Genomic DNA, 72,089 nt, shown 5'->3' with positions numbered 1-72,089 from the left:
TGGCAAACCTCTCTTTGTTGGTGGCTATGTAGTTTGTTAGAGCACCTCTCTTCTTTGTCTCCTCTGTCACTTTTGTCAGGCACATACTATCAATGCTTTTTAGGAGCCTTCTGGATTGCTTGTGCCCCGTAGTGTTGTTTCTTCAGCAGTTAATAGATTTCCCTAGTGGAATAAAGTCCTATAAACTTAAGACTACTTCAGGCTTTATGTAGAAGACCTCATCCATCTGCTCTTCCTGACCAGATGACTTATAGCAGACACCCAGTACAGTATCACCTATACTAGTCTCCTCTGTCAGGACTCCCAGCTGTTAGGCCTGCCTGGAAGTAAAGTAATCCTACTTAGTCCAGCTAAATAGAATAATTTGCAAATAATGCAACATTTATTTCTGCTATGCTCCAAACTAGTTAGCATAACACTGTTGAGTATTTATTTGATCAGTAATAGATTGTGTACTTGAAAATTCTCAAGAATTTGATCCTAAGCTTAAAATAACAGGTTTTATGGTTTTGCATAAAACATTGCAAAACATTGCAAAACTAGTTTTCAGGGGAAACAATAGTAGCCATGCAAATTATTGCAATTTACTGTACAGGCTGTGAAGCTAAAAATAATGAGTATTTCTGCAAGGTTTTCTTAATATGCAAAGGTTATGTGCTTTCTCCTGGACCTAAAAATAGTCTGTTAACACACCTAACCTGTCAAGTCTGGTTGACAGTGGAAAACAAATTAAATCAAAAATCTGATACCTCTTTGTTAACAGTTGCTCAGTTGACCTTGTTCTTCACTGATTTTGGTAGACTCCATGATGTTACATCTCCCCAGCTTCAACTTTTTTAGGAAGTAGCTGTTTGGCACATTTCATTTTTATTTTTTTTTATTAATAAAAGTTCTGTCACTGAGAAGGCTAATCTATGCATGGAAGACTAGCTAAAGAATGTAGGATACATTAAATATATATAGCCTGTTACCCAAAGCCAGGTGGAAAAAACTGAAGTAGCACCTTCCACCTTGCCAGTTAGAAAAATAAAATTGCAAAAGACATGAAAGTGGTAAAACACCATAAACTGTGTTTTCTAGCCTTGATTTGGGCTGGAAACATAGAAGCAGGAAGCATCACCTATCATAGTTAGTAGTGTAATATTTGCTCCTATTCACTTTCTGGAAGTGTGATCCCTGCCTTGAAGGTGGAAGATGTTGCTGCTCGTGGCAGCAGGGATAGGAGCTAGATAATCTTTAAAGTCTCTTTCAGTTCTAACCATTCTATGATTCTGTGAAACAACAATTTTCTTTTATTTTTTTTTTCTCTTAGGTCATGCTAAAGAAACTGTGCTGGACAGACATTGTTACTTGTTTCTTCTGAGCATGAAAAAAAAGGAATCTTCAACAGTGTCCAAGGCCTGGTGAAAATACAGTTTTATAGGCGGTAAACAGAAATGGATTTCCTTTCTGCTAATTAAAGTAGTGGTCTGAACATCCTAGACAAAGATACTTGGTTAGCACCAGGAACCTTACATCATCAAAACTGCAAGACCTACATCTCCTCTGACATATGATAAGGATATGTCTGTATAAGGATAATGTTGCATGGCAATGTTATTGCTTTGCAAGGTACATCAGAGGCTTGAGCTCTGGTCAGCAGTACTGGTTCTATGGTGACCATGAGCTGTGGATGCTAGTCTCCTAATGCACAGGTAGAGAAGAGCTTCAGCTCATGATGCACAGCCTTACAGGCAGCAGTAGCTAGGTTGCTCTGGAAAAGCAACAGTAACAGTGCATGACAGAGGACAAACAATGTCACATCCCTCCATAAGTGGTCAAAAGAATATGATTCCAAATTTCTACTTTTGAAAAAAAGCTTGAAAATTGGACAACTTTCTGTAACAAAAAGCAAGAAACTTGTCCTAATCTTTGAGTTTTATTTGTCTTATGATACCATACACTCTCGTAGATTGTGGTTTTGATCATGCTTTTTATTACTCAAGGTCAATGCTCAAACTGAAAATGTTTTGTATTCTGTTCCTGAAGGAGCTGAACTGCTGGGTTAAATTAGTCATGTTAATTATTTTAGAACTGGATCAGAATAAACCAGTAGCCTTTTTAACTTCTAAACTTGGAGATTAAGGCCATAATGCCATATTATTCCCAACTGAAAAGAATATTTTATTACTTGTGTCTGCACATGTTTCAAAGAAAGGTGGAAACATTTGCCATCAGTGAGAAATATAGCCTTGTTAAAAGACAAAAGCCTTCTATATTTTAACATTTTTTAAAGAGTAAATAATAATATATCAAATCAGGTTCTGTTGTAAAATTCTTCTTCATTGAAAATGAAGAAGAAACCAAAATCAAAATAGATGAATACAGTACTTTTTCCAAGTCAAAAAGGGGTGTAAATGTAGTTTTACAGTGTGTTATAACTTTGCTGATACAAATTATTCTTAAATTCATATGGCAGAAATTTTATACTAGTTTTGCTAAAGACTGGAACTGACTTCTTCATGTTAATACAAGTTCACTTCTAAACACATGCAGGGAATATTTTTATATTTGGACTAGTTTAAAGGAAACTTTATGTAGATTTTTACATTGATAAATGCCATTTGGATATCTGCAGAAAAGGACACAACAGTTTGTTTTCCAAAAATTATATATGAACCCACAGTACTGATATGAGCTCTTTTCATGAAAAACAACCTGTTGAATAACATCTATGCTTTTCTAAAATAAAGCGTAGCCAGTTTTTAGGTCTTTATATAAAAGAATGTTCTAGGATTTACTTTTCTTTTTAACATCTTACTTGACTCCCAATATAATCAGATATCATCACATCTTCTTGTGGGTTAACAATATGAATATTAGTAGTTCAACAAAAGCAAGAAATTTATGAAAATGTAGGCATTATACACCAAATTGTATGTGCTGTCAATAACCAAAATTTTATTAATTTAATGACTAAATATTGAGAACATGACCCTGAGCACTTAAGGTTTGATGCCACCAAAGGATTGTTGCCGCTTCACTCCCATGGGAATATAAGGGGTTTAGAGCGTTTCAGCATGACCACCAAGCTAATGAATGCTGATCAAAGCATTGCTTTGAATATTAACCAATGCATTGTGTTGAAAGCATACTTGCTGAAGCCTTCCTTACTGAATTCTCCTTGTTAAACATAACTGTAAGAAAGACATGAGAAAGTACCAACTGAAATGTCAGTGATACACTCGTGACATCACTCTTTTTAAATGTGTAATCAGGGCTTCTACAGCGTCTGAATAGACAATTCCATAGGTGGATTTTGACTAGCTTAAGTTCAATGCAAGCAGGATGAGGTTAACCAGTGTGAAGAGGAAGAGTTTCAAATATACATCATCTGAGAAAAGAGAGATCAGGAATATTTCCTCTTTCTGGCTGGCAAGAAAATTGAAGAAACCTTTATGCCCATCTGCTCAAGCTGGAGTCTCCTATGGTATTTTCATCTCTTCCATCGCATTATAAAATACTGAAAATATTCATTCTCATAGAGTATGAAAAGAAGTCAAAGAGCATGTTACAGAGACCATAGACTCATAGAATCATAGAATGGATTGGAAGGGATTTTAAAGGTCATTTAGTTCCAACCCCCTGCCATGGGCAGGGACATCTTCCAATAGACCAGGTTGCTCAAAAACCCATCCAGCCTGGCCTTGAACACTTCCAGGAATGGGGCAGCCACTCTTTCTCTGGGCAACCTGTTCTAGTGTCTCACCACCCTCAAAGTAAAAAGTTTCTTCCTAATGTCTAATCTAAATCTGCCCTCTTTCAATTTAGGGCCATTACCCCTTGTCCTATCTCTACATGCCCTTGTAAAAAGTCCCTCTCCAGGTTTCTCCTAGGCCCCCATTAGGGTCTAGAAGGCTCCTATAACATCTCCCTGGAGCCTTCTCTTCTCCAGGATGAACAAGCCCAGCTCTCTCAGCCACTTTTCATAGAAGTGCTCCAGTGACCCTTCTCTGGATTCTCTCCAATAGATCCCTGTCTTTCTTGTGATGCAGATCCCAGAACTGAACAATGCCACAGGCAGCACAACATATGCGTTTAAGCACAGGTCCCTGTACAGGGTTTGTCTGGCAAAGTTTTGGTAGTGGCAGGACTACAAGGGTAGCTTCTGTGAGAAGCTGCTATTGCTTCCCCTATGTGTGATAGAGCCAATGCCACTTGTCTTCAAGATGGTCGTGCATCTGGTCAGCTCTGAGCCCATCAGCAATTGTGATGGTGCCTTCCTGATAGCATATTTAAGAAATATGTGTGTGTGTGTATGTGTGCTTGGAATCTCCTGGGGAACAGTAGCCAGAAAAGAGAAGTGAGAATCTGTGGGAGAACAGCCCTGCAGACACCAAGATCAGTGAAGAAGGAGCAGAAGGCAGTGTTCCAGGCACCAGAAGAGAGATTCCTCTCCAGCTCATGGTACAGACCATGGTGGGGCAGGCTGTCCCCCTGCAGCATGTGGAGGACTGTACACCAAAGCAGGTGTACATTCCCTGAAGGAGGCTGGGACCCTGTGGGCAGCTCACACTGGAGCAGGGTCCTGACAAAACCTGTGGCCCCATGGATAGAGGAACCCATGCTGGAGCAGGATTGTAGGCAAGACTTGTGACCCCATGGGTGACACACATTGGAGTAGTCTGTTCCTGGAGGACTGCACCCTGTGGCAAGGACCCATGCTGGAACAGTTTGGCAAGAACTGCAGCCCATAGGAAGGACTTGCATTGGAGAAGTTCATGGAGGACTGCCTCCTGGGGGAGACACGCTGGAGCAGGAAAAGAGTGTGAGGACTCTTCCCCTAGAGAAAATGAAGGAGCAGCAGAAACAATGTGTGATGGACTGACCACAACCCCCATTCTCCACTCCCATTTGCCACTGCGCGGAGGACATAATGGAAAGTTAAGTCTGGAAAGTTAACTATAAAGTTAAGTCTGGAAAGAAAGGAAGGGTAGGGAGAAGGTGCTTGAAGATCTGGTTTTATTTCTTATGACCCTAATCTGGTTTGATTGTTAATAAATTAAACTAATTTCCCCAAGTCAAGAATTTTGCCTCTGCTGGTAATTGGTGAGTGATCTCGCCTTCTCCTTATCTTGACCCATAAACCTTTCATTATATTTTTTCTCCCCTGTCCAGCTGAGGAGGGGGAGTGATAGCGTGGCTTTGGACGTCACCTGGAATCCAGCCAGTGTCAACCCAGCACAGTACAGAACAGGTGAGTCACTTGAGGTTGGCTTATTGTTATGTTTTTCCTCTAGACTATAGCAAAAACTGAATGTGGGAATAAGAACTGCAAAATAATTAAGTTGCAATGTTTTCAATTTTATTGCAAATAGATAAAAATCTTCTGATTTTTATCAGTGTGGAATAATTCAGAAGGAGGAAGGGCCTAAGTTTTCATTAGCAGTAGACACTCAAAATATGTCTTACCCTACTGCAAGAAATTAGACTGATTTTCTGTCAAGAAAAGATTGAGAAGAAGCAGTTATAAATTTTAAAAGGGAGCTGAAAGTTCTACGTAAAAATATTTGCATGTTTTTATGCCTACAATCAATTTATCTGAATTCGCACAATTGAGTAGTGAGATATAGCTGAAAATATATGATGGAATGTCCTGTACATTCATTTTTGTGGAGAACTTGAACATGTGGACTGTTGAGTAAACTCTGTCAGCAAGTGCAGCTGCATTTAGTGAAATTTTTGTCTAGAACCAAATTCAACACTTAACTAGTCACACTGTGAAGAAATATGCAAAATTAGTAAAGAAAGAAATCATTAGATATTTCTCTAAAAGTTTATTCTGAATAAAAACTCCAGATGACAGCTGCATTTAAAGTTTACATGTCTGAGCTTAACTTCCAAACTTGTGAAATTTATCCTTCTACATTTTAAAAGATCACTATGTTTTTTCCTGCTTAATAAAGATAGTTGTGAACACATTACTTTTGTGGAATTAGGTGGTTCAGAGTGCAGTAAGTATTAAGTTACTTCACAGTACAAATTTTGAGCAAAATGGTATGACTTTGGCCTATGCTCTAGAAGTTATGTTTTCTGGGATCATCCCTTCCCAAAACGCAGAAAAGTAATATCACAAAGATTTTATTCGGAGTTATTCTGGGCAGTTGTGTAAAAACATGAAATCCCTCCTTATTCCCCCTGAAAGCATCTAGTTTGGGTTATATTCAGTAACATCTAACAAAATAAATCATGAGATCAACAGATTTTTCAAAACAGCTACAGCGTGTTGTGAAAGAGTGGACATTTATTTCTTTTTTTGTGTACTTGATACAAGAAAGCATATTGTTGAAAATGCAACTACATATTAATAACATTGAAATGTAGGTGCTGATTTCTGCTTAATAATACCAAGCTGTTAAATGCTAATAATAATTTGTCTGAGAGTTTTACTATTTAAAATAAAAACAAGAAACAGGTATGACGAAATATTTTGTGTAAAAAAACACTGTTCAGCTATACATGCTTGTTTTGGCTTGGATAGTTACTTTTCTTCATGGTAACTAGTATATTTGCTAGAATATTTCCATAATACAAATCTGGAGTTATAAAATTTCATCATCTTTCAATTGCTTTTAAAAATCATTTTGCATTTAATTTCTGTTTCTCAAGCAGCTACTCCGATATTTTCAAAAAAATCACATGAAAGCAACATGCTACAATGGTTTCTGTCACTCTTGAAAGTCAATATCTTCTGAAAATGGTGGAAGATGGAAAGTGATCGTTATAGCCTTGGCTGTGTGTAAAGGATTAGTTGGGTTTGTTCATTATTTGCTATTTTCCAGCCATCCACATCACACTCTACAGGAGTAAGAATATCTAAGAATCTGCATTAGCAACAAGTAGTGTTATAGCTGCCACAAATGATATTGTCGATCTAGTCTATGTAGCAAAGACAGAATATTTTTTTTACCTATGTGTTTAATTACTCGCTTTCTTAGCTTCACAAAACCCATTCTTTAATCAGACGCACACCTATGTTTATTCTGGAAGTATTTCTATGAGGCTTTATCCAAGCTCTTCCCTGTGCTTTGATTCACAGCACTGTGCTCTGGTCACTCTTTCATAGTTTCTCTGGTAGGTTGCCCTCTTCAGCTCTGCAATTCAGCTAAGTCTGAAGACCTGGGAGTGTGCTGTGATCATTTATGACATCTGTGGCTTTCTTTCACTTCCTGCATGCACATATTCTCTATCCATTCAATTGCATTCAGAATTACAATGTTGCAGAATTGGCCTTGATTATGCTTAAAATTGTTAATCTTTAGACTTTACAGAACCTCAATCTCAGTAATTAAGTTTGACATTAGAAAATCATAAAATACCAAATAATCAAATTGTGATGAACATATTATTATGTATTTTTTGTATATTAGAATCATTCAGATATATAGAAATCTAAATAAAACATGACAGTAAACTAATTCATGTTAAAATGTCATAATATTTTTTCTATAGGTGAAACTGAGTTAAAGAAACAAAATACTTCTTACAGCTTAAGGTAGCATAGCTTTTCCACTATAACCTGAGACTGATGGGCACTGTTTATCCCTTTTAAAAATATTTATTTCCAAATTGCTTTTCTATTTAGCTTTTATTTCACAATTTTGTTTTAACAGTACAGAATCAATGACTATACAACCCATTGTACAGTTTTAAGTCAGTCAATGCTGTGTTGAAACTCAATTTCCATGCTAACAGTAAGAGGGAGATCTGAAGGACTTCAACATGCAGAATACTACAGTTAAGTTGGAAAAGAAACTGAACAATGTGAAACATTTTCATGTATCTTGAAAACAAGTTTACCAATTTTATTACTATATATACCTGTAAATTCTTAAGCTGTGAGAGAGAAAAGTGAAATTAACTTCATATGATTCAATATGTGTATTTATACTGACAAAATACAAAATTTCTGCGGACCAGTTTAGAAGACAGCTAAGGTGGAATCTTTTTCGTTTCGTCACTTAATCATTATTATTTATATTTTTTCCTCTATTTCCACTACAGATCTCGAAAAGTAATCATATTGGTTTTTACTTTATATGTTTTTGTTGAGATTGATTCTAGGTTCTTTTTTCATCAAGTTGTTTGGAGTAAATAAAAAATTAATCTGAGAATAGCACAAAGATTGTTGAAATGTTAGGTGGTGAGGAAGATCAGACTGATTTATCTTCTGATTTATCGGAAGATGATCTTTAGTTCTAGAAACAGCAGCTGAGTATAGTGAAGGATCTTATTTTTTTCCTAATAGATCTGATCATATACACTGCAGATGACATGTCAATAAGCAAACAAACTACTGGTCTGTTTAACACTGACAGAAAGTAATTTGGCTTTTTAAATTGCAAATTGCATTGTCTTGAATGCTTATAAACTTTGTACATTTATTAAATAAGTTGAGTTGACGTCAGCTTTCATTAGGGAAAGGGAACTCAATAAGGGAATTAAAGATTGAATATGTCCTTATTCATGATGAGTAATTAGGTGATTCCATCCGTGTTAGAGCAAAGAAAAATTTACATTGAATCTAAAATCTAATGAGTTAAACATTACAAGAACCTGCTAAATTAATCTTGCAATTGGACTACCCATCAGTATATGGTAATATCTTAAAATTTATTAAGGATGGTTATATTCGTCAGAGAAATAACAGCAGGTAAGCTAAAATTATTTCACACTTCTATGTATAAGGTTAACATCCTATGAATGATATTGCAGTGAAGACCACCAGTGAAGATACACTGGAACGTAAATTATGCTAGACAAGGTAAAACACTACAGAATGCCATAAATTACACCAAACATGAAGATGCAATGCAAATAATTTGGAAATTGCTTAAATGTATCTGGGTACTGGAATTTTGTCCAAATTTATACATAATTTTATACATAAGTGTATAAACTAGTTTCACATTAGTAAATTTATACGTAAATTTTCAGACTAATAAGTTTCTAATTTTGGGAAAAATTTAGAATGGTTGTTCTATATAAGGTTATCAAATTAGTCTTCTGATTGCTCAGTGGAAATAATAATTAAGACACTTGACAGTGTTGTGAATAAAATCTATGTGAATAACGAAATATTTTGCAATTTGTAGGAAAATCTAGCTGGCTCAAAAGGCAATGAAAAGCTAGTGCATTTATGAATATAAATTAGATATATTTTGTGTCTTTGATTTATTAAATTGCAATAGTTTAATTACTTGCACAATAAATTGCATAGTTATTTAATGAGAACTGGGACTAATTATGTTAATTGTTTCTTGCCATTGTATATCAAAAGGATATAGTGTCTTCTTGACAAAATCACTTTGCAGAAGTATCTTTTTACATGGGTGGTGTAAGAGAAGATCCATATTTATTTTAAAAGGTTTTATTCAACTAACACTGCATTCAAGAATATTTCTATTGTTTTAGATGTTTCTTGGAGTGGATCCCAAATAAGATCAGAACTTACTAAAACTCTTACATATTAATGAGGCAGTTCTCCTCTCTCTTCTTCTTCATGTTCATCCTGTTAAAAAAATGCACATCCATCAAATTATCAATTACAGGTTTAGTAAATGGGTAGCCATCTTACATTCTGGCAGCAGAAACAAGGCCACAATAGGGAAGGATGGGAAGTTCTAGTTAAAAGTTTTTTATTATTGTAAAACACCTTAGCTTCCAAACAGAAAACATCTGTTTATTAACTCATTTGTTTGTATTTTTCCACATGATTTTATATTTCAGAGTTTTAGGGGCAAAACTGCAAATTCCAAGTGCTTTTTTTTAACTTCTGGGTTTGCTATCATTGTCTTTATTTTCAGGAAACTGAGATTCTGTTTTCCATTTTTTGTCATGCAAGGTCTTTTGTGGGCTTTCTACAGCCTCTCTGATTGGAGAGGCAACAGAAGTTAGTACAATCTTTTGTTTTTCTGTTTCGTTTTGTTTTGTTTGGTAGGAGGTCGGGGGTTCTTGGAGGAACAGAGTATATTTTAAACACTTCCTGGTCAAACTTTATGAACACATCTTAGATGGAGAAATGCCTAATCATGGAACTGAACAGAACCCGGGTGTGGGTTACAATAAATCTGTTTTGGATGTCGTAGTTAAGTGAAGCTTGTGCATCTAAACCTACCTGTCACATCAGGTAACAAGTTAAAGATGTGAGCCATGTGCAGAATTTTTGTGTCTGATGAAAAGGAGTGGAATGAGAAAAGTCCAGGGGACAGTAAGAGAAGATTTGACAGATTTTCTTCTCATACACAGTTTTATTGCTGTGCTTTGAATTACCTAGCTACTAGAGAAGTAATACTATAAGATTCATATTTGTTGATCTAAACCACCAGTGCAAAAGATAGTGCTAACTGCAAACTTCTCTTAGTCTCTGAGAGTTGTTGGTGCTTCAGTTGAAACACAGGAAAGACCAAGATTCAAATGTTTTTTGGAAGGTCTAGAAGAATACAGTTGCAAAGCCAGGACAATAGGAAAAAAATGTTCAGTGGAGGAAATTGCCATCTGATTGCCTGATGCGCACTGGAACACTGGAAGAAGAAAAAAAAATCTAGCATTCTGTAGTGATGTTTAGATTTAGTAGAACAGAATATAATTGGTCAAGATAAGACATATGGACAATAAAAGGGTGATTTGTTACAGCCAACATGGCTTCATTAAGGACAAATCATGCCGGGCAAATCATGCCTGACAAATTTAGACCTTGTATCATGGGTTTACAGCATTGGTGGATAAGAGAAGAGCGACCTATGTCATCTACCTGGAGTTGTGCAAAGCATTTGACACTGTCCCACGTGGCATCCTTGCCTTTAAATTAGAGGGGCATGGATTTGATGGATGGACCACTCAGTGGATATGGAATTGGAAGGATGGTTGCACTCAAAAGACTTGTGGTCAACAATCTGATGTCCAAGTGGAGATTAGTGACAAACAGTGTTCCTCAGGGGCTGGTACTGAGACTTGCACTGTTTAACATCTTTGTCAGATGGACAGTGGGATTGAGTGCACCCACAGCAACTTTGCTAATGACACTGAGTTATGTGGTGGAGTTGACACACTGGAGGAAAGGGATCTGCTATCCAGAGGGTTTAAGGATATGATGAGCAATTAATATTTATAGTTATGATTTTACTCTATATCCTCGAGTAAAACACACTTGAAATTCAGTCTTTTCCAGAATGAAGAGTTTTAGCCTGCTTAATTGTTCCTTGTATATTGTATATTCCATTCCAAGCCTCTGAACATAGTAGTTTCCTTCAAAACTTTCTACACACATCTTTAAGTATGTGTGGATATAATTTCTACTTATTTGCTGAGTACATGGGTTGCCTCCCTTCATCTTATTGGTTCTCTTTCTTATGCCATCTCATCCTGGAAACTTATTATTTCCATTTTCATCTGTTTTTTAGTTGATGACTTCTGCAGTTGCGTTATGTTCAAACAGATCCCCTGAGTTCCCATGCAGGAGGCTGCCAGCACGGGAATCTTTCAAATTTCTTCTGCAATGAACAAAGACTGACTTTAGTGTTTCCACAGTAACCTTATATTCTCTGAATGTTCCTTTTGCAGTTTGATCAGGAGTTGGCCCTATAGATGGCCTGGTGGGCTTTTTATTCCTGAAGGAATTGGAGGAAAAGTTCTTGCTGGATTTGACTCTTTTTACTAGCTACATCACAAACTCTTGGACACAGTTTGGTTCTCCTTATTGTAGTCATTTGGACTTGTGTCCAGATTTTTGAAACGTGTCTTCTATTTTCTAGTAATCTTCCTTACCCTCCTGTTTAGCCATATTGAATTTGTTCTTTCTCAAGGTTTTTTTTCTGTTAGGTGTCATCCACTGACCTAACACTCATACTCAAAAAAAGGCTCTACATTAGTGTAGAGTGGTTTGGTTCTAGGCTCAGTTTGTTTACTTAAGCAGTTGCCTACTTCTTATCCACTGAAAAATGTCAGAAAAAGAAGTAATCTTACACACAAGCAAATGTGTGAGCTTATAGAAACTGTTCCCCAGTGACCTCAGTAACATGTATTCCAAACATTATGCATTAGAAATCCTCATAAAGCACATATGTAAACAGAATTAAAAAATTCAAGGCCTGCAGAAAGAGAGATAAGGGAGTTACTGATAATTCATCTTCACAGGATGCCAAAGTGCTTTCTTTAGCATCTAAAGGAAGATCAGTAACTAAATTCAGTAAACAAAATTTTATTTCAGAATAAAGGTGTATCTAGGAGGACTTTATGTTTGCTTGTTTTCTAACAGAATTTTGCAGAAGCAACTGTAAAGTATCCTTGGGTAATACATATTCTTGACATATATGCACACTAGATCAAAGTGAATGCAATGTTCAGTAATCTGTTTGATCTTCCTTAATGAAAATACACCATTGCAGCTGCTAGATTCAACTTACTGAAACCTAGCTCATTTAAGCAAGATGATTTGGTGGTTTATTTTGGGGTTTTTTTGGTGTTTGTTTTTTGTTTGTTTGTTTTGTTTTGTTTTGTTTTGCCTTGCCTTTTTTAAGAGCAGTATAAATATTTGCCTAATTTTAATTGGGAAAGAGAATGCTAGAGCTGACAAGACAGAAACTTTGCAAGACTATTAAAAGCTGTGACTCTCCTAACTTGGTTAAGGAAGAAAAGACTTTGATGAATAGCCATTTTGCACTTCTGGGATCATATTTCACTTGGAAAGAAAGTGGTGACTTTATGATACAAAATACAGGTGATACTAACTATATGTGTGTTTTGTTATGTTTGACAAAGCAAAAGACATTTAATCCCAAAATAGGTTAACTCCAAGATATGTTGGAAAACTTTGTCTCAGAACCAGAATACTTTGATTTGAATTGAGTAAAAAAAGGCTACTAGCAAATGTACATATCTTGCTCTAGGGAATCAAAAGTTTGCAGGGAATTTGTGAAACGAGAAAGAAAAGTGTTAATCTTTTACTTTTATATTAGAAAATTACTAAAATCTGAGTAAGCAAATATTGTGAGTACATAGTGAAACTTGTGACAATCTAAGCTACACAGATAAATACTTGATACCAAGAAAATGTAGGTCATGGGTACACATCAACTCTGATTTGTAACCTTTGATGTCCATGAGAGAAGCTAGAGTTGCTAAGATCCTATAGTTGACTTAGATTTTTTTTTTGTTAGTTGTGTGTCTGACACTCATGTAGTGATGGGACTAGATGTGTATGGAAGATGCATTTGACCTTGTTTCAATTTAAATTTAGTCTTACACTATAGGCAATATGCTACTTATTAAACAATGGTTTAACTGCCAGTTTCTTTGATTTTATGAATTAGTTGGGCAGTTTTGTCAATGTGACCTTTCTTAAGGATTTGCATCTGAAATACGATATATTTAAAGTAGCAGGAAAATGACTAAAACCTTACAGTCAGAATGGCTACAAAATAAATCATCTTGATGATGGCAGACCATCTTCTTCCACTTTAAAGCATTTGTTTTTCTTTTTTCTGCTGGCAAACTGAAAACTAAGAGTCAGGTGTATTTAAGTACTGTGTGTAGTTCTGTGGAAATATTGTCCTGCATTTTCATAAAAGCCTGGAATTTATGTGCCACAAGATACCACACAAATAAGAAATTGTGTTTATCACTGCTTGTGGTTTTTGGTTGGTTTTGGTTTTTGTTTTGGGGGGTTTTGTTTGTTTGGTTGGTTGTTGTTGTTTTCTTTTGTTAGGGATTGTTAAGATCAGTTTACAGCTATATCACATAATTTGAATTTTGAATGGTGGCAATGTTCTGCTGGGTGAACTACTGCACACACTAGTTATTCAGTGTGAAAAAGATATTCTGGGGGACAGCACTTTTCTTTTGTTGTTGCTAAAACCATGTTTGAATGATGATCTAGGCTTTGTATATAAAACAACAACCACTTGTACCATCAAATAACTATATTATGACAGATAGATTTGAGGAATTATAAAACATATATTATCAATTTATTAATACATACTGGGTGATGAATTGATTGAGAACATCACTGCAAAGAAGGACCAGGGGGTACTGGTGGATGAAAAGTTGGACATGACCCAGCAGTGTGCACTTGAAGCCCAGAAGGTACATATCCTGGGCTGCATCAAAAGAAACATGGCCAGCAGGTTGAGAAAGGTGATTCTGCTCCTCTACTCTGCTCTCATGAGATCTCACTTGGAGTACTGCATCCAGATCTGAGTTCCCCAGCACAGGAAAGACATACCTGTTCAGGAAGGTTCAGATGAGGACCACAAAAATGATCAGAGGGATTGAATAGCGTTCCTGTGAGGAAAAGCTGAAAAAGACGGGTTGATCAGAATGGAGAAAACTAGGCTTAGAGGAGACACTATTGGAGCCTTTCAATATATAAAGGGGCTTATAACAAAGATGGAGAAAGACTTTTTACAAGGGCCTGTACCGAAAAGAAAAGAGATTTAGACTTAGACTGGGCAGAAGTGGTCCATGTTCAAGGCCAAGTTGAACAAGGCTTTGAGAAACCTGGTCTAGTGGGAGGAGTTTCCCTGCCCATGGCATTCGAACAAGATGGTCTTAAGGTCCTTTCCAACCCTAACCATTTTATGATTAGATGATGCTATGATTCTGTATGATGAGGGTGTTGAGATAATTGAACAGGTTGCCCAGAGAAGTTGTAGATGTCAAATTCCTGGATGTGTTCCAGGCCAGGTTGGATTTAGCTTTGAAAAACCTAATCTAGGGGAAGATGCCCTTGCCCATAAGCGGGAAACTGAGCTAGATGATCTTTGATGGTCCCTTCTAACCCAAACCATTCTATGATTCTGTGTCTTTGTTATTTGGGCTCTTTTTGTTTGCTTGGTTGATTGGTTTGTTTTATTTTTGTTTAAATACAGATATAATACTACCTCAAGAATTAAATGGCTTTTGGAAATTCAGCGTCACAAAAAAACCCTAATACCAACCCTGACTCTCACTGTACCTTTCAATTAATTTTTTAATGAATTTATTAAAACATCAATGAAAGAACCATACTAACAGGTATATAGGGAAGAACATCTCACATCAAACATATTACTGAAAATTGATGTCTTGAAAATAAAATAATACCAGAGCAAAGCTAATCTATTTCTGATACTGTTTTGGAATAACTGGTGACTTAATGTTATTCTTGAAAGCTATTTGGAAGGCAATTTCTGAAATCTTTTCCTCACCTGCTATGTATTTTGAAGAGATGCAGTTGTGAAGAATCTTTGCTTCTGAACATGCTGAATATCACTACTACACCGTTTGTCTTATTAGCAGCAAAACTTGAAATCTTCTGAGAAAGAAAAGAAAAAGACATGATCTTAATTGATGAAAATATAGTCATGAAATAATCAACACACCAAATTTCATGTGCAGATTTCTCTGCAGCATACAGCTTTTGCAAGATTCTTTTAATCTGAGTAGCACAGCAGGAACAGATAAGTTTACAAAACAATGCCAGACTTTTCCACAAAAGATTTACAATCCAAATTAAGACATCTGAGAAATGTATGCATAGACACTACAAAAACCAAATGTCTCCATACTGGCTTTATTAAATTATGGAATTAGCCTTTCAAGGTATGAATCAGCCATCTATAATTTTGTCCCCGTCCAGCGTGCAGAGGTCAGTACAAAATAGAAAGGATACAAGAAAGTGACACGGATTAGTGAGGCAGGGGAAGGTATTTGTACAGCTATACAAGGAGAGGAGGAGAGGGGAGGGGAGGGGACGGGAGAGGAGGGGGGGGAGGGGAGAGGAGAGGAGAGATAGAAAATATCACCACCCATAGTTCCAGAGATGTCTCGTTGGTCCTCTTTCCTGAAGGTATTGGTGGTGGTGGTAGCTCACCCTCTGATCTGAGCCCAGCACTTTTATGTTCATGTGCTTTTGGGGTGTTATCCATAATTTGCATACGAAGCATAGAGAAGTGTTACTACGGTAATGACGGGCATAGTTTCATGAGTACATGGACAGTTCCAAAGCCGGGCTTCCCTGAGGGCTCTCCTGGTTGTTATTGTTCCTCATGTCATGGTGTCTGCTTTTCATCTCCATCCTCTGAGTCAGCTCATCCTTGAGTCATACTTTCACATTCCTGTGGAGTATTACCAACTTTGAACAAAGTGGTTAGAACAATCCTATCTGTGCAGCATCAATGCCTAACATCCTTGTTATTTGCCTTGTTTAAACTAAAGGCATCCCATAGTCAAATGAAAATAGTGTCTGACAAGCTCTCTTTCCTACCTCTGACACTATGGAATGTAAACAGTGTTTGAGACGAGCCCAGTGTTTAGGTTCTCATCTGGGTGCGTATGGAGAGTAAGTTTTCATATGATATTTTTTGCATTGTAAACAAATCCTGGAGGCTGCTGAATGTAAAACTCAAGTTCTCTTCAAAACATTAGCTGTTCATTATTTCCCCCCAGAAATAATGTTATGTACATCAGAATCGTGGTCCTTCTGTGCATCCCTCCTTTTGGAAGGCAAATACTGAAGATTTTGTTGCAAACAGGGTATTACATGAGCAATGGTCTATAGTTTTTCTTTTGTCTTCAAGGAAATGCTGGTAACATGAGTAGGTTTGACCAAAGAGCAACAATTAGATTCACCCTTAAGTTCATAGACACATTGGAAAAAAACAGCTCATTTGAAAACTCTATAAATCTGTAAGAAGCTGTCATCTAAAACTCTTTTTCAGTTAATCCTGTAAACTGCAAGCATGGAGGGAGGGAAAGAAGCTGGTAGCCAGCACATTTGGCCTTTTATTTCTGATCAAATATGGCTTATGGTTTATTTTTCATCTGTAATATCCTCTCCCTTGCTAATTTTTAATTTAAGGATCTTAAGACTTTGCTGTTGCTCATCTGTGGTCCTGCAGAATCCTGCAGAGCTTGAATACATTTAATTATTTGGCAAAATAATTTTTTTTTTAATTTATAATGCATGGATCCACACAGGACACTGGTTTATTTTCATTTAGGTATAAACTCCTATTTTCCTTGAAATTTGGTGTATTCATGGTATATATTAAAATGAATGTTTTTAACATTTGCTGATTCATTGCAATAACAAGTTCTTTTAACTTTACTGTATTTTACCACTTTATAAGTACCTTATCATACATTGCTGAATTATGCTTTGCTTTGATGGAAATGAATTGAAAAAATCTAGAATTTTAGAGTTAAAGGGATGTTTCTCTTAGTGCTTTGTTTAATACTTCTTTTGCAGTACTATTAAGTGTTCCAGACTACCATTCTGGTGTCATGTTCTGTGATGGTACTACTATCAAAATTCTGTTTCATGAAGACCGTCCCACAGATTCCTCTAGCAAAGATCACATAAATCCAAAATACTCTGTGCCTCAGAGAAGAAACCAGGATGTGTATGTTTTGAATTTTGGCCAGTTAGAGGACTTTCAATTGAATTAGAAAAATTCTAAATATCAGTTTTATTTTAAGAAAAATGCTGTAACTACATTCTTCTTTTCTCTTTTGCACTAGCTGTATCCCCAAATCCTCTCAATAATTGTGTACCTAATTTGCATAAAATTCCTTGTTATTTGACTTATTCATTTTTCTGTCATGCTGAGGAGTTTTAGAAACTGAACTTTTCACAAAATACTGCTTTTTGCCATGGTGAGAAGAATAAAACAGAGATACTTGACACATTCCAGAAAACATCCTTTTTTTTTAGAAATTATTTGTCCATATTGATTAAGCAGGAGAAAATTACACTGTGTCTTTCCAACGTTTTTCCACCTTTCATCTTCCATATTTATGAGCAGTTTTAGAATTACCCATATACTGAAAATTTATATCAGTACATCAACTTTTTTATCAAAAGTATGATTACACACTTTTGATATTTCTGTATAGGTATTTCTGTATAGGTATCTCATATTTCTGTATAGGTACTTCTGTACCTACTGCATTTCAAAGCCTGAGAAACACAATGGCCAAAAGTCCTTATATTTATTCTTCTACTGTACTGTGGAGCTTTTTGCGGTTGTGAATAGACCATTTTGGCCTTCACTATCCAATTACAATCTAGGTCATATCTGTCAGAGATATAATAATAAGTTTTATTATCTTTCTAAAATATGTTAACGCTACTGCTGAGTTGATCCCTTCTGCAAATCCATCCTGTACACATGATTCATCTTTCAGGAATGTCTTTTTTATGGTCTTGGTAAGAATGTAGAGGGGATTGGGGTCTTTCATAAGAAGAAATGTTCATCTGAATATGATAGGTTATTACAGACTCACACTCTTATTAACAATATCATCTCTCCTGTTTGCCAGCATATAAAGTTAATTACATAGTAGTAAAAATAAGTGTGTAAGACTACTATGCTGTTACTTCTCTGAGAATTAAGTGAACTTTAAGGAAGCAATATTAACACTGGACAGGCTTAAAATTACATAACTAGTTATTAAGAAAAACTGATGCAATGTTTGATAGTTTTCGGTTAAAATTTTCTAGAAAAACACTGCCTTTATAGATACATGTTTTGGCTAATAATTTTATTCTACTTTTTTAAGAATCTCTAGAAAAGATTCTCTGTAAGGCTTTATTGAAGATAAAGATTTGTTGTCTAAATTATTTTCATATTAATTATTTTAAATGCATAAATTATTCATTAGTAATTAAAGTTTCAAGTATCAGTTGAGTTAGCTTTCAACTAATTGGAAAAAAATAGATTAGCGAAATTTAGCAACTGAAGAAGAAACATTTCTTAGAGGGGCAGGATCACCTCCTTCTCTCTGCTGGTCACGCTCCTTTTGATGCAGCCCAGGATATGGTTGGCTGCAAGTGCACACTGCTGGCTCATGTTCAGTTTCTCATTGACCAACAGCCCCCAAGTCCTTCTCTGAGGGGTTGCTCTGAATCTCTTCTCTTCCCAACCTGTAGCTGTGCCTAGGATTGCTCTGACCTAGGTGTAGATTGCTCCAACCCAGGTGCAGAAATGCTACATAGTCATGCTATTCCCAACTTTATTATGGTGGGGAGGGTGGGGGTTAAGAAAATTGAGAATCAGAAATAAAATACTAGAGATGTGTGTATATGTTTATTTTAGTACTGGAATTTGAGTCAGTAGTAGGCCACTTAGCTAAACAATGTAACTTCACTTTTGAATGGGGTTGCATAATTTTGTGATCATAAATCCCTCACAGAAAGTTCACAAATGAAAAACACTATAATCAAATATTTTGCATCATTCATTTAAAAAAAAAATTATTGTTAAGTAATAATTTTGAAAGTCTACTGTAATTATAGGAACAATTTGTATTAGATTTCATATTGGAGAATTGCGCAATTTTGTGCTTCAACAGGAACATACTTTGCCCATTTTTCTCCCTCCTTCCCCCTCTCTTTTCTGGTGTATCCACCTTTGTCTTTAGGGTTAGAATAAGGATTGTCTCAAAGTAACTGGTAGGTTTCTACTTTTTCTCTCCAGCATCAAAGTACTTGCTGTTGGCAGAAGTGTAAAAGTAGTCATTCTTCCTTGCATGTTAATGCAGTAAAGTAATAGGTTTCTTTGTGGCTTAGACTCTGTCTGGAGCAGCACCTGTCCCCAGAGTTGTTTCTGATATATGTGTATGCGTATATGTATATGTATGTGTATGTGTATATGCATATATTTTGTCCTTGTTATGTTATAGTTTTTCTGTAGTGTTTTTATGTCTTTCTCTCACATGCTTCAGTGAAAATGATCATTCTATATGCATATTTTCTCCAGCAAGCAACATTGTTTTCTCCGAGAGAATTTAGTGTTTGAAGTGAGAATATCAATATATTTTAAAAGCAACTAGCAGCCCTTGGTACATGTCAAGCCCTAGTTACAATATTTGGACTCAACAGGTAAAATTCTACAAAGGTGGGAGCACTTGCTAAACACCTAATACATACTAAATAATTAAACACTAGTCTTTAATTATCTATTACAGTCTTCAGCATTTTTGTATGAACATCAGTCTTAGTGCACTCAATACTTATTCTCACTAGTGCAGAACCATTCTTGTTGTCTTAATATCTTCCTACTTTACGAAAAAAAAAAAAAATTAAAATCATGTTGTGTCTGGGTTCATTCTTGGATTTTACCCTAGCATTATAGTATCTAAGTAGGAATATTTTAGATAGCCAAATTACTTCAAAGAACATTTTGCATTTTGGTTCTGTAGATGAGAGGTTTTTTCAAAGATTCTAAAAAAAAATTGCCATATAATTAGGCACTTCTACCAGATGTTTAGTAGATGCATTTTTAGATCTTGGAGTTCTTGGCTTCAGTAATATGTTGTGCTTATGCTGTTTCTCTATTCCTTCAAATTTCTAGTAAAGCAAAAATAAATAATTCCTTCTGGTTTATAATCTGTCAATTTTGCATTTGACAATAAAAACATGTTTATAATAAAATGATATTTTATATTTATTAGTCTATATTTTCCTCTTAATCCTCTCGGTTGCTGCTATTTTGAAATTGATATCTTGCATTACACTGCTCAAAGTTTAATGTTTGCCTAAATCATTGCCTTAAAGTGAAGGTGGCAAGAAATGAGAAATGCAATTGTAAAATTTATTTTTTCCTTAGAATTTTGTCTCTGTGTCTTGCCTGATAAAATAGATATATATATTACCAGAGGTAATGTAGGCCCACTGATGAATGGGATGGGTGCCCTGGTGACAGAAGATACATAGATGGCAGAGTTGCTGAATGCCTTCTTTGCCTCTGTCTACTCTGCTGGACGCAGTCCTGAGGAGCCCTGTACCCCTGTGACCTCAGATGAAGTCAGGTCAACGAAGCAGTTCGCCTTAGTCGATGAGGAATAGGTTAGGGAGCAATTGAGCAATCTGGACATCCATAAATCCATGGGTCCAGATGGGGTGCACCCGTGGGTGCTGAGGGAACTGGCAGAAGTCATTGCTAGACCACTCTCCATCATCTTTACCAAGTCTTGGGAAAGGGGAGAGGTGCCTGAGGACTGGAGAAAAGCAAATGTCACTCCAGTCTTCAAAAAGGGCAAGAAGGAGGACCCGGGTAACTATAGACAGGTCAGCCTCACTTCCATCCCAGGGAAAATGATGGAACACCTTATCCTTGGTGCCATCTCAAGGCATATCAAGGATAAGAGGGTTATGAGGGGCAGTCAACATGGCTTTACCAAGGGGAAGTCGTGCTTGACCAACCTCATAGCCTTTTATGAGGAAATAACATTGTGGATGGATGATGGCAGAGCGGTGGACGTGGTCTACCTTGACTTCAGCAAAGCATTTGACACAGTCTCCCACAGGATCCTCATAGCTAAATTGAGGAAGTGGGGCCTGGATGATCAAGTAGTGAGGTGGACTGTGAACTGGCTGAAGGAGAGAAGCCAAAGAGTTGTAGTCAATGGGGCGGAGTCTAGTTGGAGGCCGGTATTTAATGGAGTGCCTCAAGGGTCAGTACTGGGACCAGCATTATTTAATATATTCATCAACGATTTAGATGAGGGAATTGAGTGTACTGTCAGCAAGTTTGCTGATGACACTAAGCTGGGAGGAGTGGTTGACACGCCAGAAGGCTGTGCTGCCATCCAGCGAGACCTGGACAGGCTGGAGAGTTGGGCAGGGAATAACTTGATGGAATGTAACAAGGGAAAGTGTAGAGTCCTGCATCTGGGCAGGAACAACCCCAGGTTCCAGTATAGGTTGAGGAACGACCTGTTAGAGAGCAGTGTAGGGGAGAGGGACCTGGGAGTCCTAGTGGACGGCAGGATGACCATGAGCCAACACTGTGCCCTTGTGGCCAGGAAGGCCAATGGCATCCTGGGTGTATTAGAAGGGGGGTGATCAGTAGGTCGAGAGAGGTCCTCCTTCCCCTCTACTCTGCCCTGGTGAGACCGCATCTGGAATATTGTGTCCAGTTCTGGGCCCCTCAGTTCAAGAAGGACAGGGAACCGCTGGAGAGAGTCCAGCGCAGGGCAACTAAGATGATTAAGGGAGTGGAGCATCTCCCTTATGAGGAAAGGCTGAGAGAGCTGGGTCTCTATAGTCTGGAGAAGAGGAGACTGAGGGGTGACCTTATTAGTGTATATAAATATATAAAGGGTGAGTGTCACGAGGATGGAGCCAGGCTCTTCTCAGTGGCAAACAATGATAGGACAAGGGGTAATGGCTACAAACTGGAACACAAGAGGTTCCACTTAAACTGGAGAAGAAACTTCTTCTCAGTGAGGGTGACGGAACACTGGAACAGGCTGCCTAGGGGGGTTGTGGAGTCTCCTTCTCTGGAGACATTCAAAACCCGCCTGGACACATTCCTGTGTAACCTCATCTAGGTGTTCCTGCTCCGGCAGGGGGATTGGACTAGATGATCTTTTGAGGTCCCTTCCAATCTCTAGCATACTGTGATACTGTGATATATAAGAAAAAAGAAAAAAAAAGTTTGCAATATCCTACATGTATAGCTTCCACCCATGGATTCTTCCATCCATTCCCCCAAGTCTTTAATATTTAGCAATGCTTCCCAGTTAGCTCACCTTTACACCTTGTTAGTGAAACACCGCTTTCTGCCTTTTATAAGGTGTGCACCCAAACACTGGACCTTATCCATATTTTTAATCTTAAATGCAAAAACGAAAGCTTGCTATTCTTGTTTTGGTCTCATGGAAGCTGAATATTGCTGTAAAATTAAACCTTTAACTTCACTTCTTGCCCATACACCTCTGGATCACCTTAAGGCTTATTGCTATATTGCGTCACCAGGAAGGCATTATAACTGTCTGGTCTATTCCTACAGTATTCTCTAAAATATTAAAACCCCTAATGTTGTCAATAATGATTTCTTAATATCTGCCTTGGAGTGTTACAAGTTATTTTGAAGTTGTCAGGCTTGCTTTGAGTGACTTTTTAGTAAAGATGAAAGCAGTTTTTTAGGCAACACCACTGAGCTGTGTGTCCACAGTCACTTCCTACAGTAACAGTAAGACTCCAGCCCCAGAGCACTTATTTCCCTAGCATTTCTACTGAATTTTTGGTTCTTAAGCTTAATGTTTTTACCTCCTTCTTCTGGCATTACTTCTACATTTAAGCTTCTAAGAATTCTCCTCCATGACTACACGATCCTGCACAATTCTGCTGCTGAACAGGGTCCTTCTATTTTGTTGCTTCTTGTTCCCTTCCCTAAATCAAAACTAGTTTGTAACTGATCCAAGATCTGGCTTGGCTAGAGTTTATTCACTTTTTTCTTTTTCTTTTTTTTTTTTAATTGTGATTCTTCTACGCAGAGGTGCTATAAGTATCTGTACAGGGATCAGGTTCAATTGACCTAGTCCAAAGGATGGACACTATTTAAAGCTACATGTATACATTACAGTTATTGATGATGTTTCTGTACTGTGAGTTAATATTTATAATTTTTTATGAAATCTTGTATTGTTGAGAATGAAAACAAGGTAAATGTTGCAGGAACCCTAATTTACACTAGCTATTCAAACAAATAAATGTATTATTTCTTACTTTTCCTATTAACTGTTTAGAGAGAATACTCACTTCTTTAAACATTGGAAAATTGCTTTCATTTATAAATAGCTCAAAAATATGTATTTTTCTTCTTGTACTGGAGATTTACTCATGTTGTTACACAAATCCTTGAGAGAATGATGGCTACCTTTTTTATATAAATCAATGAATAGAAAACTGTACTTTTGGTTGTCCAGAGTTCCTACAGAGACCAAAAAAATTTCACACTACCTCTGCCTCATTTGAATAACTGATTCATTTAGGTGGATGACTTTATGAGCAATTCTGTTGCTGTCAGTAATGAAATAATGAATAATATTGTCAATAATGAAATCAGAAGCCCAAGATGACACAGATAAGACAGTGTTCTGTATGTCTGCCTTTCAGAAGGGTTATTGTTTCTCTTTATTTCACATTCTCTGATATTAGAGTATGAGAGTCTTTTTGTATCTGAACACTTCCAGACTGTAACAGGTTGCCTCACAGTATGGCATTCTCACGGATAAACTGATAAAAAAGCCCAAACGTTCCCTGTCCAGTTAATCTTATGCCTGTTTAAGCTTGTGATATCACCTTTGAATCTTCTGCCCCACACTAAGACACACTGGCTAGAAAGCTACAGAGGTATGGCAAGGAAGCATACTAAAGACATAAAAATACTTTTCCATTCTTCCTTTGGTACTTTATAGTATGCCATTGTGAAAATCAGGTAACAGCTGGTATCGCTAATTGAGTATCCAGCAATTCTGAATAACAAACTAAACCTAAAAGCTAGTTTGAAAATGTAAGAATAGAAATCTTAGAATACTATTAGTATGAAATCTAATTTACAAAGTCTTGAAAGAATCTATATGCACTGCTAAGTAAAAGTAAAAACTGTTAAATACTAGTTAAACCTGATTTTGAAACATCAAGAAAGGTGTAGTTGTTGCTTTGCATATAGCTAATTCTGCAGAACAGGTAATTCTTTTACTCTGTATTTCATTTAGCTTTTTAAAAAGTGCTTGAATACTGACTGAGCAGTTAGTGAGATTCCTGAGGGCTACCGTTATCCAATATTTTTAGCATACTACTGCTATTTCTATGACTAGATGTGGACAAAATATTAGTTTAAGAAAAAGAAGATGCAAAAAAGAATAGATTAAAAAAGACCTCCACAAAAACCCAAACCAACCAGAATAGAAAGCATACTACTGCTATTTCTATGACTAGATGGGGACAAAAGATTAGTTTAAGAAAAAGAAGATGCAAAAAAGAATAGATTAAAAAAGACCTCCACAAAACCCCAAACCAACCAGAATAGAAAGTTTATCCTGAATTGTCATGAAAAGTCTTTCTTGAAAATGTGCTGGAGAAAAGAATACTAAAAAAAAAAAAAAAATATGCCCAGGAGTATCAAAAATAGAATGGAATGGAATGGAATAGTTCCAGCTGTAAAAGTCTAGTCCAACTACCTGACCAATTTAAAGCTGATCAAAAGTTAAAGCATGGTATTAAAGACATGATGCAAATTCCTCTTTTTGAGAAGACTTTTAAATCTTCTAGTGTGCCCTATCTCTTCTGCTTTTGGGACTTCATCTATCATAATATAGTTTCCTGTTTCTATCAAGACAATTGTTTGGGAATTTTTTGTGTGATTAAAAAGTGTTATTCAGCTGAACATTTCTCCACTGGTAGTTTTTCTGGCCTCTAGCTATGTTCACGAAATTAATGTGTATGTATGATCATGTGCAACATCCTTCAGCTCCTGACAAGTACTCAGAATCAACCTGAGGACATTCTGCACCTTTAAACAGAGCTAATATTCCTCAAGTTCTACAACTTCTTATCAATGTCAGTGAAAATCCTACCATTTGTTCTTTGGACCATACTCTCCACCAGTGATGATAGGAGATGACAAGGTGATGTCTTCTGAAGGTGGCATATTGTAACAATCGCTCTACTGAAAGTCACCTAGCTTGGGTGTTTTGTAAGGGTCTTTCCAGTATTGACAAGTCACCTTGAAATGCAAGCTAGCATGTAGGCTAACATTTTTCTAAGTGACAACTCTCCATTTTAAGCAACAGCTTTCTAAATGGGTTTTAATGTCTTTTGCAAACACAGTCAAAATAATTCCATGAGGGAGAGCCATGCTAAAAAAATCCTCTGCAAACATTTGTGCATTTCCTTTCCTGCAATGTTTCTGAAAAAAAAAAGTCTGCAGAAAAAAACAAAATATGTTGTAGGACTCTCTAGTCATGTCTAAGTTTTTGAAGCAATGCTTCAAGAGCTATTTCAGGTCTTTTGCACCTGCACAAGTTCATTTAGAATCATGTAATTATGCTGTTCCTTCAGCATCTCATAAAAAGACCGCAGTGTTTAGCCATCAGAATAATTGACTTTAGTCTTTGGTTTGGGACTAAATTTGTCTACTTGAGTTCCATCAAAAAGAAACTGAGGAGCATAAAATGAAGGAAATCAATCACACTCCAAAAGATAGGAGGCTTTTGTGAAATCTTTCAGAATATACCTGTATGTTCCTAAATATTTGTCGTGGTTTAAGCCCAGGCTGTAAATCAGAACCACGAAGTCCACTTCCCCCCCCACCTTTCTTCCCTCTGCTTCTGGAGGGACGGGGAGGAGAATCAAAAGAATGCAACTCCCATGGGTTGAGATAAGAACAGTTTAATAACTAAGGTATAACACAAACCACTACTGCTACCACCAATAATAATAATGATAAAGGAAATAACAAGAAAGAGAATACAACTGCTCACCGACCGGTACCTCACCCCCACCCTGCCATGATCCAGCCCTTCCAGGAACTCTCAATTCTACATCCTGGGCATGACGTGCTGTGGTATGGAATACCTCTTTGGCTAGTTTGGGTCAGGTGTCCTGTCCTTGCTTCCTCCCAGCTTCTCCTCCTCCCTGGCAGAGCATGAGACTCTCAAAGTCCTTGGTCAGGGTAAACACTCTGACCAGCAACTGAAAACATCAGCTTTATCAGTATTATTCCCAAGGTCGAAAGTCGAAACACAGCACTGCACCAGTAGAAAAAATGACTGCTACTGCTAAACCAGGACAGTATTAAACAACCAAGGTCTGCAAATGCCAAAATGCCTTTTTTTCTTTTTATGGTCTGAGCCAAAAGGACGGACCTCACCTAGCATTCATGAAATAGTGCTCTTTGTTTTGTTGTTGTACTGCTGCAAAGTATAAGGCAAAAAAATTATGAAAAATAAAATCCTCGGGTAGGATCTAACATAGTGGCCAGACAGCTGATGCCAGAATGAAATTGAACAGTCAGTGGGGAACCAGATCATTGACATCATCTCAGAAGTTATGAAATGTCTATTCCTAATAAATCCATACAAGTGTATGCTTTATTAGCATGCAAACTGGTCAGATGTGTTTGCAAGTTAGAAACCTCAGCAGGGAAGACTAATGATTGAGTCAATGGCAAGCGTTATAACAACAATGAATAGTAAAGCAGTGAGAGAAGAATGGAAGTCTTTGAAATGTGCATCTGATGTTCTGTCATGGCTAGAATGCTTTCTTTAATATTTAGCATACTTTCATTACTAGAAAGTGTTATGTTTATCTATTTATTGTTCATTTAGTTTTTTCTCTTGTCTGTTGGAAAGATCTGTTTAATAACTACTACGTAAACTTTGCTAGTATTGTGTAAACATTACCACTGCTAAGGGCACCACTATCACTACCAAGCTAGTTATTATTATTTGCCTTCTTGATATCAATAGCTGACAACTCTGATAATGGCTATTACTGAAATTTCATTTATTGAAACCTAGAAGTAATACTTTATTCATTGAAAACTCTTTCATAATTTTATGGGATCAGAATAGTCTAGGAGTAAAGAATTCCACTGAAAATGCTAGAGGTATTTGAAATAAAGTATTCTGGTAAGGTCATTATTTTCAGTTGTTTAAGACAGGAAGCATAAACTGGTAATTTTTATAGTCTCCTATTTTTTTATATTTGTATTTTGTGGTAGAATTTTCACATTTTAGTCAATGTATGAATTGAATTCATAAATTTAAAAAATGAGTTACAGGATGGCTGTTCATGTATAGAATTTAGTTTTGAAACATTTTTTCAACTTTTTGGTACACCTAACGCAAAAGTATTAAATTTTGTAGGTAGGTCTCAATGTCCATAAAATCTGGTAGTTTATTGTGTTTCCTAATATATTGTGTGCAGCAATAAACAGATTACAGAAGATGGAATGATATCCTGTATTACAGATTTCCATTCAAACAGGCAGTATTGCTTTCATCTTGGCAAGCGTCGCAAGTTTTGTTAATCATGCTACTGGGACATATTGCAACATTAACTGTAAACTGGCAGCTAACTAGGTATGCATACTTAAACGTGAATGGAGTAGAAGCACCGTATCAGAAACATTGTCTGATAATAGTTGTTTTTAGCCTTTGGAGAGAGTACTGACACTGAAGTGAAATAAGAAAAAATAAAAGAAGATATTAGAGATTCAAAAAGTTGGAAGTTTGCAATATGTTTGTATACGCTTTCAGAAATTACTGTGGGCTTTTTTTTAATATTACTAAGTGATGAAGCACAGAAAACTTAATATTATTTCATATAAATATAATTGTATTCATATTGGATGAAGAAGCATAAACTCTGGCTTTATGCAAGCGTGGAACAAGCACAAAAGCAAATTAAATTTTTATCATGTTGAATCTGAATAGCTCTACAAAAAAATAGTACATTTGAATCATTCTCCTGGGAAGAACAATGCACCAAAACTGAAAGGTATTTTATAAATTTTGAAAACAGAAAAATTCTTCTGTAACTTCATACAAAAATGACAGAAATACAAAGATTACAGAGGTAATTTATTGTTCACAAGATGAATTATGTGGCTGCCTTTTTCCTCCTGCTAAGAGTATTTTTCTAGGTGGAATCTGAAATAAATCTATCTGTTTTGCCACATATTAATAACCAATGAAATATTAACTTTCTTTTTGTTTTGTAGCTCTTATATTCACTTCCTGAAAAGTTCCAGATTTCTTCATTAACTTTTCTTCAGGTTCTCCAATACCTAAGTCCCTAAACAACAAACCTACTAAGTCAAAGAAAATTTCATTCATATGTGATTTAAAATGTACACCACCATGTATTCAGAAATGTTTCTAACTGCCCTGCATGATGTATTTTCTTTTCTTTCCTTTATGCCTGAAGAGGAATGTATCTTGGAATAGTCAGATTTTAGGCCCTTTACTTCATGGTTATCCTGCAGTGTTGAAATAATGGAACCATAAAGCTGGTGTTCCTGTCAGACAATTTTTTTCATGGACCAACCTGACTGAGTAATAAATAATAAACAGAACTTTTGATCCAAAGGCAGCTTCTGTTATGTGGAAGTAGCTGCTTCTGGTTTCTGAGACATTCTTGTTATATTAATACTAATTTTCTGAAGATATAGCATGAAGATAGAGACTTATGATAGCTACCACAGAGTACAAAAATATTCTTTAGACAGAGAAAATGAATTAAAAAAGGAGGCTTTTGCACAAAGCAATAAACACTTTTGGCAAAGATTACAGGATCAACAGTGGTTCTTTTTTCAACATGTGAACCACATCAGAAGAAATACTGCTGAACCTTATGAGCTATCTCCAAATTTAAATAGCTGCAGATCTAGATATCTCACAAATGAGCAGCTGTATGAAGCTGTAAAGCTTATATGTGAAGTGTTGCAATGGTTAAATGGTACCACTGCTTAAAACAGACTGTCTCCCCTCCATACGGCTGTGTGCGTAGTGTCTGTAAAGAATTTCTTTGTGGTTTCCTTTGTACTAAGACACTGCAATAGACTGGAGGAGAAAAAAAAAAGGAAAAGTTCCTTTCTGAGGAAATTTTAATTTTACACATGTATTTCAAAATAAGTGGTCTTGCATGCTCTCATTTACTGGTATGTATTGCTGCCAGGTGCCTTTCACTGTTATTTTATTGTCTGTGAAAATCCTTTGCCCCTCACTCCCCTATTCCTTATAGTGAGCTTTCAGAAATAAAATTTGATGTTAACTATTCTAAGTAAATAGTCAAAGTAGGTTTTCATTGATATGCTAGTTGGTAACCATGACATAGAACTTCATGCTTACAGATTATGATAGTTTAAATAGATATTTTGCTTTGAACTTTGGCTGTCAACATTTCCTGGGAATTATGATCCTGTAGGATAATTCTTCACTTAAGCACAAGGGGTTTGGTAGAAGATTCCTCTGATTGAAAGCGTATCTTGTAATTTATTTTTTTGCTAATTTGTTTTGAGTGAGTTGCCTGATGTTTTTGTTCATCATGTGAGTTTTGCTCCTCATGTGAGTTGCATGTTTTTCTCATGGTTACATCTTTTTAGTCCTGTCACATTACAATCCTCATGTTTTCCGAGACATAGAATTTTGGAGTCAGTTACTGTTCACTAGTTGCTAAACATATTTCTTCACATACCCCTACATCACATTCTGTCACAGACACTGCAGAGTTATGCAGGCATAATGGAAGGATCTCTATATCATCCCTTAGTGCTTTCTTGCCCTTAGTCCCTTTTTGTAGCAGAGTTATGAAACATGAAATCTGAGTTATGAACCTTGAATAAAATCAATCTTTGTTGCATCCAAATCTTGCATTTTATCATTGTTTCTGTTATGACAGGCTTCTTGAAATTCCTTATCCTCATATACCTCTGGAATAGGGACACAGTTCATGGAGGACACAGTAAAAGAATCAGAGAGGGATCTCCTTTTCAGCTTTAAAACAATTTTTTTTTCTTTTTCCAGTAGTATTTTGTAGTCTACTAGGTGATGTAAAATTTCTGGGTGCCCTGGGTTCAACAGTAGCAGTAATTTTTCTCCTTCTTAGTAGCTGGTGCAGTGCTGCATTTTTGACTTTCAGCCTGGGAACAGCATTGATGACACCGATGTTTTCAGTTGCTCCTCAGTAGTGTTTACCCTGACCAAGAATTTTCTGAGTCTCATGCTCTGCCAGGGAGGAGGGGAAGCCTGGAGGAAGCAGAGACAGGACACCTGACCCAAACTAGCCAAAGAGGTATTCCATAACACAACACGTCATGCCCAGGGATGTAACTGAGAGTTCCCGGAAGGGCTGGATCACTGTGGGGTGGGGGCAAGGTACCAGTCGGTGAGTGGTTGTATTCTCTTCCCTTGTTATTTCCTTTATCATTATTATTATTGGTGGTAGCAGTAGTGATTTGTGTTATACCTTAGTTATTAAACTGTTCTTATCTCAACCCGTGGGAGTTGCATTCTTTTGATTCTCCTCCCCATCCCTCCAGAAGCGGAGGGAAGAAAGGTGAAGGGGAGGGGGGAAGTAGAGTGTGTGGTTCTGATTTACAGCCTGGGCTTAAACCACGACACTGGGGCAGTGGCCATCTTATTAATACTCTATTGCCTGGAGAAGGAGAGTGAACAGGATGTGCCCAGAGATTACTGAGCATTAGCTTATTTAAGAGGGAACTTTGACATCTTCTTGCTTGTTTTTCATGACTGGAAATGTTATGTGAAATATCAAGTCAGCTGCCATCTGATTTTTTCGCTACCTAATTCTCAGTAACTCTCTGTAGAAAAGCTTCTCTTCACTGAGGCAATGATGAAATCTAAGCCTTTCTGCGTGGGGAATGCTGCACAAGAAGCTGCGTCAGTGGACCTGGACGAGAGCCCAGACATCTGGATTCTTATCAGCCATGAACTTTGGAAGAAGTGAACAGAAAAAGTCGTGAGGAACCAGAGAAAGAACATCAAGATAATATCTGAGGACTGTAAATTTGGGGACAGAAGGATGCTGAAGACAGGACAAAGACTATGGGGTCAAGGAGAAGTGATATATCGATGTAACCGGTAGTGATAGTGATAACAGAGAACTATGTTCAGAAATAATTGCTTAAGCAAGGGCGAGTGGACAATAAGGTGATTGGCTGAGAAAGCGCGTGGTCGCATTGTGTTGGAAAAGTACCACAGGAGCTATCTGCTACTAACAGCTAGTCAGAATACTATAAAGCCTGTAATGTCACTCAATAAAGGATTTCTTTGTAACCAAAAATGGTGTCCATGCCTCCCTTGCCACATTTTTGTGTACTAAACTTTGTATGTTGTATCAGCATATAAACTGACAATCATTTAAACAAATGCATGGCTTATTACTGTGAGCAAACATGCTGGAAAACAGCAACTCTGTAGAAAAAAAGATAATTTGGGGTGTCTGGTACTCAGCTTTACTTTTGAGAAATGTTGTGATGAGTGACTGTCTCCTATCTGTCCTCAAGTCATGATGGCACTTGGCAGTCTGTAGAAAAGTAAAATTAAATTTTCAGTGTTGTTTTTGACAATTCATCACAGACATATCTGTGGGTCACACATTTTCTGAAAATTCTTCTGAAGGACTAAGGCCCTGTTAAAACTGTAGAAGAACCGAATGACCTTTAGGAGGGGACAGTCTCCTAAAAGTGTAGGAGATCATCATTACACTTGTGTATGTTAGGCCAAACACAGACTAGATCCAGCCCTCCCAGAAAGGAATGATCTAATTTTAGTTTATCATTATATTTAGTATCATTAAACATTAAAAGAAGTAATAGATTTAATTTTTCAACAGCCAACTTATTATTATTGCGATTGATGTTACTACTATTACCACTGCCAATAGGATTGCTATTATTGTCATTACACATGTTGCTTTTCTCTGTACCTAATAATGTGATGCTGTTACAGTGCTTATCTCATAGCTTTTGCCAGAATATTGGTGTAGGAGCACCAAGAAGGTTAATAGTCTAGAACTAGGAACAAAAAAAATTAATGACCCAAATGACCCAAGTACAAGTGTTTCTTTGCAACAATAAAAAGCTCATGAAGAGAAAACTCTGTGTTTCATAAAAAATTAAACTCATTAAACGTGAAAAAGAGGATGATATTTGTTTATAACATAAAGAAGATCACAAACGTATGAATTTGACCATATTTATTTTGAGGTAACAAGCTTGCTATTTTAATGATGAAATAACTGCCTTACTATTGATTATTCTTTATGAAAACAATTATTTACTCTATTTCATGAAAACTACTGTCAGAAGATTCACTCTTGACAGAGGAATTTAAGCATGGATAAACATGACTCTTTCCAGAAGCTGTTCAAACTCTATGGGGTTTAACCATGTCAGAAACAGTGTGTGCTCTAATATCATAGCCATCAGTATTTGAGCAGCTCCACGTAGCAGAAGAATTGTCTTTCATACAGGGTGAAAATGTTTCAGCTCCATTAGGTTTGTTGGTACATTTCAAAGTGACATAGAAGAGTTACAAGTTCTGTAACTGAACTTTTATTCCAGTGTTATATTTAAAACACAAAAATATCAAGCTAGAGATAAAAAATATGCAATTAATAACCAAGTGTATTACCATTTTTGCCTACAAGGTGACATATATCTCTTTTGTTCTGTTTCTTATCAAAAAGCCAAATTATGCATATATCAAGAAAAGGATTAAAGATTTATTCAACTAGTAACAACATGACTTCTTAAGTCCACATATATATGTTTTGCTTACAGGCTAGTTAGAAATTCTCAAAATATACGTGGCTCCACTGTGCTGCCAGAGGGTCTGCTTTTCTCCTAACCTTTGTGTGAAAAAAGCCTTCATAAGAACCTGCTTTTGTATAAAATCACACTTATATAAAGCTACATGGTATAAATTTGTAGGTGTTATTTATTTCAAGAGTCAATATGACCTAGATGTTTTGCTAATAATATAATTCCTGTGTCAGTTTAGATTTGCTGTTTGCAGTAACTGAGAATCTGTAACAGTGATTACAGAACATTTCAGTTCAGTCACCACACTAGAAAAAAAAATATCACTTTTACCTATCTCTGCTATTGCTCAACAGTTACAAATTAAAACCTTCATCTGAATTGGAAGCTTAGGTAGCAATTGTGGAGCATAGTACCTGCTGCAGTGTCAAACTTGCTTAACTTCTTTCTTAAGTGATCACCCCTTGGCAATATGCTTGATTTTATAACTTATGTTTTCATAGTTCTGTTTTTATGGAAGTGATACTTTAGGTCATAGATCTTTTTCATCAGACACACAATTTATTATGTTGTGATTTGTAATAATGTTGTACTGCTTGAGTATAGGACAGTATTTTTATTGGTGAGATAAATGTAGTTAGAAATACAGCAATCTAACATAACCGCAGTCAAAGGATTTTCAAGCTTATTATTTATTTTACGTACCCTGATAACTGTGTGTATGTGTGTATATATGTATGTAAACACATACAACGAAACAGTGAAAAAACTTAAAGAACAAGGAAACCTGCAGATATTTAATGGGTTTTACTTTCAGCTGGAGTACTGTGAATGGACCTAAGTGGGGTTAAATTTCACATATCAAAACCAGAGAAAAACAAGTGAGGCACAAACTGATGGTAGTTTCATCATATGTGATCTGGCACATAAGTAATATTAACATATGTGATGCATGATCTGACAGCTGTAGATGGTGGGGAGTTATATTCAGAAAGAAACAGCACAACTTAAACACAGGAATTATACGAGTCCAGTGTTAAAGAATGCAGAATGCTTGCTTGCAAACTGGTCAGAAGTTTCTAACTGTTAAAGTAGATCTTTTATGAAAGCAGGGTTGATGTTCAGGGTTTACAGAATTACTTTTTTTCCCAGTTATCAAGACAAACAGGTCTTAGAGCCATACAGAAAATCTGTCTTAGAGTTCAGCCTGCTGCCTTTCATTTCAGAACTCTCTTCCATTAACTTCAACGGAATTAGTCAGGCTTTTAACAATATGTCCTGTGAAAAACCTAGGAAGAACAATCAATAATATCAAGAATTTTCTGTTCTAAATGCTAGTGACCTCTCAGAAGCAGCTATGGCAGTAGATTCCTTTTATACATGATTGATACAACTGAGTACAAGAGAATCAAGCACATAAATATTTCCTAGTGATGTTAAACAGGGGAAGTTTAAATTGGATATAAGGTAGAAGTTCTTTACTGTAAGGGTGGTGAGGCACTGGAATGGGTTGCCCAGGGAAGCTGTGAATACTTCATCCCTGGCGACGATCAAGGCCAGGTTGGACAGAGCTTTTGGTGACACGGTTTAGTGTGAGGTGTCCCTGCCCATGGCAGGCAGGTTGGAACTAGATGATCTTAAGGTCCTTTCCAACCGTAACTATTCTATGATTCTATGATTCTGTGTTTGATTACAACAGCAGAATGATAGTACACATTCAAGGTATGTGATATAGATAGATAGGCTTTTAGCAGTCTGCCTGTCTTTTTCTGTGTTGCACCTAATACCTATCATAACATGTATTTCAGTCAAAAGCACAGTCAACAGAAAAAAAGAAACAAGATCTTGGCACAAAATTGGTGTCTGTGGTATTATATGTATCAGAAAGAAGGAGCTGTGTAAGTTCTGCTTTCATTTGGATGGCCAATAAAAAATATTAAGGCTCAATAATTAGCCTAGAAAGCTGTCGTGGTTTAAGCCCAGGCTGTAAATCAGAACCACACACTCTACTTCCCCCCTCCCCTTCACCTTTCTTCCCTCCGCTTCTGGAGGGATGGGGAGGAGAATCAAAAGAATGCAACTCCCACGGGTTGAGATAAGAACAGTTTAATAACTAAGGTATAACACAAATCACTACTGCTACCACCAATAATAATAATGATAAAGGAAATAACAAGGGAAGAGAATACAACCACTCACCGACTGGTACCTTGCCCCCACCCCACAGTGATCCAGCCCTTCCGGGAACTCTCAGCTACATCCCTGGGCATGACGTGTTGTGTTATGGAATACCTCTTTGGCTAGTTTGGGTCAGGTGTCCTGTCTCTGCTTCCTCCCGGCTTCTCCTCCTCCCTGGCAGAGCATGAGACTCACAAAGTCCTTGGTCAGTGTAAACATTCTGACCAGCAACTGAAAACATCGGTTTTATCAGTATTATCCCCAGGCCAAAAGTCAAAACACAGCACTGGACCAGTAGAAAAAATGACTGCTACTGCTAAACCAGGACACAAGCTAAGCCACATACGTCATAAGCAGTCATGTCATTGTTACTCAGATACATTTAGTATATTGTTTTACTCTTTCTTTTCTAAGATTCCAAAATGTAGTTATGATTGATACAGCCACCTGTATCCTTACATCAAATGAAAAGTGTCCTTCAAGATAGAACATTCATCAGAATTGCCATGACATACAAGGGAGGAGGTCTAAGGATCAGGAGATGATTACACCTAGGAAATGTAGGACAATGTCCCCATAGTGCCTGTCTGTACTATCATCTATGCATCTGTGCACATTTAATATTGTGTATTCCTTATCAGATACACATATATCAACAACTTGCTGGTTTCTTTGAAAATAAGAAACATTTCCTAAGAACTTCTTAACTATGTTGAAGTATATTGATCATTATGGAGATTAGTTATTTTGGAAAATGGGTTGTGATTCCACATACAGTTCTGCACATAGATGGTATAAAAAGTAAGTGTGTGTATGTTTCCTCCATTGCAGTCAAACAGTATATAATGTACTAGAAAGAAAAAGAAGATCTCAGATATATGACGTGTTCGTAAAAAATTGAAACAAATGAAGAGGAAAATGCAACTGAACTCTCATACATAAAAAAACCTCCAAAAAACTAACTTAAAACAAACCAAAGCAGTAAGCTGAGAAAGAAAGCTCTAGGGGAAGATCAAGGAAAGAAATGTGAGCATTTACTAAAAAACTGGCCATATGGAGAAAAGAATATGACCACCAAGGATCTTCAGATTCTTTGTACAAGATGAAACACTCCAGAGAAATTTATATGTAAATGTGTAAGGTTTTCTTTAAATTACATTATACTTTCAGGCTTTGACACATAGGACGGGTGTCATCTGGAGCAGACATTGCAATTGGAGGTCAGTCCAGCTGACTGTCTGTCTGGAAGATGACAGCCATGTTGACACCTAGACATTTTGACTGCAGTACTCCGACATATGGGTTCAAGCTCACTCAAACTAAAGAGTTCAGACCTTAAAATATTCTATATTTTGAGTCTTCATTACCTAAAGCTGAGTTTCCGGTTTGGCAAGAGCAATTTAAGGCATAATATTAAGATGTACACCTTCAGATGGGGCATCTGACTTATTTTTTTTGGAAAATACGAGTTAACAGAGCAAACAAAAGCTGGAGGCTTCTCTTGTGGTTAGTCTTCTTAGGACTTGATCAGAAAGGAGGGTGTAAGGTATTGTCTTGTTCACAGAAACCTTGAAAAAACTTCAATTTGAAGTAAGGCAATTTCCTTTGCATATTAAACTTTCACAAGGTTTACCTGACTTCCTTTAAAGTATATACCTTAACTGGAGTTTAGAACTAAGTGAGATACTGTGTCTCAATTCCAGGATGTTGGTGTTAAAGAATAAACATCAACTGTATCAACCTTAGGAGGCTTTGTCCTCTTGGCAACTAAACTACTTAGTGAGTTTTAATTCAGTGTATTTGTTACTTGATTTATTTTGTAACTGGAGTTTTGTTTTTACTTTAATTTGAAAATTGAATTATTCAGTTTGTATTTTTAGCATACTTTATCATAGTGAGATTTTTCCTTTAAGTCAAGAGCATAGGTCAGGTTGCTGTACGTATCTACAGAGAAGCAACTACCTGTACACATCTAAGTTAAATTTTATCTTTCCTTAAAAGCTCAGAAGAGGAATCCTGATGTTTATTCACCTTGTGTGCTAATCAATGGTGTCAAAAGATTGTGTATATACAATTTTCCATTTAATCTACAACAGATTATCAAAGGAAAAAAAAGGTCCTTTTGGCTGTTTCAGGACGCTGTTTGTATTTCCTTGGGTGCAAACACTGACTTCTGAAAATGTAGCTGGAGATACATAAATCCGATGGGTGGACCACCCAGTGGATAAAGAATAGGCTGGATGGCCGCACACAGAGAGTTGAGGTCAATGGCTCAGTGTCCAACTGGAGAAGGTAACAAGTGATGTTCCCCAGGGGTTGGTGTTGGGACGGATCTTCTTCAACATCTTTGTTGGCAACAAAGCCTCGGGTGACATGGTATAGTTTGAAGTGTCCCTGCCCGTGGCAGGGATCTTAAGGTAGTTTCCAACCCTTACCATTCTATGATTCTACGTCAACAGGTGTTTGCTAGTACACTTCTGTAACTCCTAAATTCCTTCCAATTGTGATTATGCCACATATTTTCTCATGCTCTTTTGAAGTTTCCAATCACCTAAAGTGATCAAATATTATTTATTGAGATTGTAAGCTGTTTTTATTGTATGTTTAGTGGCAGAAGGGAGAAATAAATCATTTCTTTGAAAACAGGTTTTTGAAAAACATGAATGAGTCAGTCTCCTTCTGAGCATTGCTTTGTTGTCCTACTTGTAAGGACTATGAAAAGGATGTCTCTGAGCACTAGGTGGCTTTCTTTCAACACTGGCCTTAAGGCTTATGCACAATGGTGGGGTGTTGGTTCCAAAATGGCAGAACTGAATTTACATAAGCGTTTGTTCTGCTGCTTAGGTCAGTCACGAATAGGTCCTTTCTTGCTGCATTAGTTCATACGTTGGGTTTCAAGCCTTTCCTTCAATTAAATTCTTTTGCTTTGAATGTTGAACAACTTGCTTTATTTGTGCACCTTTGGCACCTCCGAAGAGCCCCTCTAAAGCAGTCAGTTCGCAAAGTAAACAGAGAGCAACTGTGCTTTGCAAAAGCAATCTTTTCTCTTTATCTATCTTTTTCTTCTGGATTGCAACTGAATCTGCTGAAATCTAAGCTCTTTTCATCATATACTCAGGAATGGTTTATAACACATACCTAGGAAATTTTGCTTATGTGTTTTGCAAGAACACAAGTACTCACCTGAGCCCGAACTTTTATATATCGAGTTGTACCTTTAACTATCATTTTTGAAGTAATTTCTAAACCTTCATAACTGTAGGCTGCATTCTAAAAAAGTCTTTTCAAAGGACAAGCATAACACTTTGAAATATTTCCTGATATGAAGTTTTACAAAACATAGATAAGTACTGAGCCTCAAGTTACAGATAAAGAGTAACAGCAGAGCTCTTTTTTAACTTTTTTATCACAGTACAGTCCAATGCTGTGCATGTAGAGTTGTCAGAATGTTTCAGATCTATTCCTTTCATTTTCATCAGTTTTCTTCTTAATAAGGCTGGATGGAAAAGAAAAGTTTTGGCATTTATGTAAACTTGGAAGCTTTGAAAATTTATGTTCTGCAATGAGGTGACTAAGAGATTTATTTTCCTTTCAATAGTCTCTTCCAGAGAGAATGCTGATTAAAAAAAAAAAAAAAAAAAAAAAAAAAGTTAAGTTTTTACAAGCATTTTCTGGGATACGGTGCATTCACACATTCTCTCTCTCTCTAGAACATGGCCAGAGTTATAGCTTGAGACCTGGACAGGCTGGAGAGTTGAGCTGTGAAAAATGTGATGAAATATAACAAGGGGAAGTGTAGAGTGTTACATCTGGGTAGGAACAACCCCAGGTTCCAGTATAGGTTGGGGAATAACCTGTTAGAGAGCAGTGTAGGGGAAAGGGACCTGGGGGTCCTAGTGGACGGCAGGATGACCATGAGACAACACTGTGCCCTTGTGGCCAGGAAGGCCAATGGCATCCTGGGTGTATTAGAAGGGGGGTGGTCAGTAGGTCAAGAGAGGTTCTCCTTCCACTCTACTCTGCCCTGGTGAGACTGCATCTGGAATATTGTGTCCAGTTCTGGGCCCCTCAGTTCAAGAAGGACTGGAGAGAGTCCAGCGCAGGGCAACTAAGATGATTAAGGGAGTGGAGCATCTCCCTTATGAGGAATGACTGAGGGAGCTGGGTCTCTTTAGTTTGGAAAAGAGGAGACTGAGGGGTGACCTCGTTAATGTTTATAAATATATAAAGGGTGAGTGTCACAAGGATGGAGCCAGGCTCTTCTTGGTGACAGCCAATGGTAGGACAAGGCGTAATGGGCTCAAACTGGAACACAAGAGGTTCCACTCAAATTTGAGAAGAAACTTCTTCTCAGTGAGAGTAACGGAACACTGGAACAGTCTGCCCAGGGAGGTTGTGGAGTTTCCTTCTCTAGAGACATTCAAAACCTGCCTGGACACCTTCCCATGTAACCTCATCTAGGTGTTCCTGCTCCGGCAGGGGGATTGGACCAGATGATCTTTTGAGGTCCTTTCCAATTCCTAATATTCTGTGATTCTGTGATCCTAGTTTAAAGATGTGAAAGAGAAGGACTTCATAAAAAACTGCAACAGGTACAATAGTCCATCCCTGGAGATGTTTTATCTGGACTTGAGCTCTCCACACAGAGAAGTAGACATTATTACTACACATATATACGTTATACTTGGAGTTATTTTCCAGAAATTGGTCATGTAATACAGCTTAATCTGATTCACAGCAAGACAGTAGGGTAAAGGTTTTTGGCTACTCTTTTTCCAGACTGACCTTGGAAGTTCATTTTTCTGATAGACAATTCTCTACGATACAAAATCAGGTGTGTTAGAAGCATTTTTAAGCATATTGTCATACCAGGTTTTGAAAACATTTAAGAAATGTTGGAAATTAATTCTTAAAAAAATATGATAATGATATGGTGTTTTTCAAGTTGATATAAACTGGTGTTTTACTTAGCAATATTCCTGTTAACTAATGAGCACTTAAAATGTAATCTTCTTGCAATTGTACCCAAATTCTTCCTGTTTCTTTTTTAGTCAAACTTCAGAAATATTTTCCTGTGAAAATTTGCACAGAGATCCCAGAGTAAGATGTTTTCATCTTGCTCCTCTATCACAATTTTTAGGTTGCTTTGATATTTTTAATATACATTATTGGTTAAATATATAAACTATAACCCCATATATGCCTAGAGGGAGTCAATATTCAAATACTGAGGACATTTTCTACAATAATCATAATTATTTATATGGACTTGGTCTCATTTTTTTCTTAGCGTCTCTTAGCATTAACACTTTACTGGTCTTGTTTCTTTTGTTACTATTAACATTGGAAAAATTTTATTGGATTAAATTTTGGTGTTAGGAAATCAAGAGGTCTTATCATCCTGAGCATAATCACATACAACATTATTCTCTAAGCCAGTGTTTTCAGATTCTCAATATCTAGGGTGATTCATGGTTTGGTTTTTTGTGGGGTTTTTTTGGTTTGTTTTTTTTTTTTTTTTTTTGAAAGGCTTTGTTAATGTTTAACCATACAGATTTCCAAACAGGAAATATAACCAATGTTACATGTGAAAAATATTCTGAATATGTATTTTGAATTGATATTTGCATAGATATATTTGCACAAAGAATGTAAGGAGATTATCTTTGAAAGAACCATATAAGGATAATTCAGTTCATGTTTTTGGAAAATGTCAGTTCTATGCATACTTCATTATGCATAGCACATGACATCATTTCTGAAATTTACATGAGTAAAAAAATGAATCATGGTAGTAGAAGCTATAATTTCCTATGATTTTACTGTAGACCATTGCCAGTCACATTGATACTTTTATGGACAACCTCCTCACTATGGAAACTTGTATCCTAACTGTTTTAGACATGGGAGTAAATAACTACATTTGCTAGTTCCTTAAATCTTCCTTTCTTTCATGTGAATCTATGCTCTTTTGTGTCCTGAATGCATCCTAGGGAAGAAGGCTCAGCCATCCAGGTTTTGCAGTTACCTGAATTTTGTGGATGGACTTCATTTTTGATCATTCTAGGTTGCTGGCTAACATTTTTGGAATAGTTGTTGGATCCCACTTTCTTTAGTGCACATGAAACTTTCTACATTTGTGGTTAGAAGAAAAGAAAATGTAGATAAACTGCTTTGCCTGAACAACATCTAGGGACATTATGCTCCCTAGCAGTGCTCCTATTTTAAAGATGATAAACTGTTTTTTTTCTGTGCTTGTTTCTGCTTGTTTGTTTATACATTCCACTTTTCTTATTTGTCAGGTACATTGGTACAAATTAAAAGGATTTTTCATTGCCTAGAAAAAGATTTTTCACAAGATATCTTATTTAGAACACATTAGTTCAAAGGAAAGAAGGTTACCTCTACTACACTATAAATCAAACTTTATTATTTATTGTAGTGTCATAGGTGTTCAGTCATAATAAATGATGTACCAGGTAAGATGCTGGTAAGAATTCTGCATATGTGAATAAGTCAACAATTCTGTTTAGTCTGAGAAAACAAATCATAAAGCCTCCTCTGTTTCCAATGAGCTTAAAGAATATAAACATTGGATTAATTTTAGGTCAAGAATATAACTTTAAAGTAACAAAGTAATAGGAGTTTAATTAAAAGAGATGTGCATGAAAGGTAATTCATATAAATTTTGTTAAGATATAAAAAGGAGCTTTCCATACTTAGACTGAAATTCTTTATATGAACACATGGCTGCTCTCAGCTATTTTTCAGCTTTGTAACTGTTTTTAAAATGAGCTGTCTGAGGATTCTTTGAAAAGTAGAGGTGACATACAAGCTTTCGTCCAGTTGAGAAAAATGGAATGCAGTGTTTCAGTTGGAACCTGTCTTGATCCACACAGGACTTCTAACTTTTTTCCTGTTTGACAGTATATTAATACCACTTTTAAATCATTAAAGCAATATTGGAGTAATGCAAAATTATAGTCTGTTATTGTGAAGAGTCATTCTTGGCTTTTGTTGTTTAAATCATTTCCATAAATTTAACTGGAATTAGAGAGTACACATAGGTCATGTGGCTATATATTTAGTGACTTTAATTCACATTCTGTGTTATAGCACTATAACTTGTGTAGACAAGAATGCAAGCAATCTAGTGCAACCTTGAGTAGCTATAAACCATGCTATTGTCCAGAGAAGCTCTTTGACATAGGAGTTCCAAAGCTGTTTTAAAGCTATCTTTGACTGTTTACTTATACATAAGTCATGTTCTAGCCGGACAAGAGAGTACGGATCCACTATCTTCCTGTCAGTAGGAAATCACTTACAAAACACTTTAAATATACTAAAGGCATTGCTGTGTTCTCAGGATCTGATTAACAACCTTTCATTTGTGCTATTACTAAACTGATGCAAATTACAGAGCTATAGCAAGGGATGACTTAAATGCAATACAAGACTCTTTTTTTTAATCATAAGTTACATTTAGTTAAACTGTGAATGCTTGTTTTGACCAGACCATAACACTTTAATATGTAACAACTAATTTACAGTAATTATAAATAGTACAACGCAGTTAAAATGATCCAGTCCGTTTGGCATATTTGTTGTCTATGTGCAAAAAAACCCTAACAAATAAGGTTTTAACAGTGCCTACAAACAAGAATTTTGTAGGCTTTCAGTACGGAGTGTATGAAACACTTGACTGCTCTCACTGCAATTGCTAAACAAATTTCTTTCAGAAGCTGAAATGTTCAAAAGTGAGCATTTGGCTAATCGTGTTTAAATATGAGTGTACATGTGGAGTATGGAGAAGATACAACAAGGTGATTAAACTAATAACCACTTTTGAAAAACAGTTTGGGTTTGTCTTTACTTTTGTTAATCAGTGTCGTTTATAGCTGCATTAATGCTTTCTTGAAACTCCTTTTATGTCACTTTTTCTGTATCATTCATCCAGAAAGTCATTCACTTATATTGAAAAAAAAGTAAAGGTAACTTTTAAGGCATCAAATAGTCTTAGCATCTGGCTAATTACTCATCTTTGTTTTGCATTTTTCACTTTTTATATCTCTATTTTGTTTTCACCTCATCTAATTTCCTAATTACATTTGTACATTCAATACTCATTCTATTTTCCTTATTCTTTCTTGTCATGTGGTATGAATTATAGGGTCTTCATTTCCATTTTTTAACCTAATCATTAACTTTCTATTAATAAATTTGAACAAAACCAAAGAGATTATGAGAAACATGTGAAGAACAACACATTTATCTATAAAGATAAAATGGATATTTGAAAAGGAAGAGTTAAATTTTCCTTCTAATTGTTTTTAATTTTCAAATATGTGGTTACCAGTGAAACAGAATAATTTTTGTGCTTTATAACAACTTATAATAAATATATTGCTTACTTTTTAACACTTTTTTTTTTTTACCTATTTGGACAGATTTTTTGTTAAAATGTTCCTAACAGTTTTTCTATTTGGTGGGTATTTGTGCATTAACTAAAGTGTATTAACTAATTTGTATATATATTTTTTATTTCATTTTTACCGGAACTTAACCAATCAGAGATTTGAACGCTTGCTAATTTTCTATGGAACCATAATAAAGTCTAGCTTGGAAGGTACTTTTGGAGATCATCTTGTGTTATCACGGTAGCTATACATTTGAATACTTAGCAACATAGCAGATAACAATATTAGCACTTTATTTCTTCAACATCCTGTTGAAGGATTAGATTAACTAAGAACAGTTTATGTTTGGGAGACTGTGTCAGAGTCCAAACCCAATCATGAAATAAAGATATGATCCAAATAAATGCTAATGTGAACATTTTCAAAGGGGGAAAAAAACCTCAACCTTTCTCTCTTTGTTTGTGTCGTGGTTTAAGCCCCAGCTGTAAATTAGAACCACGCAGTCTACTTCCCCCCCACACACACTCCCCAGAGGGATGGGGAGGAGAATCGAAAGAATGTAACTCCCACGGGTTGAGATAAAAACAGTCCAGTAACTAAGGTATAACACAAATCACTACTGCTGCCACCAATAATAATAATGATAAGAGAAATAACAAGGGAAGAAAATATGATACCGCTCGCCGGAAAAGAGCGAAAAGAGGACGTGCCCTTCCGGGTAGCTCCCAGTTACATCCCCGGGCATGACGTGCTGTGGTATGGAATACCTCTTTGGCTAGTTTGGGTCAGGCGTCCTGTCCCTACTTCCTCCCGGCTTCTCCTCTTCCCTGGCAGAGCATGAGACTCACAAAGTCCTTGGTCAGTCTAAACATCAGTTGTTATCAGCTCTTCCCAGGTTGAAAGTCAAAAACACAGTGCTGCAACAGCTACTAAGAAGGAGAAAAACTGACTGCTACTGCTGAACCCAGGACAGTATCCACCCCTTATTCCATACCATTCACGTCATGCTCAGATCCCACATTTTCCATATACCCTCACTCTCATTTCAGTGCACTGTTATCTTAGTGCACGGACCAATTCCTATAAAGCTACTGAGTCCGTTCGGTTCATGATGTTGGGCTCCATCTCTTGTAACAGTTTTTCAGAGCAGGAGAAGCTGTGTGCAGTGTTGGATCGTTGTCTGCTGATGCTGATCATTCCTTTACTGTAGAACTCATCCGGTTCTATCAAAGTTCATTCTCTGTTGGGATGATGGTCGGAGGGAAGTCAGGGCCAGTCGCTGGTGCCCTGCAGACTTCTAGTTGATGGCTATAGCAGGCAACAGCGTACAATTGAGTTCATTGTCTGTTTTCCTCTAAAATCAAATCCCCTTGAGGTACGCATCGGACTTCCCCATCTTCCTGCATTACCCACCAAGTATATCCAGGTCCCTGAGCAAAAGCAATCCCACGAGTGGGTTTGCCTTTACCTGAAGCAGGAATAACCCAGACTGTCTTCCCCAGCAAATTCTTCATGTGCACCACAGGAACTTTGTCCCCCTCTACAATATGTAAAAGTTCTGACTGGGCTGGGCCAGCCCTGTTGGCAGATCCTCTGGTGTTGACCAACCAGGTGGCTTTTGGTAAGTGTGTATCCCAATGCTTGAAAGTTCCCCCACCCATTGCTCTCAGTGTAGTTTTTAACAGCCCATTGTACCGTTCGATTTTCCCAGAGGCTGGTGCATGGTAGGGGATGCGATATACCCACTCAATGCCATGCTCTTTGGCCCAAGTGTCTATAAGGTTATTCCGGAAATGAGTCCCATTGTCTGATTCAATTCTTTCTGGGGTGCCATGTCGCCACAAAATCTGGTTCTCAAGGCCCAGGATAGTGTTCCTGGCAGTGGCATGGGGCACAGCGTATGTTTCCAGCCATCCGGTGGTTGCTTCCACCATGGTAAGCACATGGCGCTTGCCTTGGCGGGTTGGTGGGAGTGTGATATAATCAATCTGCCAGGCCTCCCCATATTTGTACTTCAGCCATCGTCCTCCATACCAAAGAGGCTTTAACCGTTTGGCTTGTTTAATTGCAGCACATGTTTCACACTCATGAATAACCTGGGCAATAGTGTCCATTGTTAAGTCCACCCCTCGATCACGGGCCCATCTGTATGTTGCATCTCTGCCCTGATGGCCTGAAGTGTCATGGGCCCACCGAGCCAAAAATAATTCACCCTTATGTTGCCAATCTAAGTCCATCTGAGCCACTTCAATCTTAGCAGCTTTATCCACTTCTTGGTTGTTCTGGTGTTCCTCAGTGGCCCAACTCTTGGGTACATGGGCGTCTACATGGCGTACCTTCACCACCAGGTTCTGCACCAGGGCAGTGATATCTTGCCACAGTGCAGCAGCCCAGATGGGTTTACCTCTGCGTTGCCAGTTGCTCTGCTTCCATTGCTGCAACCACCCCCACAGGGCATTTGCCACCATCCATGAGTCAGTAGAGAGATAAAGTACTGGCCACTTTTCTCGTTCAGCAATGTCCAGGGCCAGCTGGATGGCTTTCACCTCGGCAAACTGACTCGATTCACCCTCTCCTTCAGCAGTTTCTGCAACTTGTCGCTGAGGACTCCATACGGCTGCTTTCCATCTCCGATGCTTTCCCACAATACGGCAGGACCCATCAGTAAACAAGGCATACTGCTTTTCACTTTCTGACAGTTTATTATATGGTGGGGCCTCTTCAGCACGCATCACCTCCTCCTCTGGTGACATTCCAAAATTTTTGCCCTCTGGCCAGTCCATGATGACTTCTAGAATGCCTGGACAACTGGGATTTCCTATTCGAGCTCGTTGTGTAATTAGTGCAGCCCATTTACTCCATGTCGCATCGGTTGCATGATGTGTAGAGGAGACCCTGCCTTTGAACATCCAGCCCAGAATGGGCAACCGGGGTGCCAGGAGGAGCTGTGCTTCAGTGCCAATCACCTCCGAAGCAGCTCGAACCCCTTCATAGGCTGCCAGTATCTCTTTCTCAGTTGGGGTATAGCTGGCCTCAGATCCTTTGTATCCCCGACTCCAAAAGCCGAGGGGTCGACCTCGAGTCTCCCCTGGAGCTTTCTGCCACAGGCTAAAGGTAGGACCATTCTCCCCGGCTGCGGTGTACAGTACATTTTTCACATCTGGCCCAGTCCGGCCTGGTCCAAGGGCCACTGCATGAATTATCTCACGTTTAATTTGCTCAAAGGCTTGTTGTTGCTCAGGGCCCCATTTAAAATCGTTCTTCTTCCAGGTCACATGATAGAGAGGGCTTACAATCGAACTGTAATTTGGGATGTGCATTCTCCAGAACCCCACAGCACCCAAGAAAGCTTGTGTTTCTTTCTTATTAGTTGGTGGAGACATTGCTGTTATTTTGTTGATCACATCTGTAGGGATCTGGCGACGTCCATCTTGCCATTTTATTCCCAAAAACTGAATCTCCTGTGCAGGTCCCTTGACCTTACTCCGTTTTATGGCAAAACCAGCTTTCAGTACGATTTGGATTTTTTCCCTCCCTTTCTCAAAGACTTCTTCCACTGTATCACCCCACACAATAATGTCATCAATGTACTGCAGGTGTTCTGGAGCTTGCCCCTGTTCCAGTGCATTCTGGATCAGTCCATGGCAAATGGTAGGGCTGTGTTTCCACCCCTGGGGCAGTCGGTTCCAAGTGTACTGGACGCCCCTCCAAGTAAAAGCAAACTGTGGCCTGCACTCTGCTGCCAAAGGAATTGAGAAGAATGCATTGGCAATATCAATCGTGGCATACTACTTGGCTGCCTTTGACTCCAGTTCATACTGAAGGTCTAGCATGTCCGGTACAGCAGCACTCAATGGTGGTGTGACTTCATTCAGGCCACGATAGTCTACTGTTAGTCTCCACTCTCCGTTAGACTTTCGCACTGGCCATATGGGGCTATTAAAGGGTGAGCGGGTCCTGCTGATCACTCCCTGACTCTCCAGACTACGGATCAGTTTATGGATGGGAATCAGGGAGTCTCGGTTGATGCGATATTGCCGCCGGTGCACTGTTGCGGTCGCGATTGGCACTTGTTGTTCTTCGACCTTCAGCAACCCCACAACAGAAGGATCCTCTGAGAGACCAGGCAAGGTGGACAGCTGCTCATTTTCCTCAGTCTCCAAAGCAGCAATACCAAAAGCCCATCGGTACCCTTTTGGGTCTTTGAAGTACCCTCTCCTGAGGTAATCTATGCCGAGGACGCATGGAGCCTCTGGACCAGTCACAATGGGGTGCTTTTGCCATTTCCTTCCAGTCAGGCTGATCTCAGCCTCCAGTACAGTCAACTCTTGGGATCCTCCTGTCACTCCAGAGATATAGATGGGTTCCACCCCTTGACAGCTTGACGGCATCAGGGTACACTGTGCACCGGTATCTACGAGAGCTTTATACTTCTGCGGGACTGATGTACCAGGCCATCTGACCCACACAGTCCAGTAAATCCGATTATCCCCTACCTCCACCTGGCTGGAGGCAGGGTCCCTCTAACAGTCATCACAACGTTGGACACCTAACTCGTATTGAAAGGGATTATTCTTTGTTATCATAGGAGCTGGAGTAAAATCAGCTCTTCCACTCCATCTGGGAACCTGCTCACCAGAGACTGAAGCCACAGCTCTCATGGGATGATCAGCCTTGACCCTTGTTCCTATTTTCAATTGACTCACCCGTTCCTCCAAAGCTGAAGTAGGTTTTCCATCCCACTTCGTCATGTCTTCTCCATGATCCCGCAGGTAAAACCATAGGGTGGCCCGTGGTGTGCGCCTTCTATATCTTCTCTATCGAACAATAGGACGTCTTTTGTTAACAGCTGAGACGTATGTTGGTACACGTGAGGAGCTGGATAAATCAGATAGATCGTCCCTCAATTGTTTGACATCCTGGGACAGTTTTTCCACAGCTGAGATGATGGAAGGGGTGAGATTGTCTTCGAACTCTCGGAGTTTATGAATCATTTCATCCACTGTTGGTGTTACTATGTCACCCCAGGTTACTGTTGCCAATGAATGGGCATATGATGACGGTGCATTCCGTGTAAGTTTTCGCCACATGGGTCGTGTACATTCGACTTCATCTGGGTCTATGGGTATATCTCCGTTATTCGGTTTGATGTGATAAATCATCTCTACGATGGCTGATTCCCTCAGAGACTGGATGCCTTTGTCTAAAGTAGTCCACTTGGCCGAACGACTCGTAACATCGTCCTTGTATGGAAACCTTTCTTTCACAGCTGCCAAGAGCCGCCTCCAAAGACTGAGGGACTTTTTCTCTCTTGCAATTGCTTTGTCAATTCCCCCTTCTCTAGCAAGTGATCCCAGCTGCTTGGCTTCCGTACCTCCTAGTTCGTGACCATCGGCCCCATTGTCCCAGCATCGGAGCAACCAGGTGATGATGTGATCCCCTGGTTGACGGGTAAAATCTTTTCGCATAGTCCGTAGCTCAGTTGAGGTCCGAGGTCGAGAAGTCACCTCTTCTTCTTCTTCGTCATGTGATGATGACTCCTGACCAGATGCTGTCCTGAGTGGTGAATACATTGTTTCTTCATCTTGCTTCACCCTTCTTGCCTCTTTTTTGCTTTTTCTCTTGCGTAGAGGGGCAATCGATATTGGTACGAATTGGTCCTCTGGTTTATCTGCAGTCATCACTGTGGTTTGAGTAGCAACAGTACTTGTCACTGGGGGTGGTGTAGCTGCTGTGGTTGGAGCTGGGGTAGCTTCGCTGTCTGTTGCAGTTGAAGTTTGAGTAGCGGCTGTACTTGTCGCTGGGGTAGCTGCACTGTCTGTTGCAGTCAAAGTTTGAGTAGTGGCTGTACTTGTCGCTGGGGTAGCTGCACTGTCTGTTGCAGTCAAAGTTTGAGTAGTGGCTGTACTTGTCGCTGGGGGTGGTGTAGCTGCTGTGCTTGGAGCTGGAGTAGCTGCGCTGTCTGTTGCTTCGCCCTCAGATCCAGGGACATTTTTTCCCTTTTGAAGGTGCTGGATAGCGTTGAACAAGGCCCGGTAAGCATAGGCCAAGCCCCAGCACGTTGACATGATTTGTCCCTCTCTGGTATGACCAGGATGACAACACACCTCATTTAAGTGTTTTACTAATTCTTCTGGATTTTGCACTTGTTCGGTGGTGAAATTCCAAAACACTGGAGGGGCCCACTGACCTAGATACTTGCCCATACTATTCCACACACCCTGCCACTCATGGCTGTCCAACCTCGGGGAAAATCTCTCGGTCCCCCTATTTTGTCGTCTAACCCCAGACAAGACCCAAACCCAACTCTGCTTAACTCTTGAGATCAGACGTAATGGTTGTGAACAAAACACACTCTGTATGCGTGCCAACGTGGTGACCCCCATCACAATCAGCAAACAGGTCTCAACAATATTAAAAGGCCACTCAAAAATTTCAAAACTCTCAAACGATGCTGTAAACGGTCTGGGAGGGGCACTGGGAGGGTAAAAGAATGTCTCCTTCACAGGTTGACCACCCAGGAAGGAGAAAAAAGATGTATAGTTGCTAAACATTTGTATTATATACCTCCCAAAGTATAAAGGTGGTGACCACACTGGGAACACAAGCCAGATCAGTTTCATGATCAATCCTTCTATTGTATTACAAGTCATTGCCACAAAATACAACGAGATAACAACCTTAGCCCAAGCCCCACACTTGAAAAACACCAACACAGCAAATACCGGCTCTAAATAACCTACGGCATATTGAGACTGTGAGATCAAAAACAACAATTTTGAGAGCCAATAAATCAGCATTGTGACGAGTGACTATTAATCCAAAACACTGAATGCTTATCACAAATACGATTAGACACACTCCGGTCAGATCTGTCGTTATCTCAACCCTTCGTGCCCCACGTTGGGCGCCAAAAAAAGAACTGTCGTGGTTTAAGCCCCAGCTGTAAATTAGAACCACGCAGTCTACTTCCCCCCCACACACACTCCCCAGAGGGATGGGGAGGAGAATCGAAAGAATGTAACTCCCACGGGTTGAGATAAAAACAGTCCAGTAACTAAGGTATAACACAAATCACTACTGCTGCCACCAATAATAATAATGATAAGAGAAATAACAAGGGAAGAAAATATGATACCGCTCGCCGGAAAAGAGCGAAAAGAGGACGTGCCCTTCCGGGTAGCTCCCAGTTACATCCCCGGGCATGACGTGCTGTGGTATGGAATACCTCTTTGGCTAGTTTGGGTCAGGCGTCCTGTCCTTACTTCCTCCCGGCTTCTCCTCCTCCCTGGCAGAGCATGAGACTCACAAAGTCCTTGGTCAGTCTAAACATCAGTTGTTATCAGCTCTTCCCAGGTTGAAAGTCAAAAACACAGTGCTGCAACAGCTACTAAGAAGGAGAAAAACTGACTGCTACTGCTGAACCCAGGACAGTTTGTTTCTATTTTCCGAGGATAGAATGACACCCACCAAGGCATCCACACAATAATACTTACAGCAAGAAACAGATAGGTGGCTGTCCTGGGTTCAGCAGCAGCAGTAATTTTTTCTTCTTCTTGGTAGCTGCTGCAGCGCTGTGTTTTTGACTTTCAGCCTGGGAACAGAGCTGATAACAGTGATGTTTAGACTGACCACGGACTTTGTGAGTCTCATGCTCTGCCAGGGAGGAGGAGAAGCCGGGAGGAAGCAGGGACAGGACACCTGACCCAAACTAGCCAAAGGAGTATTCCATACCACAGCACGTCATACCCAGGATGTAGAACGGAGAGTTCCCGGAAGGGCTGGATCATGGCAGGGTGGGGGTGAGGTACCAGTTGGTGAGCAGTTGTATTCTCTTCCTTGTTATTTCCTTTATCATTATTACTGTTAGTGGTAGCAGTAGTGATTTGTGTTATACCTTAGTTATTAAACTGTTCTTATCTCAACCCGTGGGAGTTGCATTCTTTCGATTCTCCTCCCCGTCCCTCCAGGAGCGGAGGGAAGAAAGGTGGGGGGGGGAAGTGGACTTCGTGGTTCTGATTTACGGCCTGGGCTTAAACCTCGACAGTTCTTTTTGGCGCCCAACGTGGGGCAGGAAGGGTTGAGATAACAACAGATCTGACTGAGGCACAATGCTGATTTATTGGCTCTCAAAGTTGTTTCTCTTGATGTCACAGTTTCTGTATGTCGTAGCTTGCTTGGAGCCGGTATTTGCTGTGTTAGTGTTTATCAAGTGTGGGCCTTGGGCTAAGGTTCTTGTTTCATTGTACTTTATGGTAATGGCTTGCGATACGGGGGGGCTCCGGCAGCAGGGCGGAATGGACGTGGCCGTGGACTTGTACCTGGCCGTCCCGCTGCTCTTCACTGTCCTGGCCCTCGTCCTCGCCTCCGTCTTTACGAGGCTGCGGGGAGCCGAGGGGGAGCGGCCCCGGGAGCCGGCGGCGGCCGAAGCGGCCCGGGAGAGCGGCCCCGGGGACCAAGCGGCGGCGGGAGCGGGGCCGGAGGCCAGGAAGGAGGCGGCTGCCGAGCAGCGGGAGGAGGCGGTGGAGGAGCCGAGCCCCACAGCCGAGCCCAGCCCTGCGGCGGCCGAGAGCATCTCCCAGCAGCCGTCTGCCGAGCCCCATGAGCCTGAGCCGCAGGAGGACGCAGGAGACCCCGCAGCACTTTCCAGCAAGGCAGAGGAGGAAGATCTGGACTCAGAAAAAGAGAAGCTGGTGATGAGAGAGTCTTCAAGCACAACAGCTACACTAGCCCCAGTGACAAGTACAGCAGCATCATTTGAGAGTTTTGAATGGCCTTTGGGTACCCTTGGGACCTGCCTGCTGATTGTGATGGGGATCAGCATGTTGGCACACACACAGAGTGTGTTCTACCCACCACCATTTTGTCTGATCCCGAGAGTTAAGCAGAGTCAGGTTTGGGTCTTGTCTGGGTTTAGACAATACAGGGAGACCGAGAGATTTTCCCCAAGGCTGGACAGTCGTGAGTGTCAGGGTGTGTGGGACAGTATGGGCGAGTATCTAATCCACTGGGCCCCTCCAGTGCTTTGGAAGCGTCGGAGATGGAAGGCAGCTGTGTGGAGTCCCCAGCGACAAGTTGCAGAGACTGCTGGAGGGGAGGGTGAATTATTTTGAGCCTGATGGGCCCATGACACTTCAGGCCATCAGGGCAGAGATGCAACATAGAGATGGACTCATGATCGAGGGGTGGACTTTGCAATGGGCCTCTCCTGCTCTGAAAGACTGTTACAAGAGATGGAGCCCACCATCATGGACCGAATGGACTCAGCAGCTTTATAGGGATTGGTCCATGCACTAAGATAAGAGTGCACTGAGATGAAAGTGATGGTATATTGAAAATGTGGGATCAGAGCATGACGTGAATGGTATGGAATAAGGGGTGGATACTGTCCTGGGTTCAGCAGCAGCAGTAATTTTTTCTTCTTCTTGGTAGCTGCTGCAGCGCTGTGTTTTTGACTTTCAGCCTGGGAACAGAGCTGATAACAGTGATGTTTAGACTGACCACAGACTTTGTGAGTCTCATGCTCTGCCAGGGAGGAGGAGAAGCCGGGAGGAAGCAGGGACAGGACACCTGACCCAAACTAGCCAAAGAAGTATTCCATACCACAGCACGTCATACCCAGGATGTAGAACGGAGAGTTCCCGGAAGGGCTGGATCATGGCAGGGTGGGGGTGAGGTACCAGTTGGTGAGCAGTTGTATTCTCTTCCTTGTTATTTCCTTTATCATTATTACTGTTAGTGGTAGCAGTAGTGGTTTGTGTTATACCTTAGTTATTAAACTGTTCTTATCTCAACCCGTGGGAGTTGCATTCTTTTGATTCTCCTCCCCGTCCCTCCAGGAGCGGAGGGAAGAAAGGTGGGGGGGGGGGAAGTGGACTTCGTGGTTCTGATTTATGGCCTGGGCTTAAACCTCGACAATGGCCTAAGGTATTCTTCTGATAGCTTTTTACAATTAGGAATTGGAAGGCAATCCTGTGCAGAAGTTAGCCTTATAACAAAAATAAATGTGGTTGATATTGTTCATCAGTGTCTGCAGTAATTGTCTGAAAAGCTGATTAAGAAGGATTAATTTTAGAAAAATAGCCATTATGATGCTTCTGAATCAAAAGGATTTCTGCAGATACCACACATCTATATTTCAGATATGTGCAATCTTTCGATCATGTGTTACTTTGTGATTTCCTTTTTGTTGCATTCTATGTACTTGCATGCATTTCTTTCAGCATTGCAAATACCTGTCAATCCAATTTTCAAGTACATTTCCTTCCAGAAAATCAAGAGTCATTATCCTCATTTTATTTTTAGCTACTTTTTATCTAAATATACCACTCCTTCATAGTTTCTCCTAATTTATAAATTTAAGTGGCAGATGAAAACAGTATTCTTAATGTAAAATAAATCTAAAAATTGCTTTTTTTTGTACTATAATAAACATCACTCCCACCCATTTCTACAGGCAGAAGTGTTTACACAAGCATAGTGGGAATCAAATTTTTTTTTCCATTTAGTAAAGACTAGAAGTTTGTATTGGTTGTATAAATTGGCTTGCTCAGCACTGGGATTGTATTGGCAACTCTTGATTCTTTGTGTTCTGAAAGTGTAGGAGCTATGGAATTTAGATGTTTTAAATAAGAAGAATGTGAATAAGATAGTGAATAATTCAAAATCACATCTTTCAAAGCACATCTTTGTTAGGCTTGAATGTAATTTTTAAATAGGAATATACATCAACTACGTATATTTTTAAGTAATGGGAGATTGAAAAATAATACAGCAAACACTGGGAAAGCTGCAGGGTTTTTTTTCCCCACTGTCCTGGTTTCAGCTGGGGTAGAGTTAATTTTCTTCCTAGTAGCTGGTACAGTGTTGTGTTTTGGTGTTAGTCTGAAAATAATGCTTATAACACCATGACCTTTAGTTGTTGCTCAGTAGCACTTGAGCAAGGGCTTTTCAGTCTCTCATGCTCTGCCAGTGAGGAGGGGCCAGGAGGAAGTAGAGTCAGGATACCTGACCCAGACTAGCCAAAGGGGTATTCCACACCACAGCACATCATGTTCAGTATATAAATAAGGGAGATTGCTGCTTGGGTCAGCTGGTGGTGAGCAATTGCATTGTGCATTACTTGTGTTTATTGTTTTTCTTTCACCTTTTCCCTTTTTAGTTTTATATTCTTTCCTTTTGTTATTTTCCTTATCATTATTACTATTAGTACTAGCATTATACTGTACTTCAGTTATTTGACTGTTGTTATCTCAACTTGTATGTCTTACATCCTTTCAATTCTCCTCCTTATTCCTCCAGAGGAGGGGAAAGAGAGATGCAAGTGAGCAGCTGTGTGGTGCTGAGTTACCAGCTGGGTTTAAAGCATGACACCCACAAAGTTTTTTGAGTTTATATAAAAATTCATCATCTTTTATCTCCCAATGATTAATATTTTTTTCAAACAACTCATGTAAGTTTGGTTCAGAAAAAAAAAAAAAAATTCCATCATACTATAATTAAAATTAGGTTATTAAAAAAAAGACAGAAACTGTATTTGATTTGTAAAAACTTGAAATTACATGTGCTGAAATTAGAATTTTTCAAACTTTTTGATTAAATATCGGCAAGCAAACTCTTTTCCACAGATTTTGAGGCAGATCACCACATTGAATGGCTAGTATAGGGCTTATATTTCAGAAGGAAAAGAAAATAATCAGAAAAGTCTAAGTGGCTATATTGCAAGCAGTTTTAAGGACCACTGAGATAAGTCATAATGACAGATATATACAGGTTACAGGTCCTTTTTTCAGGCACAGGTACAGGTTACAGAGGGTTACAGATTCTTTTTTCCCACATCATAATTTATACTTTTTTTTTTTTTTTTTTTAGGCAGGTTGGATTTATAAGTAATTAGTTAAAGCACATAACTTTACCTGCTCAAATTATTGCAACTGTCATAAAATTATGAGTGTTAGGAAAAAAATAACTTAGTGGGTTACCAGATGAAGAAACAAGTGTGAGCTAAATACTAAAAACAAAACCCCAAACCCAACTTGATAATGATTTGGAACCTTGTGTCAAATATTCTTTGTTAACAGTAGGCATTAATGTCAAACTGAGCTTCTAGTATATACTGAAAACAAGTAATTCAATATTCTTGACCATATTTTATAATATTTTAAACAGAGAATAAATTTTCTAAGCTTAGTTTTCCTGTATGATTTAAAATTATTTATGGGCATATACTTCTTAATTTTGCTGATCAGTATTTGAAAGATTTTTATTATAAAGCTTTCCTCAAGGATTTTGTTATTATATTTCATACCCTGAACAATGTCTGAATTTATTATTTTAAAACAGACTTTCATCTTTTTACCATAGCTTATTTAATTAGTATGTTTTATCATCTATCAGAGTCTTAATATGCTCTAATGTTCCTCTATATTTATGCATTGATAGTTCAATACTTGGAAAAAATATCTTGTTTATTCAGCTGTATGAAATTTAAATAACTATGACTTTAAATAACTATGACTTTAACGTCATAAAGGAGTTTCACTAAAATATGTTAGGTTTTGGAGTAGTTTGATTTTTAATTTGTATGTAAGTATGCAGTAAATAAATTAGGAATAAAAGGTTAGGAATGATAGAACAGCACTACAGCAAAAACTAATCAATAGGAATGACGACAAAAGCATACCCAGGATTTGCTTCCAAAGCTTCAGTCTTCTGACAGTTTTGGTCTTTTGCTCTTTTTACACTTTTCCACAGTATTTTCTGCCTAATGATTCATTTCAAGAAAGGAAGGATGGATATTGTTTTCAGTCAGAATAGCCTTTAGCCTAGTGCTTGCACCATTCTCTGGGGAAAAAGGCCCTTCTTAGCTTTGGGGAAACCTGGATGTGTGAAAAACATCCTTGGTTTTGTCCCTCAAAAAAGGGACTGCATTTAGATCTGTGATAAAGTGCCACAGACACGAGGGTGATTCTCTGTTATGTGTATCAACTCATAGGAGGTATATCTATGCATTTTAGTGGAAAGTCATCAGAGAAGTTAGGTTCAATTTTGTAAATAAAGTCTCATATTGATCAGGTTTAATTTTATATTGAACATATACACCATGCAACAGGACTTCAGAAAACTGCAGGCCTCACATTCAGGTTTAAATTTGTGCTCCCCATCCTACAGTTTAAATGAGACAAATCAAAAGATCATTACTCTTTTGTCTGTCAGTACACTGAAATCCCTTATTGACACTACTCTTACAGGTCTATATTATTGGAGCAAAATAGAAAATACCAATACTGTTACTACGATTAATAATAATAACAGTAACAATTATAGAATCATAGAATCATAGAATAGTTAGGGTTGGAAAGGACCTTAAGTTCATTTAGTTCCAACCCCCCTGCCAAGGGCAGGGACACCTCACAATAAACCATGCCACCCAAGGCCTCATCCAACCTAGCCTTGAACACCGCCAAGGATGGAGCATTCACAACCTCCTTGGGCAACCCATTCCAGTGCCTCACCACCCTAACAGTAAAGAATTTCTTCCTTAGATCCAACCTAAACTTCCACTGTTTAAGTTTGAACCCGTTACCCCTTGTCCTGTCACTACAGTCCTTAATGAATAGTTCCTCCCCAGCATCCCTATAGCTCCCCTCCAGATACTGGAAGGCTGCTATGAGGTCTCCACACAGCCTTCTCTTCTCCAGGCTGAACAGCCCCAACTTTCTCAGCCTGTCTTCATATGGGAGGTGCTCCAGTCCCCTCATCATCCTCGTGGACCTCCTCTGCACTTGTTCCAACAGTTCCATGTCCTTTTTATGTTGAGGACACCAGAACTGCACACAATACTCCAAGTGAGGTCTCGCAAGAGCAGAGTAGAGGGGCAGGATCACCTCCTTCGACCTGCTGGTCACGCTCCTCTTGATTCAGCCCAGGGTACAGTTGGCTTTCTGGGCTGCAAGCGCACACTTGGAGGAAGTGTGGCCTGGATGATCAGGTAGTGAGGTGGACTGCAAACTGGCTGAAGGACAGAAGCCAGAGAGTTGTAGTCTATGGGGCGGAGTGTAGTTGGAGGCCTGTATCTAGTGGAGTGCCTCAGGGGTCAGTATTGGGACCAGTATTATTTAATATATTCATCAATGATTTAGATGAGGGAATTGAGTGTACTGTCAGCAAGTTTGCTGATGACACTAAGCTGGGAGGAGTGGTTGACACGCCAGAAGGCTGTGCTGCCATCCAGCGGGACCTGGACAGGCTGGAGAGTTGGGCAGGGAGAAACTTGATGAAATATAACAAGGGAAAGTGTAGAGTCCTGCATCTGGGCAGGAACAACCCCAGGTTCCAGTATAGGTTGGGGAACGACCTGTTAGAGAGTAGTGTAGGGGAGAGGGACCTGGGGGTCCTAGTGGATGGCAGGATGACCATGAGACAACACTGTGCCCTTATGGCCAAGAAGGCCAATGGCATCCTAGGGTGTATTAGAAGGGGGGTGGTCAGTGGGTCGAGAGAGGTCCTCCTTCCCCTCTACTCTGCCCTGGTGAGACCGTATCTGGAATATTGTGTCCAGTTCTGGGCCCCTCAGTTCAAGAAGGACAGGGACCTGCTGGAGAGAGTCCAGCGCAGGGCAACTGAGATGATTAAGGGAGTGGAGCATCTCCCTTATGAGGGAAGGCTGAGGGAGCTGGGTCTCTATAGTTTGGAGAAGAGGAGACTGAGGGGTGACCTTATTAGTGTATATAAATATAAAAAAGGGGGAGTGTCACGAGGATGGAGCCAGGCTCTTCTCAGTGGCAAACAATGATAGGACAAGGGGTAATGGGTATAAACTGGAACACAAGAGGTTCCACTTAAACTTGAGAAGAAACTTCTTCTCAGTGAGGGTGACAGAACACTGGAACAGGCTGCCCAGGGGGGTTGTGGAGTCTCCTTCTCTGAAGACATTCAAAACCCGCCTGGACACATTCCTATGTAACCTTATTTAGGTGTTCCTGCTCTGGCAGGGGGATTGGACTAGATGATCTTTTGAGGTCCCTTCCAATCTCTAACATACTGTGATACTGTGATACTTAAGCCAGCACATGTTCATTTTCTCATCAACCAACACCCCCAAGTCCTTCTCTGCAGGGCTGCTCTGAATCTCTTCTCTGCCCAACCTGTAGCTGTGCCTGGGATTGCCCCGACACAAGGTGTAGAACCTTGCACTTGGCATGGTTAAACTTCGTAAGGTTAGCATCAGCCAAGCTCACAAGCGTGTCCAGGTCCCTCTGGATGGCATCCCTTCCCTCCAGCGTATCAACCGAAAAACACAGCTTGGTGTCATCAGCAAACTTGCTGAGGGTGCACTCAATCCCACTGTCCATCTCACCGACAGAGATGGTGAACAAGACCCGTCCCAACAGTGATCCCTGAGGGACACCACTCGTTACTGGTCTCCAGCTGGACATCGAGCCATTGATCACAACTCTTTGCATGTGGCCATCCAGCCAGTTCTTTATCCACCGAGTGGTCCACCCATCAAATTGATGTCTCTCCAATTTAGAGACAAGGATGCAGTGTGAGACAGTGTCGAGCGCTTTGCACAAATCCAGGTAGATGATGTCAACTGCTCTGCCCCTGTCCATCAGTTCTGTAGCCCCATCATAGAAGGCCACCAAATGGGTCAGGCAGGATTTCCCCTTAGTGAAGCCATGCTGGCTGTCACCAAGCACCTTGCTGTTTTTCATGTGCCTTAGCATGCCTTCCAGGAGAATCTGCTCCAAGATTTTGCCAGGTAGAGAGGTGAGACTGAGTGGTCTGTAATTTCCCAGGTCATCCATTTTCCCCTTCTTGAAAATGGGGGTTATATTTCCCTTTTTCCAGTTGTTGGGAACTTCACCTGACTGCCACGATTTTTCAAATATGATGGACAGTGGCTTAGCAACTTCATTTGCAAGGCCCTTCAGAACCTGCAGATAGATTTCATCAGGTCCCATGGGCTTGTGCACATTCAGATACTTAAGATGGTCTCAAACCAGATCCTCTCCTACAGTGGGCCTAAGGTCTTCATTCTTACAGTCCTTGCGTCTGCCTTCCAAGACTTGGGTGGTGTGGTCAGAGCATTTGCCAGTGAAGACTGAGGCAAAGTAGTCATTAAGAACCTCAGCCTTCTCCAAATCCAGGGTAGCCAGTTCTTCCGATATCATCCGGAGGGGGCCTACGTTTTCCCTAGTCTGTCTTTTATTCGCTACGTACCTATAGAATTCCTTCCTGTTATCTTTCACGTCTCTAGCCAAGTTTAATTCTAAGCGGGTCTTAGCTTGCCTAACCTGGTCCTATCTTTCCTGACAACATCCCTCTATTCTTCCCAGGCCTTCTGTCCTTGCTTCCACCTTTTATAAGCCTCTTTTTTCCCCCAAAGTTTCCTGAGCAGCTCCTTATCCATCCAAGGAGGTCTCCTGGCCATCCTGCTGCACTTCTTTCTAGTTGCGATGCAACACTCCTGAGCTTCTTGTAGGCAATCCTTGACTATCAACCAATAGTCTTGAGCCCCCGTGCCCTCTAGGGCTGTATCCCATGGAATCTTACTAAGCAGGTTCCTGAAGAGGCCAAACTCTGCTCTCTTGAAGTCCAGGGCAGTGAGCTTGCTGCATGCTCTTCTCACTGTCCCGAGGATCTCGAATTCAACCATCTCGTGATTGCTGCATCCAACTCTGCCTTGGAGCACCACATTTCTAACCAGGCCTTCCCTGTTGGAGAGCACGAGGTCAGGCATGGCACCTCTGATTGTCGGCTCTCGGCTCCTCTATTACTTGCAGAAGGAAGTTGTCTTCCACACAATTGAGGAACCTCCTGGATTGCTTGTGCCGGGCCGTACCATCACTCCAACAGATGTCAGGGTGGTTGAAGTCCCCCATGAGAACAAGGGCCTACGAGTGTGAGGCTTCTCCTTATTTGTCTGTAGAGCACTTCATCCGCAGATTCGTTTTGATCAGGCAGTCTGTAACAGATCCCCACAGTAATGTCCCCCATCACTGTTCTCCCTTTAACCCTGACCCACAAACTCTCTATTGACTGCTCAGCTGTCCCCATACAGAGTTCCATACTCTCCAGTCTATCCCTAACACAAATAGCAACTCCCCTTCCCCGCCTGCCAGGCCTGTCTTTTCTAAAGAGCCTGTAACCTTCCATTCCAACACTCCAGTCATAGGAGCTATCCCACCATGTTTCTGTGATGCCTACTATATCATACCCCCGTAGATGTGCACATTTCTCTAATTTCTCTTGTTTGTTCCCCATGCTACAGGCGTTTGTACAGAGGCATCTGAGCTGAGCTCCAAATGAAGCTGGCTTATTGGCTGAAGTGGCTGGAATATCTCTACATTGTTCCGAGCATTTATTGTCAGTGCTGGCAACTGACTGGGTATGTTGGGATGGAATGATGCCCCCCTCCCCCAACACATCTAGTTTAAAGAAACCTTGACCAGTCTGGCAAGCCTCCTACCAAAACCACTCTTCCCCTTCATTGTCAGACCAGTTCCACCAGCCCCCAGTAGACCTGGCCTCCTAACTTGGGTCCCATGTTCAAGACACCCAATCCCCTGACTATGACACTACCCTTTTAACCATTTATTAACCTGGCCAATCCTCCTAGCTTTTTTAAGGTCCTCCCCTTTATCCTGGAGAATTGACAAAGAGACTATCTGAGCTCTAGTGCCCCTAACCACCTTTCCGAGGGCTCTGTAGTCCTTCTTTATGTTCTCCGGGCTACTGCTATCAACATCACTAGCACCCACATGGATCACTAGAAGTGGGTAACAGTCAATGGGACTTACTAGAGCAGGCAGCTTCTCTGCAACATCCCTGATCCATGTCCCTCTTAGGCAACACACCTCCCTCGAGATCGGATCAGGCTGACAGATGAGTGCTTCTGTCCCTTTCAAGGTACAGTTCCCTACCACTATGAACCGTCTCTTTTTCCTGGCAGCACCAGTAGAGATCTATCTTTACCAGTGCGTCAGCCGGTTGTTCATGGTGTGAGTGCATTTCCTCATCAGTCCCCTGCAGAACTGCAAAGCAGTTCTGGGTAGGGACAACAGATTTAGAAAGAAGCCTCCTGCTTTTATTTGTCTTCTTCCTCCTTTTTTTGTTGTTTTTTGTTGTTACTATTTCTCAGCTTCCTGGGTTGTCGGCCTCCTCCTCTCCTCCACGAGGAGGCTTGAGCCCCCTGCACAGTTTGGGCCTGGAGCAAGCATTCCTGCTTCCTCTCAGCTTCCAAATATCAACACTACTACTAGTTAATATTTTGCTGTTGTTGTCATGAAAAGTTAAAACTAAACCTAAACTTAAACCTAAGCCTAACCCTGACCCTAACTCTAAACATAACAAAAAACCTAACCCAAAACATAAAACCTAACACTAAACCTAACCATAAACTAACCCTATCCCTAAACATAACCCTAACCTAAAGCTAACTCTAACCTTAACCATAAAACTAACACTAAGCCAAAACCCTAAGACTAAATCTGAATTTAACCCTAAACCAAACACTAACCCTAATTCAAATCTGAAACCTACAACTTAAACATAACATTAAACCTAACTCTAACCAAACACTAACCTCAGCACTAACACAAAAACCTAACACTGACACTAACCCTAATCTAAATCTAACCGTAAACCTAACCTAAACCTACACTTAACCCTAACCCTAACACTAAACCTAAGCCTAAACGCTAAACCTCCCACTAACAGTAACCCTAAACCTACCCCTAAACTTAACGTAAACCTAACCCTAACATTAATCATAAATCTAACCTAAATATAAAACTAAACCTAACACAATAACACTAACTATAAACCTAACCTTAACTTTTCAAAACTGTGTTTGAAAGAGTGTTCTGTGGATAATTCCATTGCACTTACTTTGTTACCCTAAAACTAACAATCCCCATAAAACAAACATTAGTCCTAAACCTAACATAACCTACACCAAAAATTATCCTAACCCTAAACCCCAAGAATAACCTAACCGCAACCAAAACCTAACCCTAAAAATAATACTAACAATAACATTAACTAAAACTAAACCCAAATTGTAACAGTATCTTTAACCCGAACCATAAATTTAATCATAACCTAAACTTAAACATAATCCTAACCTGAACCAAACCCTAAACCTAAAACTAAACCTAACCCTAAAACTAAATCTAACTGTAAAATTAATCCTAACACAAAACCCAAACCCTAAAACTAACACTAAGCCTAAAACTAACCCTAAAATTAATCCTAACCATAAAACCCTAAAAAAAATGTAACCCTAACCCTAACCATAAACCTAAACCTAAAACCTACCAATAACCCTAACCCTAACACAAACCCTAAACCTAAAACCTAAACCCTAAACGTAACAATAACCTTAACCCTAATGCTAACTCTAAATTAACCCTAACCCTAACCCTAACCTAAGCCTAACTCTAACCCAAACCCTAACTCTAAACCTAAACCCTAAAACTAACACTAACCTTAACCCTAAACCCAACCCTAACCACCAACCCTAACCATAACCGTAACCGTAACCCCTAACCTGACCCTAAATATAGCACTAACCCTAACGCTAACTTAATTACCAAGTCAAACTATCCAGAAGTTGTGGGAAATTGTGTTTTGGGATATTATAATGCTCTCTTCTTCACCCATAAGTGCCAACTGGTACAGCTCCTTCTTCATTACAGGAGGAGACTACATCAGTGAAAAAACATTTCTCTGGATTTTGTTTTTTACTGAATGTGTGATATATTCATTTGTAGTTCAGATATTTTTTCCTACAATGTTGTAGAAGTAAAAATCAACATTTGCTGAGATGATTCTTCACTCATTTGCCTTACCCACATCATACTGAGCACTTACAAAAGTACCCTGTTTCCTCGGTCAAACCTATTAATTAAATCAATCTGTTCAAAAAATTTTCGTCCCTCTTTACAAATTCTCGTCATACCTCTGCATTCGCTTCAAGGTAGAATATATGGCTTTCTAATTTTTTCTTAATTTGTTCCCCTAAATGAAAACTTAACACTAAGCATAAACCTACCCCTAACCCTAACTGTAACACTAACACTAAATCTTAACCTAACACTAAACCTAAACCCTAACTCTCAACACAAAGCTAACCTAACCCTAATCCTAACAATAAACTAAATGTAACCCTAAACCTAACCCTAACCCTAAACCTAACTCTAACCCTAACCCTAAACCTAAAACCTAATCTTATTTTTAACCCTAACCCTAACCTAACCCTCATCCTAACCCTAACCCTAACCTAAACCTATCCCTAACCCTAACCATAACAGTAACACTAACCCTAACCTATACCTAACACTAAACACTTTGTAATTAAGTTAGGGTTAGGGTTAAGATTAGGGTTAGGGTCAGGTTAGGGTTTGGGTTAGGTTAGGGTTAGGATTAGGGTTCAGGTTAGGGTTACATTTAGGTTTAGGGTAACAAACTAACCAAAAAAGAAAAAAGTAAAACCACAAAGTGTCCGGGCTAGAGTTAGGTGTAACATTAAGGTTAGGTTTATGGTTAGGTTTAGTTTTAGGGTTAGGCTTAGCTTTAGGGTCACAGAGAAAGAAAAAGTGAAAAACCCTAAAGTTTTCAGGGTAGAGTTTTGGTTAGGATTAGGGTGAAATTTTGGTAACAAACGAACAAAAAAGTGAAAACCCACAGATGACTCTGTTAAACAAATGTAGATGTATGATGATTATTTGGAGGCAGTTTAGAATGATTTTTGAATGGATAGATTTAAATAATAGCTTTGACTTAGGAAGCAGGCAACTGTTGTAAGTGCTCAATATGACTTGGTTACTGTCAAATGAGAAAAAATCATCTCAGTGAATTGTGATTTTTGCTTCAAGAACAATGTACGAAAAAATTTCTGAACTACAAAGCAATACATCACACATTCATTGAAAAACAAAATCCATAGGCATGATCGATGTAGTCTCTTCCTCTAATGAAGAAGGGGCTGTACCAGTTGGCACTTATGGGTGAAGAAGGGGACATTATAATATCCCTGTACACAATTTCCCACAACTTCTGGATAGTCTGACTTGGTAATTAAGCTAGCATTAGGTTCAGCGTTACGGTTATGATTAGGGTTAGTGTTAGGGTTAGTGGTATGGTTAGGTGTCATGTTTAGTTTTAGGGTTAGGGTTGGGTTTAGGTCTTCGGGTTAGGGTTAAGGTTAGGGCTAGGGTTATGGCAACAAACAAACAATAAATTAAATCCCACAGATGGCCCTTTCAAACAAAGGAGAAGTATGATGGCAAATTTGAGACAAGGAGCTAAAATTTTTCACCAGATAGATTTCAATTATTGCTTTGAGCTAGGAAGCAGTCAACTGTTGTAAGTGCTCAGTATGACCTGGGAAAAGGCAAATGAGAAAAGAATCATCTCAGCGATTTCTGATTTTTACTTCAACAACAGTGTAGGAAAAAAATTCTGAGCTACAAAGCAATACATCAGACATTCAGTGAAAAACAAAATCCAGCGGCATGCTTGTAGACTGATGTAGTCTCTTCCTCTAATGAAGAAGAGGCTCTACCAGTTGGCAGTTATGGGTGAAGAAGTTGGCATTATAATATTCTGTCCTGGTTTAGCAGTAGCAGTCATTTTTTCTACTTCTTAGTAGCTGGTGCAGTGCTGTGTTTTAACTTTCGGCCTGGGGATAATACTGATAAAACCGATGTTTTCAGTTGCTGGTCAGAATGTATACCCTGACCAAGGACTTTGTGAGCCTCATGCTCTGCCAGGGAGGAGGGGAAGCTGGGAGGAAGCAGAGACAGGACACCTGATCCAAACTAGCCAAAGAGGTATTCCATACCACAGCACGTCATGTCCAGGATGTAGAACTGAGAGTTCCAGAAGGGCTAGATCACTGCAGGGTGGGGGTGAGATACCGGTTGGTGAACGGTTGTATTCTCTTCCTTGTTATTTCCTTTATCATTATTATTATTGGTGGTAGCAGTAGTGATTTGTGTTATGCCTTAGTTACTAAACTGTTCTTATCTCAGCCCATGGGAGTTGCATTCTTTTGATTTTTGTCCCCGTCCCTCCAGAAGTGGAGGGAAGAATGGTGTGTGTGTAGGGGGGAAGTAGACTGCGTGGTTCTGATTTATGGCCTGGGCTTAAACCACGACATATCCCAATACACAATTTCCCACAACTTCTCCATAGTTTGACTTGGCAATTAAGTTAGGGTTAGGATTAGATTTAGGTTTAGATTAGGGTTAGGTCAAGGCATTCGGGTGAGGATTAGGTTTCATGGTTTAAGATTTAGTGTTTATGTTTAGGGTTAGTGTTAAGGTTAGGCTTAAGGTTAGTGTTTTATATTAGGTTTAGGGTTAGGGTTAAGGTTATGTTTAGGTTTAGTGTAAGAAAGAAACAAAAAAGTAAAAGGCCATAGATGACATTTTCTAAGAAATACAGAAGGGTTAGGTTTTGTTTTAGGGTCTGGGTTTAATTTAGGGTTAGGTTTTTGTGTTAGGGTTACGGTTATTGTTACGTTGAGGGTTAGGGTTTGAGTTAGGGTTAAGTTTAGGTTTAAGTTTGGTGTAAGAAAAATGCAAAACCATAAAATTCCACAGATAACACTTTCAAACAAAAGCATACTGGTTAGTTTTATTGGTATGGTTAGGTTTAGGTTATATATTTATTTTTAGGATTAGTATTAGGTTTAGGCTATATGTTTAGTATTAGGGTTATGTTTAAGGTTAGATCAACAAACAAACAAGAAAGTAAAATCCCTGAGATGACACTTTCAAATACAATAAGAAGGATGATGACATATTGGAGACAGTGAGGAAAATTTTTGAAAATATAGATTTCAACAATAGCTTTAATCTAAGAAGCAGGGAACTGTTGTAATTTCTCAGTGTGACTTGGGTAAAGGCAAATGAGAAAAGAATCGTCTCAGTGAATGGTGACTTTTACTTCAGCAATAATGTACGAAGAAAATTCTGATCTACAAAGCAATACATAGCACATTCATTGAAAACCAAAATCCATAAACATGATTGTACACCAATGTAGTCTCTTCCTTTAATTAAGAAGGGGCTGTAGCAGTTGGCACTAATGGCTGACGAAGGGGCAGTATAGTATCCCAACACACAATTTCCCACAACTTCAGCATAGTTTGACTTGGTAATTAAGTTACGGTTAGGGTTAGGTTTAGGGTTAGGTTTAGAGTTATGCTTACAGTTGAGGTTAGGGTTAGGGTTAGGTTTAGGGTTAGGGTTTATGGTTAGGGTTAGGGTTGAGTATAGGGTTATGGCTATGATTTAGTGTTAGGGTTAATGTTACGGTTAGGGTTAGATTTAACGTTAGATTTAGAGTAAGGCTTAGTGTTAGTGTTAGCATTAGAGTTAGGTTTAGTTTTTAAGAGATTGTAACTAATAAAGAAAAATGCAAAAATCCAAAGACGACTATTGCAAACCAAACATAAGTGTTAAGCTTATAATGAGGTTACGGATAGCGTTACGGTTATGGTTTGGTTTATGGAACTCTAAAACTAACCGTAAAGCCTAACACTATACCTAACACTAAATTTATTCCTCAACCTAACACTAAACTAACAGTAAATCTAAATCTTGTCCTACACTTAACCATAACACTAACACTAACATAACGGTAATCCTAATGTCAAAAATAAACCTGAAACCAAATACAAACCGTAAACCTAAGTCTAAGCTAAATAAACGCTAACGCTAAAACTCAACCTAAACAAAAACTGTAACACTAACCTTAAACCTAACAACTAACCCTACGCCTAAACCATAAACATAACCCTAACACTAAACCTAACGCTACCCCTAAACTAATGATAGCATTAAACCTAACTCTAACCTAACCCTAACTCTAACCATAAACACCAACCCTAACACAAAACTCTAACACTAACCCTAAACTTAACCCCTAATACTAACACTAAAACCTAAACAAAACTAAAACTAACCATAAAGCAAAACTTAACCCTAACCGTATAACGACCTCTACCACTAACACTAAACTAAATATAAAACTAATCCTAAAACTAAATCTAAAAAAAATCCTAATGGCATAAACTAACACTAACATAAATAAAATTAAGCTAACCATAACCTCAGCCTAACCCTAACCTAAACCTGACACTAACACTAACCTAACCCTCAAACTAAACCTAAACCTAAACTCTAACCCTAAATCTAATCCTAAACTAACCAGAACCTTACTCCTAATCCTAACCTAAAACTAACCCTAACTCATAAACCTAACCCTAATAATAACCCTAACCCTAAACCTTTACCCTAACCCTAACCCCTAACCTGAACCCTAACCATAACCCCTAACCCTAACCCTAAGCCAAACCCTACTCCAAGCACTATAGTGTTGAGGTGGTGAAAGTTTCCTTAAAGCTGGGGGGACTCAAGACAGTGCTTACATTGATGAAGTGATCAGCTTTCCTGGTTTATTCTAGAACCCTAAGTTTCCCTTCATGCAACCTATATTCTGTGTTCATGACTAGCCTTACATTCTAAACTGCCTTTGTCCTAAATGTCTCTTTCAAGATCTGAGCTGTACAAACAAGATGACATTCATATCATTTGTAATAACTTGTAATTAATGGTGTATGTAGAGGTACTTTGTTTGCCTTTCAGCATCTGTGATGCCTTCAGTGATGTCTGCAAACATCTGGGAGCTGTGATTGCTAATCAGTTTGATGACTACTGACTGCAGTTGGAGGGAAATGCATCCCCTGTGATACATCATACATTATTTTTCCTAAAACATCTTCAATTTTTTTTTCCTAGGAATAGAAAAACAAAGAAGGGATTAGGTGTCTAAATCACATGTCCACATTAGAGGGTGAAAAGTTATTTTTCTTTTTTTTTATTTTTTTTTTTTCCTTAAATGAAGCATCAAATTAGACACTGTAAATTCCAAAGTAATTCTGGATAATACTTTTGAAGTTTCACTTATTAAATATGTGACACATTACTTAACAAACCTTGGGGTTTTGAAATCAGTTTTATTGAAATGCAAGCAGTCTTAGAAGACTAGTTTTTTTGATCCATTTAGCAACTGAAATGTTACTTTTCATGTATAAGTGAAGTAAAATTTCCACTTTGGTTGAACTTTGAAATAATAGAAAACAATATTAATGATTCTGCTAAAATGTAACAAAACGCTTTCAAATTTCAAGTTTATGTGTAAGATAGGATTATTACAGAGTCAAATACGCTTGTGAATTATTGTTAAAACACAACCATGACCATTTAGATTACATAAGATGTGCAATAGAGAGGAATTGCTGGTATGTTAAACATATTCTCCATGAAATTATTGCTAAGGTATTGCCATTGTGCTTATTGAGTCTCTTGCATATAAACTAAGGAGTTTGTGGTTACTGTGTGTTTGCAAAGTTTTATGACTTCTTCAAACTGGGACAAACTATGTCTCACCTTATTTTGTCAGTGACAATACATTTTTTGTGCTTTCATGAACCTATTATCTACACACCAAGATACCATTTTTTCTTTTGTCTGCTTTTACTAGACTTTCAGATTCTCCTTTCTCACAACTTGCTCTTGATCTTCATGAAAATGTTCAGTTTCATTTCTTTTGATAGTTGATGTTTAAGTAATTTCTAGTGATTAGGGGTTTTGTTAACTGCAGAAAAAAAAAAAGTTAATTTAAAAAGCCAGAAGGAGAAATTTACATAATAAGAAAATTATCTTAACAAAACTATTCTGAAACTGTAGAAGTTTAACTTTACATTTTTCTGGTACAGTTTTAAAACTTTTGTATCAGCTGCCGTCTCAATGCTGGGACACTTTTTGTCCTCTGTTCTGCATAGCTTCTTCCATGAGTTAGATTAATGAACTCACCTCCCACTGCAGCACACGATGTAAGTATTAACCCATGTTAGCATTTCTATAGTCACTTCATGGTAGGGATATTCAGGAAATGCTCAGAGTTTTTTTTGTTGTTGTTGCTTTTTTGGTTTTTTGTGCAGTTTCTTGTTAATATTACTGTAATTTCTTTGTGGTATCCCCTCCATAGCTGTGATGTAATGTGTTTAGAACTTGATATTAGTAACCTGCACAATTAACTCAAATGTGACATCCCTATTATTTAATTTTCTGCAGCATTTACATGCTTCCAACTCAAAATTAAATCTGAAATTTTGAAAAGTCAATGATTGAACTGTGTTCTAACAGATTAAAGGTTTCTACACTAATGAGTAATACACTTTGCTTTTGCAGTAAAATTTTTTGTTGTAATCAGTTAGTCTTTACTATACTATATACCTAGACAGAAAAGTTTATGGCCTGTAACTGGGACGCTGAAAGGCTAAGGCTGCTGTTGTAGTGTGTAGGGATTGGTGCACGGACAGGAGGTTGCCAGGAGGGACAAGAACCAGCTGACCCTGGGGAGGTGCTTAGGTGGCAGATATAAGGATTGTAACTGTGCAATAAATCGTTGATGACCCGCATTCCATGAATGCTCTATGTCTCAGCCCTAGTTCGGAGGGAATTAATCCTTCCATCCCTCACCACACGAGTAGCAATAATCTACAAGTGGTGACCCCGACGTGATAGCGATGGATGTGAGCCACGTGGTACAGGTACTGGAGGCCCTCGTGCAGCAAGCTGGGTTGCTGAAGGCGATGTATGCTGGGCCAGCAGGCCACTGCATCCAATGGTTGCGAGGCTGGGGGGCGTTGGAGGCCCCCTTGGACGTATTAGATACCTCCCGATGGGGGCGGATCTGCCAAGAGCTTTTGGAAGCGGTCTTGGCTGGGGAAAAGAAAGCAGGAGGTCTAGGGGAGACGTGGGGTGCCATCGAGAAAGTTATCTCCAGGAGAGGAGCTGCTGGAGCGGCTGCGGGACATAGAGGCGCTGCGAGTGGAGAAGCCGCGGGTGCAGACCTTTGCACGGGAGCTGTGGAGAAAGGTGCCCCGGGAGGCGCGGCCGGAGCCCCCGGGCCGCGCAGCCAAGCGGGCAGCGCTGGAGCTGCAGCGCGACTGCTGGAAACCGCGGCCGCGGCAACAGCAACAGCGGCAGGCACAGGAAAACGGGAAGTGGAGTGTTGTGAGCCCTGGCAACACTCCCCTTTGTGCGACAGGACACGGGGGTTCCCCACAACGAGCGACAACAACCCTCAAAGCCTACCCTGGGGGAATCCTCCCTACTAACGACATTGTCTTTATCCTTGGCTACCAGGCTGGAGTGTTCAGTTTGGTTTTGATTTTCTAGGGGGAAAAAAAAAACCCCACAAAAAAAAAAAAAGAACACCACAGCAATTTAATGTACCCTTATAGCCTTTTGAACACGTTATATGAGTACTGTGGCAGACTGTGGACTTGGGACCCCATATACAACTCATTTGATAGTGTCTCTGTGATCCACATGTACTAGAAGTTGGCAAATATATATCCATGTATATCCATGTTTCTATTAGCCCTTGGAGACTATTTATGGATATTGCTGACCACTTCTTCCAATGTAGGCTGGCCACCTGCATCGGAATGAGTGTGCATTTTGGTCAGTGTGAAAGCCCAAGGCTCATGCGATGTGGGAGAGGCAGAGCCTCTGCGGGGACGCCCGCTAAATTTGAGCCTGCCACCTCACACTGCGATGATGCTTCTTGGAGCTGGTTTCTTGATTGTCTTCACAGGGTCCTTATGTCACGTTCCGTATGAGGGACTGTGTAGTGGGAGTAATGATTCTCTGGGTTTTGTGTTTCAAATATTGTAATTGTATGGAGTGTGCTTGTGGGATCCCATGCATGTGTGTGTGTGTGTGTGTGTTGAGGGTGGACAGTATTCTGTGTATTTTTTGTTGTTGGGTTTGTGTAAAAGTTTTAATGGGTAGCAGATTAACATTTTGGACAAGAAAGGGTTAATGCGAAGTGCTGTTGCTAGCAGGTATTTATGGCTGCTGCTAAGCAGGCAGGCAGCTGTAGCTTCACATTCCTTTCCCATCAGAATGCCTTTGAATCACTTTAACCCAGCTCCTTCTCAAGAGCTGATAGCGTGGGAGAGGGGGTATGTTTGTGTCCTCCTACCTACAGGTCCATGGCAGCTGCCTGCAAAGTTTGCCAAGCCTTGCCATGAGCTGGACAGACAAGTGGAGGAACCCGATGCCTCAGCTACAGGAGCTGACAGTGAATACCCCAAGCAGAATGCGATAGAGGAAGAGAAAAATAAATGATTACAGGACATCACTTGGGGGCAACTGAAAAGTAACAACTTGAATAGGTGTGCTTGTAATGTAGCTATTATTAGAAGCTGTGATTTTGTATATAAAACCACTTGTATTTACTAGCCAGTTGCTAATGAGAAACTATACCTTGTATTGTGTGGACTTGTTACTTGTAAAAGATG

Source organism: Psittacula echo (assembly GCF_963264785.1).
Source record: "Psittacula echo genome assembly, chromosome: Z".
Classification (NCBI taxonomy): domain Eukaryota; kingdom Metazoa; phylum Chordata; class Aves; order Psittaciformes; family Psittacidae; genus Psittacula; species Psittacula echo.
Note: the sequence above shows the minus strand (reverse complement) of the source record.